General features: G+C 38.3%; 4 protein-coding genes across 7 annotated transcripts in view; 3 read left to right on the forward strand and 1 right to left on the reverse strand.

The window, feature by feature from the left end:
- The window catches only part of LOC109845642, a 14,218-nt gene extending 2,874 nt beyond the window's left edge, over positions 1-11,344 (forward strand). The window contains exon 2 of the mRNA XM_020414912.1: positions 10,344-11,344. Within this exon, the coding sequence (XP_020270501.1) occupies positions 10,344-11,344 (1,001 nt within the window). The remainder of the gene's footprint in view (positions 1-10,343) is intronic.
- On the forward strand, positions 15,402-25,961 carry LOC109844540 (cycloeucalenol cycloisomerase). Its single transcript, XM_020413613.1, has 8 exons — positions 15,402-15,560; positions 15,694-15,875; positions 16,886-16,969; positions 19,418-19,459; positions 20,599-20,709; positions 21,885-22,076; positions 24,552-24,649; positions 25,319-25,961. Exons 1-8 carry the CDS (start codon positions 15,554-15,556, stop codon positions 25,524-25,526), a joined length of 924 nt encoding a protein of 307 aa, XP_020269202.1. The 5' UTR covers positions 15,402-15,553; the 3' UTR covers positions 25,527-25,961.
- On the forward strand, positions 27,450-35,301 carry LOC109844517 (argininosuccinate synthase, chloroplastic-like). Of its 2 annotated transcripts, XM_020413578.1 has the most exons (11): positions 27,451-27,686; positions 28,452-28,479; positions 28,687-28,745; positions 28,833-28,914; positions 30,968-31,118; positions 31,605-31,653; positions 32,073-32,255; positions 32,896-32,970; positions 33,061-33,246; positions 34,087-34,175; positions 34,541-35,301. In XM_020413578.1, the coding sequence occupies exons 1-11, from the start codon at positions 27,645-27,647 to the stop codon at positions 35,085-35,087; spliced, it is 1,491 nt and encodes a 496-aa protein (XP_020269167.1). In that variant the 5' UTR covers positions 27,451-27,644; the 3' UTR covers positions 35,088-35,301. The 2 variants fall into 2 exon arrangements, with proteins under 2 accessions (XP_020269168.1, XP_020269167.1); XM_020413579.1 differs by lacking the exons at positions 28,452-28,479; positions 28,687-28,745; positions 28,833-28,914 and adding exons at positions 27,922-27,980; positions 28,068-28,149 and having other exon boundaries at positions 27,450-27,714.
- LOC109844516 lies at positions 35,410-42,633 on the reverse strand. 3 transcript variants are annotated; one of them, XM_020413575.1, is made up of 9 exons: positions 42,611-42,633; positions 41,253-42,436; positions 39,710-40,863; positions 38,811-39,102; positions 38,252-38,473; positions 37,459-37,632; positions 37,050-37,244; positions 36,830-36,943; positions 35,410-35,974 (listed from the first exon to the last, which is right to left on the reverse strand). In XM_020413575.1, the coding sequence occupies exons 2-9, from the start codon at positions 41,994-41,996 to the stop codon at positions 35,657-35,659; spliced, it is 3,213 nt and encodes a 1,070-aa protein (XP_020269164.1). In that variant the 5' UTR covers positions 41,997-42,436; positions 42,611-42,633; the 3' UTR covers positions 35,410-35,656. The 3 variants fall into 3 exon arrangements, with proteins under 3 accessions (XP_020269164.1, XP_020269165.1, XP_020269163.1); XM_020413576.1 differs by lacking the exon at positions 42,611-42,633 and having other exon boundaries at positions 41,253-42,098; positions 42,277-42,593; XM_020413574.1 differs by lacking the exon at positions 42,611-42,633 and having other exon boundaries at positions 41,253-42,593.

Raw genomic sequence — 72,089 nt, forward strand, 5'->3', positions numbered from 1 at the left:
AAAAATTGCCTATAGTTCTCCACAACCAGTTCAGTGTTAACGAGCGACGATGAACGTCACCATCCAATCCACATGAGCCTAATCGACGTCGACGAACGACCGAAGTGAATCGACGAGTTACGTGAGCGGATAGGACTTCGGAATCACGAAGACCCGGACCAATCGGGAAGCCCGGCACTGTTCACAAAAAGGACAACGCCCTTCATGCCTCGACCACTCTACAGATAATCCAATCACCAGAGGGGATCAAACTCTTCGTCATGCATCCAACGCACCCGGAATCACTCGAATCCGAATCCGGACGAAGAATATACAGGGGAACCAACAAAACACCTAAACGGAGTCTCGGCAAGCTCGAAACACCCCAGGGGTGTCTTGGCAAAACCAAGACACCCAAGGGGTGTCTCGGCCTGGCCGAGACACCTAGGGTGTCTCGGCCTGGCCGAGACACCCCAAGGGTGTCTCGGCCATGGCCGAGACACCAGGGGGTGTCCACGCCCCCTAGTGGTCCCTAGACCCCCCTACACACCTCCATATGCCTATAAATAGCCCCCTAAGGGCCTTTGATTTGGGGAGGATTTTTGGAGAGCTTGGCGAAGCCCTGCTGCAGTGGAGAGTGCCCGTGTGCTTCAACAAGAGGAGGAGAGGTCTTGATCAGAGCCTTCATCACCCGTCAGATCCTTAGTATCGGCCTTAGCGTTGATACTAAGAAGAGCTATTACCTCGCTTTAGCCGAGGTATACGCTTATAGCTTCTAGATCTCACGCGGATCGACGAAGCTCTGCTTCTATATCCCCCCGCGGATAGACGAAGCTCTGTCCGATTTATCCGGATCAGAAAGTTTCTAGATCTCACGCGGATCAACGAAACTCTGTCCGATTTATCCGGACCAGATCTGAGTGCCCCGGTGGTCCACGGATATCAACATCCCCGTCACAGGCAAAAGACCCACGCAAGCAAGAGATGACAAACAGATCTTGCGTTTGTTTGAAAAGAGTTGTATTTATTTTGTTTTCATTGTGTACCGGTCTTATAAAAAGGCTATCTTTTTATTTCATTGTAACGATTGAAGTTGTAATGAATGCAGCAATGAATACAGCAACTTTTTCCGCAAACAGACTGGCGACCACAGTGGGAGCCAACGGCATCGCAACCGACGCCGTCGTGACGCAACCAGCACTCAAGATCGGGGTGAATGAAGAACACGAGCTCGATCAACAACGGTTCAAAGAAGGCCTCTCTTCCTCCTCCTCCAGATCCGCCTCTCCAAACGGGTACAGAAAGGTAACCTCTTTCATAAATGATTGCAGGTCCTTCGGTTCAAAAATCCAAGACCCCGTTGCCGCCTCTGCACTTGCACCACGCGACGTCCCCACGTCGTCCAACCTGGTCGAGATCGCAGATCCGGATTCCTCTTCCGCCGAGGAGATGACTTCTGAAGACGCTCCGGCATTATCAAAGAGAGCACGACAAAGACAGCGTCAACGTCTTGCTCGACAGCTGGCCGAAGCTTTGGAGCCGATGGATGGGATCCGCTATAACGTAGATCTAAAATCCAGGCAACGCCAGGAGCAACCACGGCAAACAACCAGCCCCTCCTCCGAAGAAGAAACGAACAAATGGGTTCAAGTCAAAAGAACCCGTTCTACTCTCGAGGAGCGAATCCAGAAGCGTCGCGCCTTGCGTGCGCATGCCCGAGCCCTAGTCCAAAAAGCACGAGAAATGCTAAAGGGAGAGGCAGTTAAGAGATCGCCGAAATCCGAACGAGTTTGGATGCCGAAGGCCAAATCGACGCCTAAGGTAAAAGCAGGTAATATTGCTCTCCAACCTTCGTCCATTTCAGGTCCCGAACCTTCGGTAAAGCCCCACCGCAGCGTGGATTTCCCCAAGTTCAAGAATCCTCTGAACAACCGTATCGACGCTCTACCCGAGAATCGAGGAAAAGCGCTTGTCAAGGAAAGCTGGAGATCGCTGAAGGAGCTTCAAGCCAACATCCAGACTGGGGGTCGTGCGCAATCTCCTAACAAATCGATCTTTGCAACAACCAGCTCGGCGGTGCGTGCAAAGGACCAAGAGCCCGTTAAGGTTTCACCCTCACAAAGGAGTGATTCCAAACGTGCGACTCTTGCGGAGGCCAACAAGGCAATGATTACTCAGAAGAAGACGCGTCCGACAAACGAACGCGTTATACCTGAGAACCCATGTGAGCAGCCGATAGGTTACTCCGACGGCAACGTCGATGAGTTGTACTATCGGGCTGGGGGTGCGGATGAATCTCGAAAGAGAAACACCCGGGAAGCGGATTCTCACTGTCCGTGTACCAAAATTATCAGGGCAGTATTATCAGCCTGTAGCTGCCCCAAGACCGCTCCACAGAGGGTCTCGATATTCGAGGGAATCTCCGATGGAACGACAAAGCCCAAATCAAGGCGTTCCCACCAAAGAGGATCGATTGCTCGAGATGATGAACCCCTAGAAGTGACTATCAACATGGTCAACAAGGGAAAATCCCCAATCATTTCAAGTGATTCCGACCCTAATTCCTCTCCAGGAAGCAGGGTCAATTCGGGAACAGCTCAGCTTCAGCTAGAAGCCGTCAGATATGACAATTACTGTGGGATCCATGAGGGAGTACATTCCGATGATGAACTCTCGGATTCCTATTCCGCTCTCGCTTCTGACGAGACAACGTCTAGCATAGGACAAGCTCGAGAGGTGCTCATGGTCAATACAGATCAGATAGCCAAAATCATTGAAGAGGCCCTGACTAAGCAGAAGGAAATCTTCAAGTTTGAAATGGAAGTGGCTATGCAAGAGATGAAGCAAATGCACGATCAACTAAGGATAACCCGGTCGGACAACCAAGTCAAACCCAGTTCCAAGAGAGAAACTGGGGGTGGATTATCCAATGCATCGGGAAGTTCCCGAAAGAATACCACATGGGTATTCTTAGGGATAACCCAATCATTGTGGAATTGGTGAATAAGAAATTCACGTTCGAACTCTGAAGGTCAGAATGTCTCTTCTTATTCTCTAACTCTTATGAGTTATTTTTGTGAGAAGAGATCCAATCTTCTGATCGGTTAATCTTTCCTCACCAAACCATCCGCTGATCAAATCAAACGACAGTGGACCCACCAACATTCCCATCTGCCAGTCATTGGCGTTTCTCAGACTCAACGTGCTAGGTCCTAAACGCCTAACATTAAAGTCTCCCTTTGAGTGGTAATATGGGTTGGCACTTTCTTTGCTACCCGTATTCCACTCTCTTTGCGTTCTGGTCAAACCTATAAAAGTTAGGGCCAAAGCCAAAATCCCCTCTCGATTCCTCCAATGAACGAGAGGTCCACCTTCAAATCGAGCGATCAAACCTTCCGACAGTTAGGTCGTCTCAAACTCCTGCTTGGTCAAACATTCATACAGTTAGGGCCACAGCCAAAATCTCCTCTCGATTCCCCCAATGAACGAGAGGTCCACTTCCAAATCGGGTAATCAAACCTTCCGACAGTTAGGGTTATCCGAATTGTTACGATTCTCGGAGTGGAGATCCCACTCTTAGTTTCATCCTTCCGGATTCTGGGGGTGGAGATCCCACCTCGAGTTTCCTTTCCAGCTGTAGATAGAATATAAAATTCTTCCTCTTCAGCACCGGGAGATAGAATATAAAATTCTTCCTCTCCTCGGACCTTTCCGATGCTCGGAGTGGAGAACCCACTCCCAGTTCATCATTCCGGATTCTGGGGGTGGGGGATCCCACCTCAAGTTCCCTTTCCAGCTGTAGATAGAATATAAAATTCTTCCTCTTCAGCACCGGGAGATAGAATATAAAATTCTTCCTCTCCCGTTTCTCAATCTGTCTTTGCTTTTAGAAAAGACACGATTGTCAAATCCGGGCACTCGATGCACGGGGAATTTTATCCCGAAGCCTGAGTAGGGATAAGTCAACGCCTAACACGCGTTGCCGGGTAGTCTATTCCCGTGAGAAAGACGAAGTCTATGTATTCAAAATCATAGCATTAAGTCTAAGAGAAGCAATTCTCTTAGCACAACGTTACATGTGAAACGGGTTTTAATAATTCACATGCTAGCCCGATTCAAACGGTAATCGGTAAAGGCACATCAAACCCGTTGATGGCTGGGGGTTTGCCAAAAATCCCAAAGCCTATGTCTAACACACATGGCCGGTTAGTCTTTGACCGTAAAAAGGACAAAAGACCACATATTCAACATTGTGGCAGGTTGTTATTAATAACACCATAATCCGTGCCTCACACGCGCGGGGAATTTTATCCCGAAGCCTAAGTAGGGATAAGTCAACGTCTAATACACGTTGCCGGGTAGCCTATTCCCGTAACAATGGCGAAGTCTACGTATTCAATATCGTAGCACTAAAGGGGTTCACTCTTTTAGCTTAAACGTTACATGGGAGCGGACTGTTACAATCCACATACTAGCCCGACTCAAACGGTAGTCGGTAAAGGCTAATCAAATCCGTTGAAGGCTGGGGATTAGCCAAAAATCCTAAAGTCAACGCCTAACACGCGTTGCCGGGTAGTCTATTCCCGTGAGAAAGACGAAGTCTACGTATTCAATATCGTAGCACTAAGAGCGTTAACTCTCTTAGCACGACGTCATATGCGGAACGGATTTAGATAATCCGCATGCTAGCCCGACTCAAACGGTAGTCGGTAAAGGCTAATCAAATCCGTTGATGGCTGAGGATTTGCCAAAAATTCTATAACTGCGAGTCATTGACGCATCAAACTCCACTAGTTGGTCTCGTGACTTGAGCATCCAACAAATTCAGGATAAAATCCAAACATGCAGATGAATCAACTTTAACAGTTGGTCCTGCAGCCTCGACACCTGGGACCACCTTGCTCCAATACCTTAAGAGCTTAAACTGTGTATACTCCAGCAAACGTACGAGTATAAACTGTGTTAATGGCGATCCGTAAACCCTAAGGTTCAACGCCTGTCAACGCGTAACCCTAGGTCAACACCAAGCAACGCGTTGCAACCAAAGCCAACGTTCGACGATTCAAACCCTAAGGGTCAACGCCGGTCAACGCGTAACCCCAGGTCAACGCCAAGCAACGCGTTGCGACAAAAGTCAACGTTCGACGATTCAAACCCTAAGGATCAACGCCGGTCAACGCGTAACCCTAGGTCAACACCGGTCAACGCGTTGCGACAAAAAGTCAACGCGCGGTGATCCGAAACCCTAAGCCAGCACAATGTGGCGGAGGTAGTTCAAAGTCAACTCAATGACACGAGCCAAACTCAATTCATCAGCTGCAGACTCGAGACTCCGACGACGGCCAGACGATAAACGCAGCGCCGGAAGAACCTCGGCTATTCGTCAAAGCATCGAATAGATCGAAAATCGAAAGAGTCAAGAGTTGAAGCTAACTACGCCGACTGAAGGCCAGATCAATCACATCCAAAGTATTCCAGCCTCTTCTATAAAAGAAACGAGTCAGGAACACTTTGGAGGGGGTATCTGTAGGCATCAAAAATTGCCTATAGTTCTCCACAACCGGTTCAGTGTTAACGAGCGACGATGAACGTCACCATCCAATCCACATGAGCCTAATCGACATCGACGAACGACTGAAGTGAATCGACGAGTTACATGAGCGGATAGGACTTCGGAATCACGAAGACCCGGACCAATCGGGAAGCCCGGCACTGTTCACAAAAAGGACAACGCCCTTCATGCCTCGACCACTCTACAGATAATCCAATCACCAGAGCGGGTCAAACTCTTCGTCGCGCATCCAACGCACCCGGAATCACTCAAATCCGAATCCGGACGAAGAATATACAGGGGAACCAACAAAACACCTAAACGGAGTCTCGGCAAGCTCGAAACACCCGAGGGGTGTCTTGGCAAAACCAAGACACCCCAGGGGTGTCTCGGCCAAGCCGAGACACCCTCGGTTTTGGAGCCGAGACACCCCCCTAGGGGGTGTCCTCAACCAGCCCCTACCCCCCTTTGTTTTCCTATAAATAGGCCCCTAGGGCCTCATTCTCTTGGCCTTGGTTTTGGGAGAGGAATTTCAGATCTTGAGCTCTAGCCTTTGAGATCTGAAATTCCAGAGAGGAGCGGCGAAGCCCTGCCGGAGGAAGGAGTCGGGGTTTTCTAAGAGAGCGGCGAAGCCCTGCCGGAGCGAGGAGTCAGAGGATCTACATCAGCCCCCTCTTCATTCATCTCTTCCCCTTGGTATTGGCCTTAGCGTTGATACCAAGAAGAGCTAGTGTCTCGTTTTAAGCCGAGACATAAGCTTTACACCTCTGAGATCCCACGCGGATCGACGGGGTTCAGAGTTTCTAAAATTCCCCCCGCGGATAGACGAAACTCTGCCCGATTTTCTCGGACCAGATCTGAGTGCCCCGGTGGTCCACGGATATCAACATCCCCGTCACAGGCAAAAGACCCACGCAAGCAAGAGATAACAAACAGATCTTGCGTTTGTTTGAAGAGAGTTGTATTTATTTTGTTTTCATTGTGTACCGGTCTTATAAAAAGGCTATCTTTTTATTTCATTGTAACGATCAAAGTTGTAATGAATGCAGCAATGAATACAGCAACTTTTTATTTCATTGTGTACCGGTCTTATAAAGAGAGGTATACGCTTATAATCGGCTTGTTTCGCCATTATGACGCCGGAGTCAATTAATGCTTGGATCTTGTTTTTGAGTCCAAAACAAATATTGGTGGGATGAAGAACCCTTCTGTGGTATGCACAGTAGTTTGGATCTGTAATCATTTTAGCTCCCTTCTGATCTTTAATAGGTGGTAGCTCAATTTTGTCATTGGCGAGGAGGTATTCCAATATGGCTGGAGCTTCATCATCTTCAAAAGAATACTCCTTTTGAAACCTCGGATCAAGAGTTGCGTTCCCAGCGACTGGAATTGTGGATGTCGTCGGTTGACCTCTCTCAACTTTCTTTCTTTTAAGAAAGTGTTCAGCTTGTTCACCGCGTATTTTCAAATCTTTCCAAGTTTTGGATGGTACGACCCCCAGGGCTTCCAGGACATCGATAGAGAGATTATTGTGGCATGTTTGCAGGATGAACTCCTCTATAACAAGATCTCTGCAATTCATTACCTTGTTACGGAAGCGCTTGACAAAATTGTTGACTGACTCTCCGTCTTTTTGCTTCTCATCCAGAAGGGTCCCGATTGACACTTCAGTGTCATCATCGAAGAAATAGCTGAGGAACAAACTTTCCATGTCATCCCAGCAATTGATGCTCCCTGGTTTGAGACGTCGGTACCAATCGAAGGCGGGCCCACGAAGGGTGCCAACGAATGACCGAACCATTAAAGCCTCGTTTCCAGAGATCATGCCCAAATGAGACTTGAAATAAATCAAGTGCTGAATCGGCGAACTCTTCCCCTCAAACGGTGTGAAGTTAATCAGATTGAACTTTGCCGGATACGGTATTGAATCCCATTCTCTTGGATAGGGACATAGAATACCCGTCTTTTTCACTTCTTGAGCCGTCATCAAAGCGTTGATTTTGTTTTCAAGCTCTTGCATTTTCTTGTCCTCATCTTCATCTCTCTCTGAGTGATGTCGAGCAGAAATAATTAGGCCATCCCCAGTAAAAGGTGCCATCGAACCACCCCCAATATCGTTATTGGGAGGATGTGCTAAACCACCCCCAGCGTTACTGCTATTGGGAGGTGTATCAGCCATAATGACTTCATCCACTTCTGGATCACTGTCATCTACAACATTCCGAGTGTGGTGGCTGGATTCAAGTCGCTGATTGGACTCAGGAGGTTGAGGCTGTTGAGTTAACAGTTCTCTCATTTGTTGGATAGCCAACTTCATTTCTGTCTTCACTTCAGCTCTAATTTCTTCACGTTGTTTGGCTAGAGCTTCCTGAAGTATTTGAGTGAACTGATCAGCAGTGATTGTGAATACTTCTCTGATTTGTCCTGTGCTAGACATTGTATCATCAGAAGCGATTGCAGAATAAGTGTCCGAGAATTCATCCTCCGAGGACATTCCTTTTTGCATTCTTTTGTAATCTCTGCGTCTGATGGTTCCTAATTGGAGTCGAGACATCCTTTGAGCAATTCTTGGATTGACTTTTCCTCTCGGGGAAAAGTCGGGATTTGAGTCATTTGAATGCCGTTTAGACTTTCTTTTATCAGCCACGTTGATGTTGACTTCAGGGAATTCATCATCTTGGGCAACTGATTTTCTTTTGCGGAAATGTCTCGGTCTCAGCTTAGGTTTCGACAATACAGAGACTCTTCGTGGGATGGCTTCTCGTTTAAAACAGTCACATTCTGATAATGCTGCTTTAACGAGTCGCACACAGGAACAATGAGAGCTTATTTCTCGAATAACTCTCTTTCGAAAATTATTCACAACCCCAACTTGATAATACGATTCATCGATATGATTACCAAAAAATCGTATCGTCTGTTGGCATGACCTCCCAGGTATGACGATATCATTTGGTGAATGCGTCTTCTTCTGGGGGTGTAAAACCTTGTTGACATTCTCAGGACAATTTATTTTTGTCTTTGAGCGATCCAAGGTTATGTCGGGAGTCGCACGTTTAAAACCACCCCTTTGCGGGTTTTGAGTCTTAACGGGCTCCGAATGCTGATTTTTCACAACTCCAGACTTTGGAATCCAAACTTGGCAGAGTTTCGGTGGTTCTTTGGTCACCGTTTCCTTCCTCCTTTCTCGTCTTTCCACCGTTTCCTTCTTCCTTTCTCGTCTTTGTTGTAAGAGAGCACGGGCATGAGCAGCGTTTGCACGACGTTTTTGTATACGTTCTTTGAGGGTCGAACGAATCCTTTTGACAATAGTCAATTCCTCCGTCGTGAGTTTAGCAGAGACATGAGTGATTGGTCGTTGAGACAACTGAACCACTCGATGCCTCCTTGACTCTAAGTCCGCATGATAACGAACTCCGTCGGGTTGTTCCAAGGTCTTAGCCATTTGGCGAGCGTGGCGTTGGCGTTGTCTCTGACGAGCTCTTTTCATCAATGCCGACGGGCTTTGATTTAATGACTCCTTAATTGGAGAGGAGTCATTATGAGCAGAGAGGTTGCGAGTAGAATCCTCAGCAACAATTAAGCGAGAGTCTTCATCTATAGTGTTTGACAACTTCAACAAATATGAAATCTTCCTGCATTTGCGAGGCGAGGAAGACTTTACAGATGAGGATGACAAATACTCCTCAAACTTCGCTTGGTCGAACTCGTACTCGACCGTTGATTCAACCGGGATCTTGATGGTTGGCTGCGACACGACGGTCTCGGCAGCGAGACCGTTGGCTCCCACTGTGGTCGCCAGCTTGTTTACGTCAAAAGTTGACTTTGTTATGGAATTCATTATATCTTCGGTCGATTACAACAAATTCAAAGAAATAGTCTTTTTATAAGACCTCTTTTACACAACAAAATAAAAATTACAACTCTTGAGAAACAAACGCAGGATCGTTGTTTGGATCGCTGCTTGCGTGGGATCTTTGCCTGTGCCGGGAGCGCTTTGACTCGTGGACCACCGATTCACAGATTCTGATTGAATCGTGAAAGTTTTGAAGATTCTTCCTTCGTTTATCGAAGTAGGAATTTGAAGCGAATATCTTATCGATGTAAGATATTCACTCTTCTAAAGATCAAGTCAGAGCTTAGATCTCTAGGAATGGTCAAAAGCTTCTTGAGGATGTTTGTGAAGAAGGAAGACTCTCTCTCTTGCTCTAATTCACCAAAACTCAAGGCTCTCTGCTCTAACCTGCTCTGAAAATGCTCAGCCCCTGTCAATGATGGCCATAGGGGAGTATTTATAGCCTCCTTAGACGATAACTGAAGAAATAGCCGATCAACAACTGCCTCTTTAGGCGCGGCAGTTGATGCTGTCGCGGCTAAAGGGCGCGACAGTCGACACTGTCGCGGCCAAAGAGCGCGGCAGTCGACACTGCCGCGGCTAAAGGGGCAGTTACACCCACGTTCATTCGTGTTTGAAACCGTTCTCCCACGACCTTTAACCACCTTTTTCGTGGTTTAACTGCGCGTCCACGTCAGCACACGTTTTATCTCTGATATGCCGCCACGTGGACTTTAAATAATCATCGAATAACTGCCATATAACTGCCACAACATCTTCTTGTAATAGCCGTGGCACCATAGGTTGCAGCGGCTAAGCCGCGGCACCATAGGCTGGCGCGCCCTAGCTCAGCCGCGGCATCATGGTCTGCCGCGCCTTAGCCGCGGCACCATGTCCTGCCGCGCTGCCATGTAGTTGCTTGATAATGTGTATAATATTCTTCTATGTTATCTTGAGTGGTGTTTGGACGTCTGTAAGCATTTTTTGACGCCTACAGTATGCAGTATGCAATTGGAGAGAATAATGATGACGTAAGTTGGATGGATGAATATTGCGTAAATAACGACTATGTAGAGTTTGAAGAGCCGTTGCCAGAAGAGTTTCAAAATGATGAGTGGATAAATGCCTCACAAGCTGAGTTCGTCAATCCTGGCCCTAATTTCGATCAACCCGAGGACTTTACTTTCAAAAAAGGAGAACTTTTCAAGAACAAGGAAACGTTAATTTTCGCTATACGTGAATGGGCAATTAAAAACCGGGTCAAATTCAAGACGGTGAAAAGCAACACAACTAGCTATCATGTAAAGTGTTACTTTAATGAGAAAGGTCAAGGAGAGAATACAAGTGTTGCAGATGATAGAAATTCAAAGTGTCCATGGAAGCTTAATGCAGCTGTTAGGAAAAAAAAATCTAATGACCAATTTATAATCTCTAGTTATTGCGGACTCCATACATGTTCTAATCCGACTGCAACTTATGATCATAAGACTTTGACTTCCTCTTATATCACAGAGCTAATTATGCCCGAAGTTAGGCAGGAACTTGATCTTACTCCAGGACAGATAATTACAAGGGTATATGATATGAAAAGAATAACAATATCCAAGTTTAAAGCATATGATGCACGGAGGAAGGCGTTAACTAAAATCTTTAAAGATTGGGAGGAATCTTACCAATTACTTCTGCATTACCTTTCAACAATTATGAGGAAAAATCCCGGTACCGAATATGACATAGTGTCTAAGGAGGTCGCGCCAGAAATGGAGAGGTTCATATGGGTTTTTTGGGCATTTGGGCCCGCTATCAGAGGGTTCTCTTTTTGTCGTCCGCTCTTAAGTATCGATGGAACACATTTATATGGTAAGTACAAAGGAGTGCTCTTGGTTACGACCGGTGTAGATGCAAACGGTGGACTATTTCCTATAGCTTTTGCAGTTGTGGAGGTGGAGGACACATCGAGTTGGAAGTGGTTTTTTTAATGTATTTACAAATTTATTCTGACTGTCAAAGTCCACGGGTTATTACCTTTATTTCTGACCGGATGAAAGAAATTCCACGAGCCTTGCACGAGGGGTGGAGTGTACCACATCATCACCGACATTGCTTGCGGCATATAAGAGCTAATTTTAAGAAAAAACATGGAGATGTCAATTTACAAAATCTATTATGGCAATCCAGTTGTGCAACTGACTCACTGGTATATGAGCATTGTAGAGAGAAAATTAAATCCATATCACTTTAAGCCCACAATTGGATTGAACAAAACTTGAAGCCGCAATACGAAGATCGATGTGCATTATGTAAATATGGTGGAGTGCGATATTGTATGATGGCAACTAATTACTCCGAAAGTTTCAACGGCGTACTTAAGGGTGCCTGTGCTATGCCAATTCAAGCCTTAGTTGCAAGGACGTTTTATAGATAGAACGCATACTTTAATAAGAGGCGTAGTAATAGTGCAAATTGGACGAGTAAGTACACTCCAAAAAATAAGATTATTTTGCAGAAAAGGATTGTGGCTGTGAGAACATGTAGAATTGAACAATTCAAAAGCAATGAGTGGGAGGTTAAAGATTATGATGGTACATACACCGTTCATCTCGACGATCAGGAGTACAATTGTACTTGTAGTATACCACAATTACAGAAAATCCTATGTCAACACGTTTTAGCGGCTAGTTCCAATCAAGATGGTGGTGCTAGATTGCCTTATGACCGGTATTGCTCAGCTTGGTATTCAACAAATCATTATCGGAAGGCTTATAAGGAGAGTTTTCATCCTCCCGATGATACTCGTTATTGGCCGAATTTGTATATACCTTATATATTACCACCTAAGCACAAAAGACAAGTGGGACGACCAAAATCCGTACGCATTAGATCTACCATGGATCAAAGTTGTGAAGGAGTAGCGTCACGAATCCGATGTGGACAATGTAATCAATTAGGACATAATAGGTCTCGTTGTCCATCAAGAGCAAGTAGATAGCAATTAATTTGTAAGTAAAATATTTTCTAATGATATGTCATCATTATATGTTATTGATTTAGCAAGTAGATACATTATTCATATGTATTTGATTTGGCAGAAACTCATAAGTTATCGTTATATGTGCAGGTATATACACGATGCTTCCCGGACCGGTTAATGATGAAGTCCTTTATGATCAGTCACGCCACTGTTCGGAGAGCATATCATTTACATCGGTAATGATAACATTTTTACAGTAACATATTGCTTAATCATTTTTATAATCTAATATTTGTTTTCATTTATGTGCAGAGAGGACAAGAGCTGGTTATGATTGATTATAGCCTTGGACATACGCGCTGGACACTTGATGATCCTTGCATCATTGCCCTAGTATCCCAAGCCGGTTTTTCTTACTTGCTCAAAATTGAAATGGATGAAGCTCGATTGGGCACTGCTTAACGCGTTGATGGATAGATGGAGGCCGGAGACTAATACTTTCCATCTACGTGTCGGCGAGACAACTATTACTCTCCAGGATGTAGCAGTGATCCTAGGTCTCCGCATTGATGGCCCTTGTGTCACGGGGACTGATAAGCATGATTGGCGAGACATATGTGATAATTTGTTAGGAATATCTCCGAAGTCCTTGCCTGGAGGGTATATTAGATTGAAGTGGCTTAAGGAGAGTTTTGGAAACCCGTTGCCATAAGATGCACCTAAAGTGATGATCCAACAGCATGCGAGAGCATATATTATGCACATGATCGGGACGTTTCTTTTTCCCGATTCAAGTAAACATAAAGTCCATTTGAGGTAAGTAAACATTAAGTATTGATTTTTGCTCACTATTCTTAGTATGCATGACTAACGTATTTGAACTCGCGCTAGGTGGTTACCACTTATCGAAGACTTCGACGTGTGCAGGACATTATCCTGGGGTAGTGCTATTTTAGCATACCTATATCGAGAAATGTTAAAGGTTGCTTTAATGCAAAATAAGGAGCTCAAAGGTTGTTTAACATTGCTATAAGTTTGGGCATGGGAAAAATTGGTTTTGGAACCACGATTATGCGAGATCCGAGAGTTAGATGGACATATTCCACTAGGCTGCAGGTAAAAATTGTCAAATTGAATCTCATTTGTATTTAATTTTAAATTTAACATTTTGAACAAAAACGTTTCTTGCAGATGGAATGTCACAAAATCCTATGATGAGACGCCGGCTAGGCAATTAGATTTTTACAGAAGGGAGCTCGACCGGATGAAAAATTTTTAGGTATCGAATTTGAATTGAAGTACTCTATGATATCAATATATTTCAAAGAGATATTAACATTTGGATTTTTTTTGCAGTTCGAGTGGCAGTCATACACCCCTCACCTACCTCGTCTACCGTTGATTTGTATGGAGGGACACGGCATATGGAAGGCCAGAGTTCCTCTCGTCTGTTTCGAGATTGTGAAGATGCACGTACCCGATCGCGTGTTTAGACAGTTTGGACTCGTGCAACATGCTCCACAATATGTCAAAAAAATAGAGAGAAAGGCGACTAAAGGTGGACATCAAATTGACTGGCAGCGCACACATCAATCATTCATTGCCAGGTGGAATGATCGACATAAACATATTGCCAATCAGCTTTATCCTCCGATGGAAGAAGTTGATTACATTAAATGGTATTGGGGGATTACCAGACGTTGGATAATCACTCAAACTACGCCTCCAGTCGACGAAATCGAGATTCGCTCCCAACAATCCCGATATGTACCAAGAGGGGTAGATGAGCGACGATGGGTAAGTTAAATTGTCAAAATTATCATAGAATGTCAATCTCTTCTTAGCTTATGGTTTCTAATATCAATATTTTTATGTAATTGTAGATAGATGCTATGGACGAGGTCGAGAGGATTGCAAATGAGGGCATAGCTACCGCCACAGGAGATTCAGTACATGTATCGATATTGCATCGGATAGTGGCGAGAGTTCGTAGAGCTTTTCAACAAACTCATGAGGATCAGCATGAAGCTTGTGAGCAGGTGGATCTTGACGATACTCTTATGCACGCCGACGTAGACGCGGTAGACCTTGCACGCACGACGATGAAGTCGGTCCGTCACAGCAAGCCGGTCCATCACAGCCCCATACACAACCGGAGAGCGAGTATATTCAAGCTCAAGTCGAAGGAGGACGCCTACGATCTCAACAAGTGCGAAGAGAGAGACAACGGGGGAGGGGTGGATTTTTTATTTGTTAGTTTTTCCACTAAGATATATATTGTCGTATGGATTTATTGACCTTGGATTTGTTTATCTTAAACTACATATTATCGTATGGGTCGACTTGAGACATTTGGATTTGTTTAGCTTAGACCGATATAAATTATCGTATGGATTTGTGATGTGTAATTTTGTCGGATTTTGGATGTGATGTGTATTTCGTCGGATTTGTGTTGTGATGTTGTTGATTACGTCGGATTTGTGTGGTGATGTACTCTATGATGAGATTTTGTGTTGTGATGTTGTAATTTTATAACTTTTATCATAGTATACAATGTAAATGATAGCTTTTTGGCGAAAATTTTGGTTGTGATCGATAAATGAGGCTCATGCATGTTTGGTGCATGTTGCCCCTTTGCCCAGCAAATCCACGGGACTAGTAGTCTCGTGGATTTGCTGGGCCGAGGGGAAGTGGCTCTGCAAAACGTACATGACTAGTAGTCCCGTACGTTTTGTTAATGAACAGAAAATATACGGGACTAGTAGTCCCGTATATTTTCTGAGTTCGCTAACCATTAGATTAGTTGGCTCTAAACATACGAGACTAGTAGTCCCGTATGTTTTCTGAAGCCACTTTTTTAAAATCGACTTTTTTTTGACCTATTGGCCAAAAGAGATCTATCTTGCTAATTATTTAGTAAAGTGGTCTATTTTGCTGTATATTTTATAAAAACGGTCTATTTTGCAAAATTTCCCAAAAATAAATAAAATAGGGGCTCGTGCGGCACGTGTGCACACCGCACCTCCATGTATATTTCATTAACAACCGCAAAGCGACGATCTCGTTAGTTATATTTTTATTCAAAAATGAAGTCTCCCTGCTGACTCAGCTACTGATAATGTGCCGGAGTCGCTCTGACGTCAGCGAAACGATCTACCTCCCCTCCTCCGACTCCGGAGCCCTCCCCTCAACGCGGTGAACGGACCCCGAGTACGCTATGGGCGGTAACCTCACCTACCCTCATCCTTCAATCTACTCTCGCTTTTTTTTATTACGCTCCAATGGGGTCATCCTCTTTCATTTTCTCCTCTCTCTGGATCCTAGGGTTTCGATCTCTGATCTCTAACAACGCTGCAGGATTCGAAGAGAAGTGCGGAGAGAAGAGATCGAAGGGATCGAGGGAGTCGAAGGAGGTCAGTAAGAATCTGTGGCTGGCTCCGAATCCGAGCAAGAGATGGGGCGAGATCTTCTTCCTGATGTATACCCCTCTCGTTTTTACGCTGTGCCTCGGGATCATCGTGCCGTATAAGCTCTACGAGGTTCGGTTCCTTTTTCTGTTTCCGGATTGAAATTTTTTTGACTTGAGCTGTTGATTTTCCCGCTATTTTCTTATTTTTAAATGATGGAATTGTACAGTAGACGAGAAAAGTATTGTTTGAGGAGTAAGGGGAGCTTTTTTTTTTTTTAAATAATTGAAGATCATCATAATTTTGCTTCTGATCTGGAAATTTTTTTATGAGAGAAGGGAGTAATTTTGTTGGAGATTTTTTTCCATGTATATTTTTTGAAAATATGGCTGTTTGGTTTAGTTGGGAGGATGTGGTTTATTTTCGATTTTAAAAATTTTAGGTTGGCCTGTAATTCTCACTATTCCCTTTGTTTAAAGTATATAATTGTGTAATAGAGGAAAATAATCATAATGTGAAATGCGTAGGAGCTTTTGCTAAGTTTTGGTTAAAATAATCAATTTTTTTTGCTTTTGATCTGAAAATTGTAGATTGTTTCTCATAGTGTGAAGGATTATGATGTTTTTTGTTGAGAGAAGGGAGTAATTTTTTGTAGATATTTTATATATAATTTTTTTCTTTTTTGCTTTGGATCTGAAGTTATGAGTATTTAGTTGGGAGGAAGGTTTATTTGGATTTAAAAAAAATTATGTTGACCTATGATTTCTTATTATTTCTTTATTTAAAGTATATAATTTTTTAATAGAGGAGAAGGAGCATTATGTGAAGTGCGTATGAGGTGTTGTTAAGCGAAAGGAGTAATTTTTAGTCCTAAGCATCGATTTTTTGCTTTTTGATATGAAAATTGTAGATTGGGCTTTGATTTCATAATTTTTCTTGATTTTAAAGTACATAATTTTACGAAGAGAAGAAAAGTGCCAGATTTTTTGTTGCATTGTTGTAGGAGGTGAAATTCTAATGTTTTGTGCCTTCAATTTATTGCTGAAATTAGTTTAACTCGGATTTTAGTACTTATTAATTCGTGGATGCATGATAGTGCCGAGGTATGAGCTAAAATTTACTGAAATTAATTCTGATTACAGACTTTCACGGAGCTAGAGTATTTAATATTGGGATTGGTTTCAGCGGTACCATGTTTCTTGGTACCCCTTGTACTTGTTGGAAAGGTATGCGGTAGATGTTTTGTTGTGCCATTATCACTGCAATTGTCTTCTGTGTTTTTATTAATTATTACTATTATTTAATATAAGTTGTTCTTAAGTAGAATAACAATGAATTAAAGCTATGTTTCGTTGCTACAAAATCCATGAAAGACAAAATGTCGAAGATAAGAAAAGAAACATGTGATAGTCTCCTTTCATTTTCCGCAAGTTTGGAAACATTGTTAAAAAACGGGTTATGTAACGCGTTATAACGCGTTTTATAACATAACGTGAGGTCCATGTTACATAATTCAGGGATATAACTCATACACAATATAACACATCGTTACTTAAAAAAAACGCAAAAAAGGTCAAAACACATTACTTTCATAACCTAAAATAACCTAAGTTAGATGCACTTGATTTTTGGAAACGTGGATTTAATATTTGAATAATTGGTAAACAATTAAAGTTTTTATGAATTGTTAGTATTTATAAAATATCTGAATAATTGGTAAACAATATAACCTACGTTGCGCGTTACGTTTTTTTTTGCGTTTTTTTTCTTGACCCTTAACAGGAGGTAAGCGTTACATAACCCATATTCGTTATTTTCAACATTGTTTGGAAATGTAACAATTTCAACTCCATGGAAAAGAAAAATACTGTTTCAGTTCCTTTCAATTTCACGTTCTTTCAGCTTGTTTAATTGCCTTGAAATTGGTTGGGAAAAAAAAACAGAAAAGAGGCAGCAAGACAAAGAAAATTATTGCGTCCACTTTCTCTAAAGTTGATCGAAGTATCTACAGCTCAAGTTCTGTCATCCTTTTTGTCAGTATTTGACTTTATTTCCTTAATTAACTCTGAGAAAATAATCTAAAGATCTATTTACCTTTTCTCACTTGCATGGGACCAAAGGCTGTATTAGTATTCAAAGCTTAGATGTTAGAAATCAAGGTCATTACTCCCATCTCATATCTCTCAAATGTCATTAAGTTTGTAAACACTTAGAAAAAGAAAAAAACACATTCTTCAATCGGCTAAGCCTCACATCCTGTTCCTGTTGCCTAAGACCAGGGAAGATTAGTTTCTTAATGAGAAAGAGGAATTAGGTGGAAAACAAAGCTATTGATCTAAGTTGGGTCATATATCGTATCGTACTTAACAACTCATATGAATGCTGCTCATATTCGAGCAGCTCATATTGCTAATTCTAGCAACCAATCAATATTCTAATTCTAGCATATTTTCATAGGTTTTGGCTGACTCTCTCCTCTTCCAATCTGATAAAAGATTGGTTGAACCTGACTCAACTATCTTCACCCCATCTGGACCTGGAGCTTTCTAAATTCCTTTCCTACAGCTTTTGAAGAAAAAGCGAATCTGAGCCATGCGAGGGAGGGCAGTGAGCGCTATTTGAGAAATTACATAATATATATGTAAAAGTGTACTTGCAATAAATACAAAGTAGTTATTTGTTCCAAGCTCCTCTTTTAATTTCAGAACCCCTGGTTTTATGTACTTGTTGACCTATTATGGAGGAGCACGCAAACATATGTCATCCTTGTTTCCTTAATGTATTGTTGTCTCCTCAAAATGAGTATGGTTTAGTATTTATCATCTGGCTTCAGTTTTCATGCAGTTGTAAGAGTGGTGGTGGGTAACCATGTCTGGAACGACTTCCTCAATTTTTATGTAATAGCAAGCATGTAACTAACTGTTAGTGAACAAAACTAGATGCACACAACAAACAGGCAAAAAACACATAATAATTGATGAATTTAGAAATAGAGGAAAACATAGTATTTTGCTGTTCGCTCAGTTTTTATGAAGGCAAATAATTGACATTTTCAAAAAAACTAACAAAACACAATCTTACTTCTTTGCTCCATTCTGAAGTAGAGAACAAATGTTCACAGCTCAAATAGATCTAAAATCCTAATCTAAATCTGAGATCTTCATCTTGGACCCTTTGCAGTCATTTGTAATCTTGGAATTTAAGCGTATTATGGAATTTTTCCTTTTTTCCCCTTTAAAGACCTAGTTTCTTATTATGAGCTAGAAGCTAATTTATATTTCACTTTTGAATCTTTTGATCCTTTCTTGCCCTTGTTTCCCAACTTACTTTATTATTAAGCACTATATGTTTTATTGTTTGGGATTTTTAATGACCATAGCTAGCAGACCATGTGGATGCAGCTATCTACATGAATAAAAATAAAAATAAAAATGGATGCAGTTTGTTAGAAGAGAGTGATAAAGAGTTTGAAGCAGAGCTGCTAATGTTCTTTGTAACTGAAGCGGGTGCTTTTGTCAATTGGTTTGTTTGATGTATTCATCTATGGAACTTCTTAACTTTCTCCCTTTTGTATTTAGTAGAGTGTCCTTAATAATTGACATGCTTATATAAATGGAAGAGTTCCAATATTCTTTCATTGTATGAAGGTTTTAACTGTTTGGCCTTCCTTGCAGGCAGATAGTGGGAAATGTTTGAAGGATCGTTACTGGGTGAAGGTAATCACTAGACTGAAATTTATTATAAGCTGGAAATATGTCTAGCAGAGTACAGGGTTTTAATTAAACATGCACCAGCAATGACCTATACTGTATATGGCCATTTCAGCTCGTTCTCCCCTATTCCGATGGACCAAATAGGCTTGAAGTTTTTGTTCATTATGTGGTGTTCAGAAAACAAGTGAGAGTATTGAAAATGTCTTGTTGTTATCCGGTCTGATGATTATTAAATAACTTGCAGTGACATTCTCTTTTCATTTTGTGGATATGGTGTATTAGGTTAGTTTTAATCAATTTTGGAACTGTTGTTAACCAATCTCCAGTTTCGTTAGAGTTTGATTTTTCATGAAGTTATAGTTGCTCATGCTTTACGTTTTCTTTTTCCCTTTTCTTCTCGCTCTTTGACATAATTCCCATCCCGGGTCGGGTGTGGAATTCAAATTCTTACCCAGATGAGATTGGTCACACTTATTCAGCTGTCAAGTGCTGTATTCAATCACGGGTTTTGTCTCTGTATATTCAGGGTTAAGTGACGATAGAGCTTTTATAAACCATAAACCACAGATAGTAGTGCAGTCCTATTGAAAGGTGTCACAAGTTCTTCTATTCTTAATACCTATGCATTAGTATATTGAAATGCTTAATGTCATTTAAAGCATCGAAGGATCACACAGCTTAAGAACCTTTGAACCTTTCAGATATCTTGATAGGTTTGAATCCTATTGTCAAATGAATCTTTCTGAAAGCCAGCATTCAGTTTTTCCCCATCTTTTTCTAAAGAAAAAAAAGTGAGAAATCCTTTTTACTCTAAGGAGAATATATTTACATATGAGAAATACGAGCTCGAAGATTGGTAGATGGGATAGGTTTAGCTGCATGTTCATAGATACACTTTTAGCATGTGAAACTGCCAAATTCCTTGTCCATTTCCTTTTACTATGAAATAGTTTATTCTCTGGAAGATGTTTTAACCTTCACCTCACCCTGATACTTTTGTCTTTTTTGTTTCTCTCTCTCTATATATAATGTTGTTGATGTAGCTGCTTATTTAGAATGTTGGTTTCTTGATTGTATGTTTTGAACTTATTTCTTTTTGTTCCTATACATTACATGGATATCTGACTCAACTATTTTTGCAGGCCAACCTTTGGATAGTAATTTTCAGTTATGTTGGGAACTACTTTTGGACTCATTATTTCTTCACCGTTCTTGGAGCTTCATATACTTTTCCATCTTGGAGGATGAACAATGTAAGACGCATGAATCAATCATTTCAAGAAAGGGCATCTTCCTTCTGATGTTGTTCCACTATAAATAATTCTTGTTTCATTGTTGAGTTGCATAGAGTTGGAGGATCCTTTAACTGGTAAATGATACTATTTAATAAATTTAATGCAATCTATTATATGACCAGTTTTGATCACAATTATTGGCAAACCTACAAGGAAACAGGGCGTAGTCTTAGTCATCAGAATTGCTCATTTCTCCTTTCAATTTCTAGGTCTGCTGAGGATTATCTCTCTTTGTCCCATTTTAATGTATCTTTTTCGTATTATTATCAACATAATTTCACGTTGTTAAATGTAGCATCTCTTCTGAACTACATCTGGTATCATCATATATTCCCTGAAACATTGTGGCGTCAGTGTGGTTTTAGGTAAGATCAAGGATAACAAGGTTCACGCACCTTCTGAAATGTACAAAACAACAAAGTATATACCGATTGATCTTTTTGACTCTTTGTAGCAAAACCACCTTGTACCTATTTACTATGAATTGAATAATTTTCTTTCTCTACAGCTTAAATTTTCTGTCATATGCACTTTTAGACTCAAATTTTACCGTGGATACACTAGGGATAAAAATCCCAAAAGTAGTGCATGCTCAATTAAGAATATTCCCTTTACTCTGCTTGATATATGAAATTCTTGTTGCACAATGGACCTTTTTGTATCTCATTTAGAAAGCAACTTCAGGTTAGAATATATAGTTTTGCAACATTGGTAGTATTATTTCAGCACGACTTCAAATATCCATTTCTGGTACCAATTAAGCTGAAGGAAGAGAAGCAAATCGTAAAATCTGTATAAATCACTATTTTAATTATTTAAACTAAGATACCATATGGGTAAGTGAAGTGACTCATTACATATATAAGCAATCTCTTTTTAGTCTCTATCCATGTGATCCATATGGAATGCCTGGCTTCTAGTTCCAGTAGATGGTGGAATGGATAACTTATTATAGCTTACTCTTCACTTCGTTATTGCATCACAAGCCTTTGAATATAGATACTGTTTCACACACTACCAAAGATTTCATAATACTGGTGGTTAACGAAGTGTTCATTTATCTTTGTTACAAATCGTGATATCTTTCATACTTAATTAAATGACTAAACATGTATCATTGATTTATATTGCAGGTGCCACATACTACATTCCTTCTTACTCATGTTTGTTTCCTATTTTACCACATGGTATCAAACATGACACTTCGTGGACTGCGCCACTCCGTTTCTGGCTTGCCAAAGTCAGTTCAGCTCATTTTTGAGGCTGCATGGATCCTGGCCTTAAGTTATTTCATCGCATTTTTGGAGACTTTGGCGATAGCAAATGTATGTGGTAACATATTCATCTACCATTTGAGTAGTTTGCTTATGGACCAATATTTTGTGATCTGTAGTTTGCTTATGGACCACTGTTTTGTGATCTGTAGTTTGCTTATGGACCACTGTTTTGCAATTTGGATGTTAAAATTAACTGTTGTTTGTCTTAAGCATATGTGAAATTGGACTTACTTTCTAAATGTGTGCTGGACTTATCTACATGTAGTACTCTGACCTTTTGATACCTTGCATTATATTTAATTCTTATTAATAGATGAGATTCTAGTCCCACTTTTAGAACTTGTTATACTTTTATATCATCGATCAGGGCTGCGTGTAAATAAGTATGAGTGTTAGAACATGGTAGGACTGAAGTTCAAAGTTTTCATTGGCCGCACTAGGTGCAGTGTCAAGGGTTAGAAAATAGCCTTAGCTTTTGCATAATTGGTTTTCAGCCTACACTAATGTCAGTGTTGATTGTTCTTGTGATCTAGAATGGATGGTCTCACTGTCTTTGTGAGAGAGACCAATCTAACATTTTGTTGTCTAAGTTCTAATTTTACTTCTCATCCTTCCTCTGACCATGAAGCTCTCAATCTTGATAAATCTGGTACGTAATTCCGTATTACTTAAGGATTTCCTTCAGACACTCTTCTGAAATCATATTCTGGGAATTTTGATCACTTGGGAATATCAATTTTGTTGTTTCAGGAGATATCAGTTAGTCATTTAATTGAGATCCTACTTTTTAGAGCTTATAGTTACCCACTGAAAATGGATGAGCTAGCGTGCCTGCAGTGCTTGATGTTTTCTCAGGAAATGAACAAATTAATTGATTTAAATTGCAAAACTAATGTCTTTGGCTCAAGAAAAATTGAAACGAAGGTTGAAGAATGTGGAAAATAGCTCTATGATAATCAACTTGTTCTTCTTAAAATGGTAAGGTATATACTCAAATTAGGAAAGGAATTTCCAGATAATTGATCTTTTAGGTGCAGGGTGCAGGCATTTAGTTATCTTAATCTTATGAGATCTTTTCCCAACAAAACTTAGATACTAATTATGGAATCATGCAACTCATATCTGGTAGTAGGACACTTCAATCTTTGACATGGTTCACTGCCATCAAATGAGCGTCTTTTTCTTTTCTGCATGTTCTGCATGAATTATTTAGCTGTTTGTTCTTCTTTGGCATGATTAGAAGTGACGGCATGATTAGAATAGATTCCTGTTTGAAAATACTTTTCTATTAACTGTATGCTTGTTGTCGTCAGTACCAACCGTATTCAAATAGATTGCATTTTATTTATCTGGGAGGTGCCAGGTCTAAATGGGTGATGAGAATTTCAAATGTTTTGGGCTAACGTAGGACTTTAAATTCCATTGTCAATCCCTTCATTCGAAAATGCTTAGAAAACTCCAGAAACCAGTGTGAGGAATGGGTTTTTTTTTTATAAAATTTCTTAACCCAAGCTGCATAGCAGCGCTCATAGACCTAGCCTCTTCTTGATCAGAGATCTTGATCATTGCAGGGTACCAATTACCAAATACAACTTAAATTCTATCTCCAGAGTGAACTTGTTCTTTTCACTATTCAGAAATATATTGTGGTAGGGTGCAAATGAGGCAAAGGGGCATGATATCGAGCAGTTGTTCCCTATTTTCATGTTTTGCAGTCTCATTCCTGACTCCCAGTTGCTGTGTGCGTGTGAAATGCTTGTTTCATGTTTTGCAGTCTCATTCCTGACTCCCAGTTGCTGTGTGCGTGTGAAATGCTTGTTCCATCTTTGCAAGAAGGATGAGCTTTGATAAACCGTAGTTAAGTAAGATTTCTAAAGTAGTGAAGGAATCCACTAAAAGAGGCCAGGTTTTCATCTGTTTGCATATGGCTGGCAATAGTTTTGCACATCTATCGTTTAAAACAAAATGAGTTGTTTAAGGAGAGATAAAACCTGTAAGAATTGCACGCTACATATGTTTGTTAGCAAGCGGTGGTTTCTACTAGTGTCTTTCCTCCACATTGGTCAGGATTTGACATTGTAAAGAGCAGATTCTTTTGGATAGCTTTCACAAGGACCCCTGACCCAGATGATTTTGCTTTTAACACAGTAGTAGCTATTAGAATGTGCTCTATGTCGTGCATATATGACTTCAATCTGTAGCATAACATTGGAACAAACCTTTTTTACAAAGAAAATAATAATAATAATAATAATAATAATAATAATAATAATAATAAATAGTAAAAAAATAAAAATACTGAATATTTTTCATTTTCTTTTTTAAAGGTTATCCAGTTGACTATTGATTGTATGAAACGAGTTTGCTGGGTATTGATAATTTGATATATTCCAGGGATTAACAGACACTGCATTACAATAGGAAAAGAATGTTATAATACGTGGATCAGGCCGTATCATAGGTTCCTGTACGTCATCTGTGCAATTATTGATATTAACATTTGTTTTTTTTTCCTCCTTGCAGTTTCCCTACTATGACTTTGTTGATCGGGACCTTATGTACAAAGTAGGATCCCTGTTTTATGCTATTTACTTTCTAGTGAGCTTCCCTATGTTTGCAAGGTAAGAAACAAGTCATTCAGCATATTACTTATCTTAGTTTATAAATTGAAATTTATGCATCATGAACTATAACCATGTCTTGTTTTATATGCGCATTTATCAAAATCACCCTATGCCATCATTTATTTTGACAGTATCTGGTAACTGCATCTAATTGAGATTCAGATTCATTATAACTTTCGCATAGTTAGTTTCTAGATTCTTTGAGAAATTTAGTGTGTAAATTTGGAGCTTACACATCCTGTACTTGGAACCATCTTTTATATGATACAGCAGGTTTTCATATTCACCATGTTTGTATTTCCTTACAACATCTGTTGACTGCATATCGTCGAGATTTAAGTCCAGATGATTTGCTGTTTTTCTTGCACATTTATTTGTGATGATATTACACACTGCATTCACGATATAATTATGTACAGTTTTTAGTGACCATTTTGACAATTCTTGTCTTGTCCAACATTTTGTTTGGTTGAACTCTTTTTTTCCCGGTTACTATATTGGGTTGAACTTAAAATGCAATAGATCTCATTTATAGTTGTAAAATCTTTCACTTCCAGAACTAAGAGGATGCAACATATCACATTAATTTTAGCGTAACTTAGACTATATCAGTTACTTGCATTTACATAGTTCAATTATTCCTTTCATCTTCTCCAATGAATGCAGGATTGATGAGAAAGACAGTAATTCATGGGATCTCCCTAGAATAACAGTCGATGCATTGGGTGCTGCTATGCTTGTCACAATAATACTTGATTTATGGCGTATATTTTTGGGCCCGATTATCCCAATGTCAGAATCAAGACAATGCACGGCGCCAGGCCTTGCTTGGTTCCACAACCCTGAGAGCTCTATGCCAAACCGCAGTGCATGATCCTTCATATGTTTGTAGAAAATATTGTATGAACGTTCTAAAGATGCGCGCTTTAGATTTTTAGGTCTCGCTTAAAGCCTGTATTGTTATTGTCATGGATTAGCTCCTTGTTTTTATGCTGACCAAACCCTGATGAGAACCAGAGGAAAAGCTTCGTATGCTGTGTTCATGGAACTTTGGTTGAAGCCATATCCAGCCGAACTTGTTCGAGTTATTGAAGAAGAGCTGCATTGAAGCTACGTGGAAAATTTTGCTGCCTAAAATCTCTGTCATGGCTTTGTATTCATTCAATATGTTTTGTTCCGATGATCGAAATTGTTGGTATTTTGTCCAGGGTCCTTTTCTTCTTGGTAAGATTATGAGAATTTTATTTTTGTTCCTGGGATCAGTTCATGATGAAGGAATGCAGATGGGAATTGAAGTTGCCTAGCTTTACCTGCTCTACTTTAAGCGTTGGTTACTGTTGCTGAATCTATTCTATCTTATGGTCGGGCACTTGAGATGCAAGAATGGATATGAGACATTTGAGGAAGTTTGATGTTATTTCTAAACGTGGATGTAGATGGAAAATGAGTTGTCAGTCATTATGCTAACCCAATTTCTTCCCTCAGACCCTCGTGTGGTTTTCTCAACACAAAATGTAGCTTTAAGATATCAAGAAAAGCTCAAATAAATCATTTCTTACATAAAAAAAAAAAAAATCTTAAGGCTTGAAGAGTCTTGCATGTAGATTATGTTTCATTTATAGGGGTAAAAGGTAAGATTCATTACTCTAGCGTGGCAACCTTGAACCCATGTGAGTTTGAATTTCTCTTGTCTGAGTGGCAATAGTGCAATTTTATTGTATAGTTGTTTACGATTTTATGATATATGGAATCTATCATGAGATGCTACATTACAAGTTTATACATCATCTACTTATATTTTATGGTATGAAGTCTATTAAGAGCACAACCAACACCACCCCCAACAAGAGCAATAATTATCTCAAAAATTTGAGGTTCATTTTATAATGAATTAGCTCCTCCGTTCGTTATTCGATTATCATATTCTTCTTAATTGCTTTCAACCAAACTCCTTTTGCTCTGTTGATCATAATCTTACTTTTTGATCTACCTGTCCCGCGCGTTAATAATTATCTCTTAATTGTATGTCCCGAGCTAGAATAAAGAAAGAGGGTTGTGTTAGGTAGCCACTAATGTACAATTTAATCATATAAGCATAATCTGAATCCTAAAGAATACCATGAGAAGTAAATATAATCCAATTACAAGAAGCTAAAGGTTCTTTTTTTAATTTTAGGTTTTCTTTTGATGGAATTTATTTTAGGTTTTTATTCTTAGAAGACAGATGCAATCACAATTTTCATACGGATATAGGTAAACTGGTAAATATCTTATTATATGAGGGTTATTTTCCAAACCATTGAAATATCTGAGGGGCATACACAAAGAATCTTGTTTTTCATCGTACTAACCCTTGTGTTCGTTAGTTCAATATTGGATCTTCAAATCTTCATACTTCTGAATTGGATCACAAATTTCATATTTGTTCAAAATCGAAGGTCCTATAGGTCATTTAAAAGAAAACTTAAATGAATTTGAGGGCTTAATTTGGAAATATGAAGAAGGGGGTCCAATATAGAATTAACAAATATGGTCTAGCATGGCGGAAACCTCGCTTTCAAAGGGTTATCCAGTATTAGTCCCTAAACATTTCCACAATTTCATATCAGCCCTCAATCGTAAAATTGCTCACAAGTACCTCAAATCTTAAGGAGTCTTGCAACTTGGTCCCTCAATGACGAAAGCACTCGTCAATTTATATCCCCCCCAAATAAAAAAGAAAAATCTCTCTCATTCAAAATAACGTTAGCCAATTGTATTCTGGTCACTTAGGGGCCAAATTGCAAGACCCCTTAGGATTTCAGAGACTTATGAGCAATTTCTAAGATTGCAGGAGCAATTTCTAAATAAAATAGCCCTGTTTATAAAATCCTAGCAGCCGTCATCATCTACCGAAAAACCTCTGACAAAAGCCCTAAAAAAGCTCAAGCTTTCTCAAGCTTTCTCCACCTTTTTCGTTGTTTTTGATTTCTGATTCTTAATTTGATAGCGAATGGCTCAGCTGCTAGCCGCTCCATCGGCTTCTTCACCGAAAATCTCCTCCCATTTCCACAAACGATTCGGTAGAATCCAACTTCAAAAGCCCAATTTTTGAACTAACTAATTTTCTATTTTTTTAATCAATTTATTTAAAAAAAATTTATGGTGAACTGTAGTAAAGTTTGAATCTTTTTGGGTTTAGGGGATGGGAAGTTGTTGTCATTTGTTTATTTATTTATTTATATGTAAATTGTTGAGTAACGTTATTGAAAAGTCCTTTTTTTTGGTAGGTGCTCCAGTTTTTCGTGATAGCGTATGCTTTCTGAATAATCCCATCTCACGTTTAGAGGTATTGGAGCCAGCGAGGCTTTGTTTTCTCTCTTTCTTGATTTTATTTAAATTTTTTTTTTAACACTAGCGTGGGTAGTATTTTTAGGTTGGAGCAATTTCTAGCTCGACCAATGGTGCTCCAGTCATTCATCACACCCCACGCAATCGACATTTCGCTCAGAATCCCGGTATCTGAACTGAAACATTGTTGAAGTTTTCTCATTTGCTCATTGTTCAATTTTTACTGATGGTGGTCATACTTTATGAATTTGCCTTATTGTAAATTTTACACGGGTTATTGATTTTGGCCCAGCACTTGATTTCTAGTGTAATATAAGATCATGGGTATTATCTAAGCTTTTCATCCACACAAAATTGGTCTATTGTTGGGCGTAAGATCAAATTGGGAAAGCCCCGGAAAAGAACTGTTGACATTATTACTCAGCGAATGGCTCAGCTGCTAGCCGCTCCATCGGCTTCTTCACCGAAAATCTCCTCCCATTTCCACAAACGATTCGGTAGAATCCAACTTCAAAAGCCCAATTTTTGAACTAACTAATTTTCTATTTTTTTAATCAATTTATTTAAAAAAAATTTATGGTGAACTGTAGTAAAGTTTGAATCTTTTTGGGTTTAGGGGATGGGAAGTTGTTGTCATTTGTTTATTTATTTATTTATATGTAAATTGTTGAGTAACGTTATTGAAAAGTCCTTTTTTTTGGTAGGTGCTCCAGTTTTTCGTGATAGCGTATGCTTTCTGAATAATCCCATCTCACGTTTAGAGGTATTGGAGCCAGCGAGGCTTTGTTTTCTCTCTTTCTTGATTTTATTTAAATTTTTTTTTTAACACTAGCGTGGGTAGTATTTTTAGGTTGGAGCAATTTCTAGCTCGACCAATGGTGCTCCAGTCATTCATCACACCCCACGCAATCGACATTTCGCTCAGAATCCCGGTATCTGAACTGAAACATTGTTGAAGTTTTCTCATTTGCTCATTGTTCAATTTTTACTGATGGTGGTCATACTTTATGAATTTGCCTTATTGTAAATTTTACACGGGTTATTGATTTTGGCCCAGCACTTGATTTCTAGTGTAATATAAGATCATGGGTATTATCTAAGCTTTTCATCCACACAAAATTGGTCTATTGTTGGGCGTAAGATCAAATTGGGAAAGCCCCGGAAAAGAACTGTTGACATTATTACTCTGGTAATGTACCTGTGTCAACTGTATGAGGTTTGTTGTTACATCATGAGGAAGTGATATTAAAGATGTTGTTATACAGTTGGCGGGTTGGAGAAGTGAGAAAATTCAGTATATTCTCCATGCTGAGAGAAGGTATTGAGATTTATCACTACACAATGACTTCCTTTAAACTTTCAGATGTCTGTAGAGTTCCCATTATTTGCGATCTGATTATTGTTCCTCATATGTGCATGGATCTGTCATCCTCGTGGGGGCTTCATATTTTTTAAAAAGTTTCCTTTTTGTTTTTCTCTCATGCACGTTGTTGACTGAGTTAGGATTGCTGATATTACATGCCATTTTTTTATCTAGATATCAGTACTCCTCGCCTCATGAGTTGCTTAAACTTGGTGTGTTTTATTCTTGATGACTTAGCGATTTGATGCAATATTGAGTCAGAGATGAATCTTTGAGCATGATTTAGGAAATATATGAATGGCTGAGTATGAAGTTATAATAATACCTAATATTTGGTGGAGTAGGAACACTCTCTCTTTTTTGAAATAGCCATATGAATAGGTGTAGGGGTGGAAATGAACCAAATAATTAATAATCTGTTCGGTTATTATTCGTCCAGATATTTGGTCATATTCGACTCAATAGTTCATTTAATTATAAATGAATATTTTTTAATATTCGGCTCATAAACAAATAGCATTTAACCAAAGGTATATTTGATTCGATTGATTATTAAATATTCATTTATGTTTTACATTTTATTCCTCTTAAGTTTAATTTAGCATAGAATATTTATCTTTTAAAGTTGCACTTCAGGTATTTACCATGTCGACATATATCATAACAAAATATCTATTAGAAATAAATTCTTATGCTAATTTTATTCTTAAGTTGATAAACAGTTCGATAGAAAATGATTTCATGTTGATCTAAATTCTATAAGGAGATGTTTTCCTTCTTCTACATTATTACATTATACTAATTTTTATGTTAATATTGTTATTAATAAATATTTTAAATTAATGATTTATAAATATATGAATTTAATAATTTTAGTAGTAAGATATCATAATAATCATTAAGTGATGATGCAACATGTAAAAAGAAAACAAAATAAATAATATACCAACATAGGATTTGAACACCTGACTTCAATCAAATTCAAGAATCAAGTGCCTTAACCAAGTGTGCTAACAAATATTCGTGAATATTTACCGAATATATCGTTAATTGACTGAATCAAATTTGAAAACCTTCTACCCATTCGATACAAATTTGAATGAGTTTGCTAGAGTGAACTGAATCTGAATTTGAATTTAAAGGTATTTGATCAAATTCGATTCGTTTCAACCACTATATAGGGGTTGAGGATGATAGCATTCGTAAGACTGCTGTTTGGGTTTAATTTGCTCTGACCTTTGCCTTAAATATTCTAACTTAGGTTAAGTTCTGACACTACCAAGTGTTGATATGTACGAAGAACACAGTATGCTGGAGTTTGTACACAGAGAGCAGATGGCTGTATGACTAAATTCTAAAACACCACCTCTCCTTTTTTTAATTGATGAAATAAGAAGGTTATATCATGTTGTGGAAAGCTAGGGAGTAGAACCGACCGAGTAACGCAGAGGAAGAACAAAGATCATTTTTTTCTGTATGCCTTATCTATTAATTCTATTTTAATCTTAGTTAAGTGATAGGTAAATCAAAACTAAATGCTTTATGTAACAAATTAATTTTTATATCCAGACTGGTGGCCCTGTATCTTTTTTTCTAATTTCTAATGCATTTTGATTTTGCAGCCATTCAAAGCATACTCTCCGGAAAAGATGTTTCTGGCTTAAGTGATGCTCGTGGAAGTCAAAATGGAAGTGGACTACGGGGGAAATTAAATAAAGTTGTCCTAGCTTATAGTGGTGGCCTTGACACATCTGTCATTGTCCCATGGTTAAGGTATCTATTTAGTCTTCTTTCATTGATTTGGATCTGATTTTGAAATTGAAATGCGATCTTAAATTCTCTTTAAAAAAAATTCAGTGGTAAATCGTTCATATAGCTTCTGCGTAATCATATTTGCATGTCCTACAAAATCATTACAGAAGGAACTGTCTCAATGTTAAGTTTCTTTAAATAAGCAAATTGCTAATGGAATCCACTCATTTATATATTCTCATTATTTTATGTTCAACAAGTGGAACCTCTTACTTGATCTTTAGTAGCTTAGAAAATTTTTTGTGTGTAAATTTCACTGTGTTTTATCATGTGTGTGTAGTTGTAAATCATGAACAATCAAACAAATGAAATCACTATAAATCCATGTGTATTTTCTTGGTCATGCATGACTATGTTCTTTATCATCTGAATTTTGTGAACTTCAGCACACTGTTGTTACCATTGCTTCTGGTTCCCTCCTCATCCACTTCCACTTACTTGTTGCAGGGAAAACTATGGATGTGATGTTGTTTGCTTCACTGCAGATGTTGGTCAAGTATGCCACTGATTGCTAGAATTTATTCTGGTTTAATATAATCTCCTTTGAATTCTACTATTAATGTATATATGATATCTCTTTATATTCTATCTGCTTGATGTAAACTTCTTGTCTGGCTGATAGAATTTCCCCCCCATTGTAGCATGCACACTATATGTTCCTTTGCATTCATGAGGACAGGATGGATTAAATGAAATATAGTGATATAAACATGCATTTTAAGATTCTATAACCGTTTTTCTTTGTGTCATATAGATGCATTGCTCTTATGCTTGAATTGGTTTTTTGCTTAATTTGCTTGACATATTACGTTCGTGGAGCAATTCAGAACTTCATTCCTGTGTTCTCTTCAGATTTAATGACGCCTTCTGTTTCTTTATGTTGACAATTTTCTGCATTACTTCTGATCTTTGAAGGGTGTCATGGAGATGGAGGGACTTGAAAAGAAAGCGAAAGCTAGTGGTGCTTGTCAGCTTGTTGTAAAGGATTTAAAAGAGGAATTTGTTAAGGATTACATATTCCCTTGTTTGCGGGCTGGTGCTATATATGAGAGGAAGTACTTGCTTGGAACATCAATGGCTCGTCCTGTTATTGCCAAGGTGATTTTATATGCATCTGTTATGTGATTCAGTGTTTATTAGAGCCTTCTAGATATGGATTTCACTGGCTATCTGTTTATGAAATTTGTTAACTTTGAAGGACTACAAGGGTTAAATATTATAGTTTTATCTCGTATCTAGATTTTACTAAACTCAAAACTAAATACTATTTCTAAATTCATGTTAGACATCGCTGATATGTATTACGGTATTTTCTTCACATGGTAATATCTGATTTCTCTATCTTATGATCTGACTCTGGTGGGGACAGAAGATTAAGCAAATACTTATATTTTGCTCATTATCTATCTACATTTTTATCTCCTGTCATTGAAACTTTAAGGAAAATATCCCCCTTAGTTGTCTCCATGGAGCTCATTTTTATATTATAGAAATTTGATGTTTCCATAGCAGAAAGAAACTTATTATAGTGGGATACATACCTCTTTAGCTGCTCATATAGAATATCTTCATACCTTTTTATAGTGATCTTTTTGTTTTGATTTCTAAGGACTAATCATTTCTTGGATTCTGACCTAGTTCTTAACTTTAATTTTAGTTTGTTCTTCTTAACTTGTTTCACTCATCACCCTGAAAGTAAGAACTTAAAAAGTCTGAACATGTTTTACCTGGAAAAAAGGCAATGGTTGATGTTGCTAAAGAAGTAGGTGCAGATGCCGTTGCTCATGGATGCACAGGAAAGGGAAATGATCAGGTATGCTCAACTTCCATGATTTGTGTTGTTTACAACTTCAGTTGTTTTATCTTTTTAACCTTATATTTTTGCATTCAATGTGGCTTGCAGGTTCGATTCGAATTAACATTCTTTGCCTTAAATCCGAATCTCAAAGTTGTTGCTCCATGGAGGGAGTGGGAGATCACAGGACGAGAAGATGCTATCGAGTATGCTAAGAAACATAATGTTCCTGTTCCTGTTTCGAAGAAATCAATATACAGTAGAGACCGGAATCTATGGCACCTTAGTCATGAGGTAACTCTCTCTACTGTTTTTTCTCCTTCCTTGTTTGGCTACTAAAGCATCACGTATGCACATGCGCAAGAAATTCTCATGATTTGTAATAATGTCTTTGTGAATTGTCTGGTGTGGCATTTTGACGTTTGAGTTCATTTATTTCCAACTTGTGCATTTATAACCATCTTGGTTGATCTTGTCAATGTTCTTTGATAAAAAAGGTTTCAAGTTGTTTGTCTATAAATAATGTGCTGAAGGAAAACAATAAATGGCCCTTCAAAGTTATAATGAAATTTCTCATTATCAATGAGAATCAGCGCACAAAATTCTTATGGTTACTTCAACTAGCATTTTTGGGTCTTCTACTTTCTCTTTTCTCTTTCATTAGCATTTCCAGAACTTTAATAACTTTGAAGGTAAATATCAATCTTTGGTTAAGCCAATTATACCAGTGCCCCTAGATACATTTTTGTCCTGGTAATTGTATAAAAACATGTGCATCTCTGTAGAATCCTAAATGTTAACATTCCAGATGTCATCAGTCATCTATACGATAGAAGCCTGAGTCTCTTTCACATGATTATCTCGCTGATTGGCATAGCTAATGTAGATCATTCTGCCTGTAAAAATTGGAAGACAACAAAAAATCGAGCAGTTTACATTCTCTTTCCTATCAAACTGCTATGAGCAGATCATTTTATAGAATTGACGGAGGCATGGGAATTATTTTCATTTCCGTATTGCTTACTGCTTGTTGGTAGTGCATCTTTTCGCTCTTCCATGGAGATAGTTAACTATGATAAGTATAACTATCTCCATATATCTGCAAGTTATAATGGGTTGCTTTGACTTTTGAAGGGAGATATTCTAGAGGATCCTGCAAATGAACCAAAGAAAGACATGTACATGATGTCTGTTGATCCTGAAGATGCCCCAGACCGACCCGAGTAAGTATCTTGTAATATATCATCAGACATTATTGACCATGGAGATCATTTCTTGATCTTACATCAAATTTCCAGTATCCTGTTTTGAACTCGCTACCTCTGTAGTTTCATGGTTGCAGATAAACCCTGGGTTAAATTTTTTTTGACTCTTTTACTCTCAGGGAGACTCACTTATTTCACCCAGGAGCAACAATATCTGTCAAAATTTCATCACATGTAGAAAAGTCAAAAGAATTTAACCCAGGTGGTATGTCTGCAACAATGAAAATCTAGGGTTAGTAAGTGCAAAACAACAATACTATAGGGGGTTGAAGTGCAATTAACCCTTTTTTGATCTTACATCAAACTTCTATTGAGATCCACAGATACCTAGACATCGGAATCGTCTCTGGCATCCCCGTTTCCCTTAATGGGAAGGAACTTTCACCTGCAACCCTCCTCACCAAACTCAACCAAATCGGTGGCGAAAATGGAATCGGCCGAATCGACATGGTAGAAAACAGGCTCGTTGGCATGAAGAGTCGAGGAGTCTACGAAACTCCTGGCGGTACTATTCTCTTTGCTGCAGTTCGAGAGCTTGAATCTCTAACCCTAGACCGAGAGTCAATTCAGGAGAAAGACCGCATCGCTCTCAAATACGCTGAGCTTGTTTATGCTGGCCGGTGGTTTGATCCCCTTCGTAGGGCGATGGACGCGTTTATGAAGGAAATAACGGAGACCACAACGGGGACCGTTAGGTTGAAGCTTTATAAAGGATCGGTGACTGTTGTGTCGAGAGCGAGTCCTTATAGTTTGTATAGGGAGGATATTTCGTCTTTTGAGAATGGAGAGATCTATAATCAGGCTGATGCTGCTGGGTTCATTAGGCTTTATGGGCTTCCGACTAGGGTTCGGGCAATGCTTGAGAAGTAATCTGAGGAGGATTGTTGTTGTGGCTGAGATTGGAAAACGTTGAATGGTGTCTTTGTTTTTGACATTTTTATGAACAGATTTGAGTAAAAATTGTGCTTCAGGGTTTAGCAGCTCTTTTTACTGTTGCACAGTAATGAGGAATAATGCTGTGGCAGGAGATATAAAACAGTATAACGTGGGTGATTTATGCTGCAATGGAATTTGTTGAGTAATATTTTAGTTTCTTCTTATTAGCTTGTACATGATCAGAGAGAATAATGGGCTTCATATGACATGTGAGGGGTTTCTCTCGTATACATTCATATAATTGAATACACTGATAGAATTGAATTCATATGACTGAATACATTGATAGAATTGAATCTCAAATGAAGTGCATGAAGAGGTTCTTTCTTGTTACACTTTAAACAATAGAACTACAAAATTCCACACAAAACTTCACAAAATGCCCATTTCTCTGCAACTCAAAATGTACCAAAAATACAGACTATACAATGATACATGGTACGTATACACATCAAAAGAAATACAGGGCAAATTAACCAAAAAACCCTCCAGTCATAGAAAATTTAATCATCAATCCTCCAAACATCACGGAGTAGCTGATATCTAACGACATTCGCCGTGCATTTTCCCTCAGATTGAGCAGTTGAGTTCGATGAGTTCTTTAGCATGATTGAGTCTAGAGGAGATTCTAACTCATCAAGCTCGTCATCACTTGTGTGGCACTTTCGAACTACTGATGATCCGCTCCTCTTTAGGATTGTTGTGCTTCGAAGATCGCCAATTATGTTTTCAACTGAAGCAACTGAAGGTGGAGAATATGATATCGGAGATGCATTACAGGGGTGATATCTTATTTCTTCATTGCTGCTTTCAAAATGGTGCTGAGAAATGCAATACCAATATGTTACTGATTATGTTCTCAAAGATGACTATGGAAATTTTAGGAGTTATCTACAGAACTGATAACAAGAGGGATTTGTTTTCTTGATACTTCACAAAGCTATCACATGAGAATAATCGAAACTTGAAGATCCACAAGCGCCGCCACGCTCAACTACCTCATGTACACAGAAAAAGAAAATGGTGCATTTATAATTTTCTAATTGCTCGATGAAAGTGATTACTTGGTGCTATGGAGAGGCTTTTGTTTCATCATTCATTCTACTTATTCTTCTCAGTCCAAAATTTATCTTTTTTTTTTCAAAGTCGAAATCCTATTTCTGATATAGTTAAGATATGGCATTACCCGGAAATAAATAGGGGTTAATTGTACATAGACCCCTTATAATATCACATTGTGAGACTTATTACCCCTTAGTTTTGATATATTCAGATAGAACCCCATAATATCCATGTTTATTTATTAATTTTGCAAACAGACGTTACAGACGCCTGGTTTTTGAATTCAGATGCAAAGGGCATTCAGTTACCAGGGGGTCTTTATCTGCCCATATAAACTTAAGGGTAATAAGTGGGACAAATGTGATACTACAGGAGTTTATGTGCCATTAACCCAATAAACAATCCCCTGCTGCAACTCTCTGAGAATTTTTAGGCTTATAAGGACTAAATGTAAATGTCAAAATAGGCAGTAGAATTAGTTAGGGTTGAAAATTTCATGTCACCTCTGATTGATGATGCTATTGGAATTTGAATCTAGACCAACTTATCAAGCGAACAAGAAATCAAACAGTGAAAAGACTTGAAAGCTGAAAACGTGTTCGAATGAATCTAACCTCAGAATCCAATGCTTCTAGCAGCTCATCAGGTATTGAATCTGGACAAAATTCATCTGGTAAAAAGCTGCCAAGAATCTGCCTGATGATTGATGCACTGAATGTCGGACAAACCTTTCCAAAGCAAAAGTCATAAGAAAACGATCCATCAACCATACGGGAAAAAATAGATAAACAAAATTTTGACGTTTACCAAAAAAAAGGCATCTCTATAAATTACCTCTTTCCTGATAGTCTTCTCCAATAGCATGTCCTTTGGCAACATCAAAAGATCACTCAATGCATTCAGAAGGTGGAAAGATTTAAAAGTTTCTACAACATCAATCCTGTCATCATCTTGTTCATTCTCGGCTTTAGAGGACTCCTCCGTGCCGATACCAAATAAGTCAGTTAGCCATCTAGACCAGTTGCCAATCTAGCACCCAAAAATTTATCTTAGAACCTATACTATTGATTCTTTCACAGAATGAAGATAAGAAATAAGCAAAATTATTCCCCAAAACTTTAAGCTTTAAAAGGAAGTTGTATTCTACCAAATTTAGTTTCCAGTTCCTTCAGTTGACTAGTAGTTATTAGGTTCAACATACTGATGAAAGAAATATGAGCTAAGAGATACTTCCATTACTTACAGCATTTTTTAGCTGAGCTCCAGCTCCAAAAGTTGATTTTCCCAGTGGAATAGGTAGAACCTTGGGATCACTTATTGGGTCAGAAACGGGATCTGTGGGAATTTCATCATCCGATCTACGTAAAATAGCATTAAACATGGCAACATCAAGTCTTGCAACACATTGTTCCATGGCCTACAAGGGAGAAACAATGCAATGAATTACATGATAAATTTTAAGATTATGGACTCTATGCTCATATGTGCTTCTTTTTTTTTATTGATCATTGCAATTAGATATAGTTAACAATCATTTTAACTTTTCACAGCATGAAGGATTCACCAGTAATTTTTAGGCAGTTCAACCAAATTAATATCTGTTACCAAGAACATGTCTACGCTATATCAAATTATAAAGTAAAGCTTACAAAACCCAAGCATGTTCTTTTGGGTAAAGGCACAAGGCTCTCCAAGCAAAACAGGATTTTAGTGACTTTATTCTAGGTATAAGAAATGGTTATAAGGCAATAACAAGTGAAAGATGGACACTTTTAATAGTGGCAGGACTAGATGGTCATTTTTGCCTTACCAAATAGTACCTTATAAACTTTATGATAGCAATTAGCATGGATTTATAATTAGTTATACTAGTCTTCATATGTAGACTTTGCGGAGACTAAAAACTGTAAAATCAAGGTATAACTCCAAACATATTCCACATTCACAAGGCTGTAGGCCACTTCAATATTTATATTAGTTCATATCTCTGTATAATCCTTTCGGACAAGTAAAAATGAATAAGTAGTCAAATTTACCATTCTAGCCAACACTGGCAAGCACCCACACTCATGTCCTTCAGCTCTAACAGGACAAAGCCTTTCGCAAGCATCACTAAAAGCTTTCTTCCAAATTTCAGTCGAGAAGTTCTCATGTTTTATATCACCCAGGCTCGGTTTTCTTCTATATTTTTCCTTCATACAAGAACCTTTCTTAGGTTCATCACCTTCAACAGTGGACTGCATGTGTGGAGTCAAAGTCTGAAAAGTACCAAGAATTATTGGATTTCATTATTAAGAAATAGAGTTTTTTCAATGTTAATTCCTTAAACTTTTCATATTTTGAAGTTAGTTCATCAAATCATTGAAATTTCTATTAGGTCCCCCAACTCTCATAAGTAGTTTCATATAATACCTTCAATCAAGAGTAGAATTAGCAATTGGGAGAATTAATCTAAAACAACTTATTAGAGTTGGGGGATCTAATAGCAAGTTCAATGATTTGGACTATTTCAAAATATGAAAGATTTAAGGGACTCATATGAAAAAAAAACTAAGAAAGATAGGCAGAAAAATCAAAAGAAAACAGTGCCTTTACCTGCCACCATATGGACTCTATTATTCGAGAGAATATCCACGATTCAATCCTTTCTAGTGAAGCTGTGAGCGCGGAGAAATGTTCCCAATCATCAAACTTTTTCATGGAAGGAAATGTTTCCTTCTTATGATAAAGAGACTCCCATTTTAATGGTGAAAAATTCCCATTGGAATTCAATCTCGAGCCATTTGGTGAAGAGTGCATGCCAACTATATTGGAAGCACATGAATGCTCAACCGCTCGAGTAACAGTTGCTCTCAATACAATGGAATTTGATAACCAGAACGTCAATCTGATTTAGAAAAAAAAAGCCACATGTCAAATGAATAGGATTGTAGCGTATATACCATTAGCATTAGTTTATGAATAACATATTTCATGTTAGATTATTGCCTGATTCAGCACAATTTTATCCAAAAGTTAAAACTGCTTGGGTCGTGGGATTACAATGTGTATAAAGCTAATATAATTCTTACCCTTCCCACTCACATGGACCTATGGAGAAATTAGTAGGACCTCATTGTATGAACTTGGTAAGCAACATGGGGGTAAATTAATGCATTTTAATGATGAGGTTTGAACTTCTTTATCAAAAATCTTACAATATTTTGTTGTTGCCGAACAGTGTATATCAAACTAATATAATTATTAACAAGCAGCACATGAAAATCAGACTAATAAGTAAAGTACTTATAATTTAAATTTTGTTTTTTGGGGGACAATTGACAAAGCACTTAGGCACATTTGATTACTTAAAATTTCCATTAACAAAGGAAAAATGCAAAAAAAAATAAGGAATTTAACTATAAAAATCATATATCATTGTCATGGGAGGTCATCCATCATATTAACTATTTAGGTGCTTACGGATATTCATCATAAATAAGCAAGTTACGTGCCTTGGGACATCATTTCCACAAGCTTTCGCTACCAAAACTAATCCAGATACAATACTTCTAGAGGCATTTGCCTTCCTCTCTCGTGAACTTTGCTTTGAAGCATGAAAATATAACCTCGAAAGGCGTCGAGCTGGAGTATGGACCTTGTGCACAGAGCTCCCATGCTCCGCAACAATTGAATAGAGACTCATCTCAATGGCAGCAGCCTCTCTTAGCTCCCCTTCAAGCTTCTCAACTCTAGACTCCAATTCTTGAAGTTTATTATTAGGGAAGTTATTCATGTTACCTCCAGAAGACTGCTTGAGCTTACCTGAATTTGATGTTATATTATGTGCAAAAGACTTTGCACGGCCAGTATGTACAATATCCGAAATGTCAATTTCTTTAACATCTTCCTCATACTGATTACTTGTTGAATGCCTGAGGCTTGACCTCATAGATAACCGCATATTCTTTAGTCTCTTGCTTGTTAAGGTTCTACTGTCCTTTTCGCCAAGAAGACTCTGTGTAGATGTACTCATTTCAGATTGCACTGGCCTTCTCAGAGCATTTTCAAGATATTTATGACGAACAACTGGCGTGTGATCCAAGCTCTCATGTGATGCAATAGAGCCATTACTGGGAGAACTATGGGTTGAGGATTCAAATTTAATTGAGGGATCTTCAACTACTTCCATCTTTTCTTCCAAACCATTCTCTCTGTACTTGTGTGTATCATCAACGCTTGTGCCCATGTAAGAATCATCTCTATTATTTGCTTCCCTCTTATCATCATTGCTCTGATCAGGTTTAGCTATATTTACAGGTTTCAGCACCTCATTTTGATTATCAACTTCTCCAACAACATTTTCTTCATCCCCCAAATCATGTCTCTGGATATCTTCAGAATCTGTAGTTGATGGTGAAGAATTAACGGTGGGTGTAACTTCTGATTTCCCCAAAGGAGAGGTAGGCGAAGAATTGTCAGTGATATCTACACTCTCGATATCATTAGATACTTCTGCTGGCAATGATTGTGGAAAACTCTTATTTTGATGGATGCAATTGCCATTAATAACAGGTGGAAGTGCCATGTTATCTGATTCTGACTTCACGGGTACAGGTTCCAGAGGAAAATTAGTTGCCCGGTTGTTCTCATTTTCTACATCTGCACTCTATAAACCAAGTGAAAATTATCAGTCACTGCTGATAGTAACATGATTAATTTTATTACTACTAATATTGGAAATTTTTGTATCCATTAATTGGATGCCTTGTTCATCCATTTCCAAGTCTTCCCTTAAAGCTTTGACATATCATAAATTATAGCATAATGGAATAACGATCCTAAAAGCAGGCAACGGAATTGTATTCATTATGATGAGTTAAGTGCACATAGAGTGCAAGGAAATATCTGTTCCAAAGCATAAAATGCACACATTACCAAGAACTTGGACTCAAATGTAAGATTGCAGGTATAATAATCCCAAATAAAGCAAGAATGCATCAAAAACTTCTATAATAGCATATGATGATTATAAGAAATGTGAACTAGGTGCATTACCCCATTATCTACTGATTTTTCTTGAATACTTTGAGCTTCCAACTTTGCATTAGCCTCAGAACCAGAAACCAAGTTACCAAGAGAAGATTGAGACGATATATCATCATCAGTAAAAGATGCAATCTCAGCCTCCTCCTCCGCTGCATATTCTTCACTCATCAAAGCCGAAACAGACTCTCTACCATCTCTATCCAAAGCAACCTCCTTGGACAAACTCTCTCTAAACGAAGAGCTCACGCTCTGTCTAAACGAAGAGCTCGTGCTTGAGCTCTCCTTATCAAAAGCCTGAATCTTAATATACACCACAGGCAGAGCTGTGTTCCTATAACTCCTCTTACAGTTAAATGGAACCCCAAAACTTACAACATCTTTAATAATCCCGTACTCAGCCAAATCCACCATTGCATTACCCAAGAGCTGCCCTCTTACACTCCTATCTCGCCTAGGTTCATATAAACTCAATTCAAGAACATTCTTTTGGTACCCATTTCCTTTCCCTGAGTACTCCTTGATCAATGTGGTATGGAGATTGAAGCTCTCATTGAATTCGACCTTTGACTGAGATGGGGCGACTGGGCTAGTTGATCCGGAGCTCCGGTCGCCGTTCTGCCACTGAAGAATCACTGATTTGAGGGATTTTAGAGATTGAGAAGGGGGCCATGGCTTGATTTCTTGAATGTGGATGGTGTAGTCCACTTGGGTTGAAGATGGCCTTCGATTTTTGGACTTCAGGCCTAGAACCATCGTATCAAGGATTGATCTTTGATGCTGATTTTGACAAAGTTTTGAACTTTTCAGCAACAGGAGGAATGGGTTGAGATCAAAATCTCAGCTTGGCTTCGAGGACTGAAGAAATAGGCACAATGCGCCATTAGTTATTTCAGTTTTTTTTTAAAAAGTTTAAAGAAAGATCGAGTTCTTGGTGAGAAATTGAGTAGAAAACAAGATTGGATTTTGATGTTGATTTTGGTAAAGGTTTCAACTTTTTGGCAATAAGAGAAATGGGTTGAGATCAAAATATCACCTTGGCTTCAAGGACCAAAGAAACAGATACAAGGCACCATTATGTCAGCAAAAACAAACTTTAAAGAAACATTGAGGTCTTGGTGAGAGATTGAGGAAGAAAACAGGAGAGCAGGTGAAACATTAGCATCAGAGATGCGGCAACCTCAGCCTGATGATCACTGCAAAGGGACGAAATCAAAATATTTTATTTGGTTGTTTAATACAATAAAAGCAACTAACACTGAACAATTGAGCTTGAATGCTTCAACTACGTCTTAAGCCAAAGACATAATATTCCAAGAAAAAAACAAAGAAATACTGCAAAAAGGACAAGAATGTGAACAGTTTCTTACTGAGATTTTACTCTTTACTACCTCATAAACTAAGAAATAAGATGAGAATTGATATCTTATTAATAGGGTAGAAGTTAGCTAAAGCCATTATTACTCATCATTAGACTTAAATTTTTAAATTAAAGCTTTGGGTGAAAAGGAGAATTTTAGTCAGAGAAAGTGTACTTCAAAATAAAGTAACACCAAATAAAGGTTCTGACAGGTGGGGTCCACATTTTGTTGGGTTTGCATAATTGCATGCGGGTGGAGTTGATTTTTTTCAGAACCAGGTTTTTTTCTTGGGGCATATACAGTTACTTAAATGTTTGATGATCTTAATTAGCCCCTCAAGTTATTGAAATTGCTACAAATCTCTCAACTTTTAATTGGGAGCTAATATTTTTGCCGTGAATTTCTAGTTAAACCCCTCTGTGTACATTACTCCAGATTCAAACATGTTTTCTTCAAAATCCATTTTAAAATTTAAAATACATTAAATTCTCTTTATCCCGATAGTAATTATTTCTTCGTTTAACATACCCTGCGAAGAATTGATTTGGGGTTTGTTGGGGGGTGAACGCGTAATAGATAGTAGAAATGTGATTCCTTGTGCAGGGTTAACAACTAATCTAACCTAAAAGTTTTAGGACATTAGACACGTTTACTAATGGAGGGATTCTTTAAATTTTAAATAAAAAAAATCCAATAGAGGGTTCAACTTTGAACCGTTTGGAGGACTTATTTGAAATATTAAATATGTAAGGGCTAATATGAAAGAAGAAACGTTTACATAAAATGGCGGGTGCAGTTATTGAAGGAATGTGCCACGTTGTCGGGTTACGTCAGATTCTTTTTTTGTCAGTGGCTGTCGTTCGATCTGAAGGAGGAATGGAATGCAATTCCCACTTCCCATTCCCTCATACCAAACACACCTATATTTTAGATGTTGGAATGACCATTCCCTAGGAATGATCATTCCCACTATTTGTGGGAATGAGCATTCCAAGTGAGAAGATAAGGAATGGTCATTCCCATTCAAGTGAGAATCAAAAACTAGTTAGGTATTTTTTAATTATATCCATATTAATAATAAAGAATGTTTGGGTGAGGCGCTATGCAAGTGGGCAATTTTAGATTGACAATTTAGGCTAGTATATCATTTTGCTATTTCGAAACTTATTATTTTAGTTGGTATTGTTTTATGGATTTTTGCTATTATGAATTGAGTGATTTTGATACTTTATCAAATAAGTTAATTTATATATCTAGAACTGTGGATTGTGGATATCATTCTTTTTTTTTTTGGACCTATGAAAGATACGATAATCTTTTTTTTATTTTTCTTTAATTTTTAAGACTAAGAAATAGCGAGTATTGTTTAAAAAATATAAACGAAACATACACCTGATGGATAACACGAGCATTAGTATAACACATACCTAGATTAATATAACATATGCGTATATAAAATTATTTAGTTATTATCATTAATGTTTATTTTTTATCTTATTAAAAATCTATGTTGTTGTAAGGGCATTATTAGAAAATGAGATTTCATTCTCACTTGTGTACTAGTGATACCAAACATGGGAATGGGAATGAGATTTCCATTCTAGCTTCATTCTACGAACTCACCCAAACAAGAGAATGAGAATGACCATTCCATTCCCACATGCAATCCATTCCATTCATTCTTCCATTCCATTCCCAAGTCTGTCCATTCCCGCGTACCAAACGAGGCGTAAAATCACACCCTTAAACTACACTACCAACCACATCTCTCTCTCAGCTACAGTGTTTTTAGGTTTTTAAAATAAAGCATGTGGACCCCAAAAATACTGTAGCTGGAAGAGGGAAGTGATTGGGAGTGTGGTTTAAGGGTGTGCCTCTAGTGTTTCCCTTTTTGACCGAAGATATGACAGGTGTGAATTTGGACCTCGAGCTACAATAGCATCTTAGAGCATATTCAAGAGCCTCCCATTCCGAAGGGTGATGTAATAAGGAAAAAACTATTAATATGCTCTAAAATAAACTTTCAAACACACTCTTAAGTCTTAGTTGACGGTGGGGCCCATTATGGAGCTTCTAAGAGCTCCACAAATTTGTGAAGCACTTGTCAGCTCCTAAAGGGTGGGAACCCATTAAAAATTATTTTTTATTAGATTTATTGTTTTAAAAATATTTATAAAATGTTTTTTTTGGGAGGATGAGTTTTTTAAATAATATTTGAGCTCCTAGTTAGGAGTTTGTTGGAATATTTCTCCTAATAGGAAACTCCTAAGTGGGTCCCATGCTTGAAAGCACTCCAACAAGAGATCCCTATTAGGAGATTGTTGGAGATGCTCTTATAGACGAGAAGTATTAGATGCGAGGTCCTAGAGTTCTTAGGAAGGAGTGTCAATTACACTAATAAAAGATATGATAGGTGACATGATTTGGAATGTAGCTCCACGTAGACAAGAGCCTTCAAATAAGGGCTCCGATGTAGTTGTGTCAATTATGCACGTTGACACAAAAAAATTACGAGTGATCTGATTTGGACAATAGTACCATGTAAGTATGAGATCTTGGTTCTGATGCAAGAGTTTCAATCAAATTGATGCAAAGGATATGACAGGTGATCTGATTTGAACCATAGCGTCATGTAGACGAGAAGCATCATATATGTAGTCTGATGTAGCATATATTTGTGTCGATCATCCTAACATGAAGATATGTCAGGTGATTTGATTTGGACTCTAGCGTTTCATGGACAACAAGCATCTGATTTGGAATCTTGGATCTATTAGGTGACCAGGCGGATTGTTAGATCACGTCCTAACAAATTAAAGACCACTTATAAAATTAATCTACTCATGAGATTAAGTTTGATTACGAGTGTACTTTTTTTCTTAGAGATGTCCTAAGGAGAACTTGTTTTTAATATTGATATGTTTTGAGAATTTATGAGCTCGCATAGACATCATTTGTGTGAGACGTCATTTGGGCGTCGAATAATTCAAACACCTAACCATGTACCATTTCAAGTAGTAATCCAACTACCTGTTGATATAAATGAATAATAAAGGATTTATATAGAATGATACTGTTTATATGGTTGGATTCCGTAAATAAAAATTAAAAGATGTTTATTTAGTAGTATGTTAGTTTTAGTACCACAATGACTAATTGAATGCATTTTAAATAGTTCAAAATAACATACATGTAAAAATTATATAATAAAGGTATTAGAAACCTACATTTGTGAATGTGTTGGTATGCTAGCAAGCGTGTCGGCTCGTGCGAGCGGTTCGTGCATGCAGTCCGACGCGTGCCCTTTTTGCATGTGCTGTGTTTAACTAGCCTAAATGTTTTGTATGTCACGAATGTTACAATGTTTGAATGATTGTTATAGCAAACGTTACAAACATTACAATAACTGGTATTCAAAGCCTTGTCTAGCCTCTCAGCTCACTTGAACCATATATAAAGGGCCTCCTCTATTCATTTGTCAGACACAAAATAGAAACATGATTCTTCTCTTGTCTTCCTTTTACAGTTCTGTAAGCTGCCGGTATTGAAGATTCAGGCAAAGTGAAGTTACTGTTGGAGTTGTAACTTAAAACTTGGGTTTGTAGAGGAAAAGAGGAAAACTTTAGTCCCACATTGGAAAAGATATGGGAAGATAGGCTCTTTATAAGCCTTCCCTTTCTCTCCTATGCCTAGAAGAAAACAAAGGTTATGCTCCACACAACACACGCGCGCGCCGGCCGGGCCGGGCTCGGGTTCGGGTCGGGTGGCGCGCGCACACGACCTGCGGACACGAATGCCGCTCCGGATTAATGGGCCTTTAATCTGATACATTTTTATTTTTGAATAATTAAAATGTAATATTTATTAATAATTAAAATGTAATATTTATTTTTGAACAATTAACATGTGATAAACGTTTTGTAACGGTTAAGAGAATTAAATTTTGAAACGGTAATATTCATGAGATTTAAATCAGAATCAAAACGGAAAATAGTTTTTATGAAGAATTAAATCGGTAATTAAAATGAAAACGGATTTTTATTAAATCGGTAATTAAAACCGAATCGAGTTTTTATGAGAATTAAATCCGCGGGATTTGTAACGGCTGTTTTTTCCCCTATAAAAACCAACACCTGCCGAAGGCTAAAGACACAGATTTACAAACGAATTTCTCCTCTTCTTCTCTTTCAAAATATTTGCTATTATATTCTGTTGGTTCCCTGAAAGTCTAGAAGAGTTCGCAAAGCCTTCTTGAAGCTCGTGCCGACGAGAAGGAGGTCGCCTGACCGAGGGTCGTTGTATCTCCGGGAACTTTTGCCGCGTAGCCCAGTACGAGAGGGGGCAATTAGTTTCTTGGGACAGTGCTTGCACGCCTCGACCATCAGGCTATATTCTAAACTCAGTTTAATTTTATATCTATTTTCAATCATTATCTAATTCTGTTAAAACTGCATTTTGTGCTAATTACACTCTAAACAGATTATATTTACTAGGCAATCTTCCTCATCTTCCTCCACAGATTCCATTCCTATCCCAAGAACACCTCAAGAAATAGAGTATCATTGTCTACACAGAATCTTAGGAGCTTTATCTGATAGGTTATATGATATATATTATACTATCACTAATGCTAAAGTTCTGTGGGAAACCCTAGAGAAAAAGTATGGTTTAGATGATATGGGAATTAAAAGATTTAAAGCTTCTGATTTTAACAAATTTAAAATGGTAGATTCTAAACCAATGAATGAGCAAATTCATGAATTCGAACATATAGTTCACCAATTAAAAGTGAATGGATCTATCCTAGATGAAACATTTCAGATAGCCTGTCTTATAGACAAACTTCCCGAGTCCTGGTCAGATTTTGCCAAAAACCTTAACCATACCCAAGGAGATCTTACACTAGAACAAGTGTTGAATTCCATTAGAATTGAAGAGCAACATAGACTCAGGGAGAAAAATGTGACAAAATCTGAACCCAAATAACCCAAAGTAAACAATGTTGAATCCAAACCCTTTCCCCAACACAAGAAACGTCCCTTTCACCAAAATCAAAATAAAACATTTAAGAAGAAATCCTTTCATCAAAATAAGAGCCATGTCCACTTTCAAAAGAAGGAAGGAGCTGAACGTCGAGCATGCTTCGTTTGTGGAAGAACCAACCATCTTGCTAAGGACTGCTTTTTCAAGAAAACTGAACCACCCAAGCCTAGGAAGGGAGGACCTCCACCTAATAAGTCACAAGTAAACATGGTGACTTCCAGTCCAGCTGAGGCTGCTTTCAGGTCTGTTCTCTTCACTCCTGAAGTAAACATGACCTTTCAAGCAAATGATTGGTGGATTGACACTGGAGCTAATATTCACGTTTGCTCTAATCAATCTTTGTTTTCCACCTATCAGGTCTCAAGTAGAGGAACTGTGACAATGGGAAATAATAATGTGGCTCCTGTATCTGGAATAGGTCGGATCAACCTAAAGCTGACTTCTGATAAGACTTTGATCCTGCAGGATGTCCATCATGTACCAGACATTAGGAGAAACTTAATTAGTGGATCTTTGTTAGTGCAACAAGGCTATAAGCTTGTTTTTGAATCAAATAAAGTTGTAATAACTAAGGGTTTGAACTTCATTGGAAAAGGTTTCTTATGTGATGGTCTTTTTAAATTGAATGTTAAGAATTCTACTCTTGCATCTCCAATAGCTTTGAATATTGAACCTTCCATCACTTGGCATCAAAGATTAGGACATGTGAATTATAATTCAATTAAAAGATTGATGCATCTCAATATAATTCCAAAGCTTAATATAAAAGATGATGAAAAATGTGAAATATGTGTAGAAGCCAAACTTCCTAAGAAACCATTTAAAACTATTGATAGAGATTCTGAGATATTAGAACTCATCCATAGTGATGTTTGTGATTCAGGAAGAACAACTAGAGGGGGTAACAAATATTTTGTAACTTTTATAGACGATTGCTCTAAATATTGTTACCTCTACTTAATTAAGACTAAAGATGAAGTCATAAACAAATTCAAAATATACAAAGCAGAAGTTGAGAATCAGTTGGATAGGAAAATTAAAATACTAAGATCAGATAGAGGTGGTGAGTACACTTCTAATGAATTAAAACAATTCTGTGAAGAGAATGGAATTATTCATGAAATAACAGCTCCATATACACCTCAATCTAATGGAGTAGCTGAGAGAAAGAATAGAACACTAATGGACATGGTAAACTCAATGTTAATTAATTCTGGTGTGCCAGAAAATTTATGGGGAGAAGCTCTCATGACTGCATGTCATATACTAAATAGAATTCCATTCAAGAAATCTGATAAAACCCCTTACACAATTTGGAAGAATAGAAACCCTAATTTAGATCACCTAAAAGTGTGGGGGTGCTTAGCAAAAGTCAAAATACCTGAGAATAAAAGAAAGAAGATTGGCCCTAAAACTGTAGATGGAATTTTTATTGGCTATGCTTCTGATAGTAATGCAAATAGATTTTTAATAATCAACTCTGACATTAATGAGATAGCCAACAACACCATAATTGAAGCTAGGGATGCACATTACTTTGAAAATATTTTTCCTTACAAGACCAGAATAAACAACACAGGCCCTAGCTCTAATAATTCAGATCCTAGTTCTAATCAAGGTGAAACTAGTTCTAAACAAATTAGACCACTAGAAAGTCCAGAGGAGCCTAGGAGAAGTAAAAGAACTAGAATAGAAAAGGTCCATGAAGATTTCTATGCATTACTTGTAGAAGATTCTCCAGTTACATTTGAAGATGCAATGAAATCAGTAGATGCTCCATTTTGGAAGGAAGCTATAAATAATGAGATACAATCTATAGTTCAAAATCATACTTGGGAACTAACTGATCTTCCTTCAGGATGTAAAACCATAGGATGTAAATGGGTGTTTAAGAAGAAACTTAGACCTGATGGAACAATAGATAAATATAAAGCCAGATTAGTAGCTAAAGGATATACCCAAAAGTCTGGTATTGATTATTTTGATGTCTATTCTCCAGTAGCTAGGATTACTACCATTAGAGTCCTCATAGCTCTAGCATCCATTCACAAATTAATAATACATCAAATGGATGTTAAAACTGCATTTTTAAATGGAGACTTAGATGAAGAAATTTATATGGATCAACCTGAGGGATTTATAGCTTCTGGACAAGAAAAGAAAGTATGCAAGCTTATTAGATCACTATATGGTCTCAAACAAGCCCCAAAACAATGGCATATGAAATTTGATGAAATTATACTATCTTATGGATTTGTAATTAATCAAACAGATGAGTGTGTATATCATAAAATAGATAAAAACAACAAAATTGTGATATTATGCCTATATGTTGATGACATTCTTATTTTTGGTTCTGACATACAAATCATAAATGATATCAAACACTTTTTATCACAAAATTTTGACATGAAAGATTTAGGTCAAGCTGACCTAATTCTTAATACTAAAATCATGAAAAATGAGAATGGATATGTGCTATCACAATCACACTACATAGAGAAAATCCTTAAGAATTTTTATGATCCAAACTGTCAACCTGTTTCCACTCCATATGATCCTAATGTACATCTAAAGAAAAATACAGGTCATCCTCAATTACAAAGAGAATATGCACAAATAATTGGATCACTAGGATTCCTAACAAACTACACCAGACCTGACATTGCTTATGCAGTAAATAGACTTAGTAGATATACATCAAATCCTGATAAGAGTCACTGGGATGCTCTAGAAAGAGTTTTGAGATACCTAAAAGGAACTATGAATTATGGTTTACACTATAAAGGTTATCCATCTGTACTAGAAGGTTATTCAGATGCAAATTGGATTAGTGACTCAGTAGATGTAAAATCCACCACAGGATTTGTGTTCCTTTTAGGAGGAGGAGCTGTGTCCTGGAAATCTACTAAACAAACTGTAATGGCTAGAAGTACAATGGAATCAGAAATGATAGCTCTTGATACTACTAGTATAGAAGCTGAATGGTTGAAAGATTTACTAACTGAAATTCCACTAATGCAAAAACCATTACCAGCCATTTCTATTCATTGTGATTGCAGGTCAGCGATTGACAAATGCCATCAAGAGAATGCAAATGTGAAGATGAATCGACACTTGAAAGTGCGACATAAATCCTTGAGATATAAGATGAAAAACCATATAATAGCCTTAGATTTTGTAAGATCAGAGAAAAATCTTGCAGATCACTTAACTAAAGGCTTATCTAGGGCAGTGGTCCTAGAATCATCGAGGGGGATGGGGTTAAGCCCATAAGAAAAATCACTGCAGTGGCAACCCAACCTCGCAGAGGTTCAATGGGTAGAAACAAACTGAATGAGTGATTAATTGTGAGGAGCACTGAATTTATTTGCTCCCATCCCTAGGATGATCAGTGCTCATAAAAAGCAAGTGAAAGGTTGAGTCTAACTCTTAATGAATCCAAGACCCATGAGGCAGGATGCTTACTTGCTCGCATCCTTATTAGGATTCACCTATATGTGTGTAGTTGTGAGGCCGCGACTATGGGATCAGGGCTGCTCCCTAGTAACACACATGAAAGATACCTGCGCAAGGCCGATAATAGCGCAACCCGTTTAGAATTCTTCAAAACTGTACTATGTGTGCTTTCTGTAGAAATCCGATAAATGAGACTGGTTCAAGGCGAAGTCCACCAAGCTCTCACGGATCTATACAACTGTCACTAAGTGAAGGTTCAAACCGAAAGGTACCTCCACCTATTACATAGTATAAGGGAACCAGCAATCGTATTTATTTCTTTTATTGTTATTTCTGAACTATTTTAAGTTTTAAGTTATGTGGGGGATTGTTGGAATTATATAATAAAAGATAACTTAAAACTTGACTTTGTAGAGGAAAAGAGGGAAAGTTTAGTCCCACATAGGAAATGGGATAGAAAAAAGGGGTCCTTATAAGCCTTCCCTTTCTCTCCTATGCCTAGAAGAAAACAAAGGTTATGCTCCACACCACACACGCGCGCGCCGGCCGGGCCGGGCTCGGGCTCGGGTTCGGGTCGGGTCGGGTGGCGCGCGCACACGACCTGCGGACACGAATGCAGCTCCGGATTAATGGGCCCTTAATCTGCTACATTTTTATTTTTAAATAATTAAAATATAATTTTTATTTTTGAACAATTAACATGTGATAAATATTTTGTAACCGAAATATTTTGTAACGGAAAATATTTATTAGTGTGATTAAAAACGTGATAAACATTTTGCGAATTAATTATGTAACGGAAATGTTTTGATAACGGCTAAGTTTTATTAACGTGATTAAAACCGTGTTAATTACGGGGTTTATAAGTAACGGCTGTTTTTCCCTATAAAAGGATCTAAAATCCGCAGAGTTTAACACAGCGAAAAGCAACAACCTCTTCTTCACCTTCTCTGTTCTTCTCTTTCAAAATACTTACTGTTACAATTTGCTGGTTCCCTGAAAGTTTACGAAGAATTCGCAAAGCCTTCTTGAAGCTCGTGCCGACGAGAAGGAGGTCGCCTGACCGAGGGTCGTTGTATCTCCGGGAGCTTTTGCCGCGTAGCCCTGTACGAGAGGGGGCAATTAGTTTCTTGGGACAGTGCTTGCACGCCTCGACCATCAGGCCGTATTTCTAACCTCTATTTACTTTTCATTTGATATATTTCTTATATCTGCGTTATAATAGTAATTATCTGTTAATTATCAAATTGTTTAAACTGATTTTCGTTATTGTCTAAACAGCTAATATTCCCAACAATCCAAGAAACTAATTGTGTGCTGTTTAGAATAGTAACATGATTAACATTCTGGTTTTTATGTTAATGTTGTCTGCAATTCTTAAAAACGAAATGTTACAATGCATGATTATTCTGTTGAATGAATGCTTTATATATTTCTGCTGCATTATAATAACAAAAATATTCATTCATCATCAGATTATGGCTACAAGTGAAGTTATGTCTGCTAAACCAGAGAAGTTTGATGGGAATAATTTTCGTCGTTGGCAAAACCAAATGAGATTTTGGTTAACAACCCTACATCTAATAACAGCCATAGAACCAGATAACCCATCTTCATCTAGACCAGTTACTAGGCAATCTTCCTCATCTTCCTCCACAGATTCCATTCCTATCCCAAGAACACCTCAAGAAATAGAGTATCATTGTCTACATAGAATCTTAGGAGCTTTATCTGATAGATTATATGATATATACTATACTATCACTAATGCTAAAGTTCTGTGGGAAACCCTAGAGAAAAAGTATGGTTTAGATGATATGGGAATTAAAAGATTTAAAGCTTCTGATTTTAACAAATTTAAAATGGTAGATTCTAAACCAATGAATGAGCAAATTCATGAATTTGAACATATAGTTCACCAATTAAAAGTGAATGGATCCATCTTAGATGAAACGTTTCAGATAGCCTGTCTTATAGACAAACTTCCCGAGTCCTGGTCAGATTTTGCCAAAAACCTTAACCATACCCAAGGAGATCTTACCCTAGAGCAAGTATTGAATTCTATTAGAATTGAAGAGCAACATAGACTCAGGGAGAAAAATGTGACAAAATCTGAACCCAAAGAACCCAAAGTAAACAATGTTGAATCCAAACCCTTTCCTCAACACAAGAAACGTCCCTTCCACCAAAATCAAAATAAAACATTTAAGAAGAAACCCTATCATCAAAATAAGAACCATGTTCACTTTCAAAAGAAGGAAGGAGCTGAACGTCGAGCCTGCTTTGTTTGTGGAAGAACCAACCATCTTGCTAAGGACTGCTTTTTCAAGAAAACTGAACCACCCAAGCCTAGGAAGGGAGGACCTCCACCTAATAAGTCACAAGTAAACATGGTGACTTCAAGTCCAGCTGAAGGTTTGTAGAGGAAAAGAGAAAAACTTTAGTCCCACATTGGAAAAGAGATGGGAAGATAGGCTCTTTATAAGCCTTCCCTTTCTCTCCTATGCCTAGAAGAAAACAAAGGTTATGCTCCACACCACACACGCGCGCGCCGGCCGGGCCGGGCTCGGGCTCGGGGTCGGGTCGGGTGGCGCGCGCCCACGACCTGCGGACACGAATGCAGCTCCGGATTAATGGGCCCTTAATCTGCTACATTTTTATTTTTGAATAATTAAAATGTAATATTTATTAATAATTAAAATGTAATATTTATTTTTGAACAATTAACATGTGATAAACGTTTTGTAACGGTTAAGAGAATTAAATTTTGAAACGGTAATATTCATGAGATTTAAATCAGAATCAAAACGGAAAATAGTTTTTATGAGAATTAAAATCTGTAATTAAAATAAATTAATTGCAGATTTATGAGTAACGGATGTTTTAAGCCTATAAAAGGACATAAATTTGAAGAGTTTGAGACAGTGTGAAAAACACAACGTATTCTCTCTTCTTCTCTGTCATTCCTCTTTATATTTGAAGAGTTTGAGACAGTGTGAAAAACACAACGTATTCTCTCTTCTTCTCTGTCATTCCTCTTTATATTACTGTTGTTATATTTTTGTTGGTTCCCTGAAAGTCACGAAGAATTCACAAAGCCTTCTTGAAGCTCGTGCCGACGAGAAGGAGGTCGCCTGACCGAGGGTCGTTGTATCTCCGGGGACTTTTACCGCGTAGCCCTGTACGAGAGGGGGCAATTAGTTTCTTGGGACAGTGCTTGCACGCCTCGACCATCAGGCTATATTCTAAACTCAGTTTAATTTTATATCTATTTTCAATCATTATCTATTTCTGTTAAAACATTTTCCCAACAATCCAAGAAACTAATTGTGCTGTTTAGAATAGTATCATGATTAGCATTCTGCTTTTTATGTTAATGATGTCTGCAATACTTAAAAACAAAATGTTACACTACATGATAATTCTGTTGAATGAATGCTTTATATATTTCTGTCGCATTATAATAACAAAACTATTCATTCATCATCAGATTATGGCTACAAGTGAAATTATGTCTGCTAAACCAGAGAAGTTTGATGGGAACAATTTCCGTCGTTGGCAAATCCAAATGAGATTTTGGTTAACAACTCTACATCTAATAATAGCCATAGAACCAGATAATCCATCCTCATCTAGACCAGTTACTAGGCAATCTTCCTCATCTTCCTCCACATATTCCATTCCTATCCCAAGAACACCTCAAGAAATAGAGTATCATTGTCTACACAGAATCTTAGGAGCTTTATCTGATAGGTTATATGATATATATTATACTATCACTAATGCTAAAGTTCTGTGGGAAACCCTAGAGAAAAAGTATGGTTTAGATGATATGGGAATTAAAAGATTTAAAGCTTCTGATTTTAACAAATTTAAAATGGTAGATTCTAAACCAATGAATGAGCAAATTCATGAATTTGAACATATAGTTCACCAACTAAAAGTGAATGGATCTATCCTAGATGAAACGTTTCAAATAGCTTGTCTTATAGACAAACTTCCCGAGTCATGGTCAGATTTTGCCCAAAACCTTAACCATACTCAAGGAGATCTTACCCTAGAACAAGTGTTGAATTCCATTAGAATTGAAGAGCAACATAGACTCAGGGAGAAAAATGTGACAAAATCTGAACCCAAAGAACCCAAAGTAAACAATGTTGAATCCAAACCCTTTCTCCAACACAAGAAACGTCCCTTTCACCAAAATCAAAATAAAACATTTAAGAAGAAATCCTTTCATCAAAATAAGAGCCATGTCCACTTTCAAAAGAAGGAAGGAGCTGAACGTCGAGCCTGCTTCGTTTGTGGAAGAACCAACCATCTTGCTAAGGACTGCTTTTTCAAGAAAACTGAACCACCCAAGCCTAGGAAGGGAGGACCTCCACCTAATAAGTCACAAGTAAACATGGTGACTTCCAGTCCAGCTGAGGCTGCTTTCAGGTCTGTTCTCTTCACTCCTGAAGTAAACATGACCTTTCAAGCAAATGATTGGTGGATTGACACTGGAGCTAATATTCACGTTTGCTCTAATCAATCTTTGTTTTCCACCTATCAGGTCTCAAGTAGAGGAACTGTGACAATGGGAAATAATAATGTGGCTCCTGTATCCGGAATAGGTCGGATCAACCTAAAGCTGACTTCTGATAAGACTTTGATCCTGCAGGATGTCCATCATGTACCAGACATTAGGAGAAACTTAATTAGTGGATCTTTGTTAGTGCAACAAGGCTATAAGCTTGTTTTTGAATCAAATAAAGTTGTAATAACTAAGGGTTTGAACTTCATTGGAAAAGGTTTCTTATGTGATGGTCTTTTTAAATTGAATGTTAAGAATTCTACTCTTGCATCTCCAATAGCTTTGAATATTGAACCTTCCATCACTTGGCATCAAAGATTAGGACATGTGAATTATAATTCAATTAAAAGATTGATGCATCTCAATATAATTCCAAAGCTTAATATAAAAGATGATGAAAAATGTGAAATATGTGTAGAAGCCAAACTTCCTAAGAAACCATTTAAAACTATTGATAGAGATTCTGAGATATTAGAACTCATCCATAGTGATGTTTGTGATTCAGGAAGAACAACTAGAGGGGGTAACAAATATTTTGTAACTTTTATAGACGATTGCTCTAAATATTGTTACCTCTACTTAATTAAGACTAAAGATGAAGTCATAAACAAATTCAAAATATACAAAGCAGAAGTTGAGAATCAGTTGGATAGGAAAATTAAAATACTAAGATCAGATAGAGGTGGTGAGTACACTTCTAATGAATTAAAACAATTCTGTGAAGAGAATGGAATTATTCATGAAATAACAGCTCCATATACACCTCAATCTAATGGAGTAGCTGAGAGAAAGAATAGAACACTAATGGACATGGTAAACTCAATGTTAATTAATTCTGGTGTGCCAGAAAATTTATGGGGAGAAGCTCTCATGACTGCATGTCATATACTAAATAGAATTCCATTCAAGAAATCTGATAAAACCCCTTACACAATTTGGAAGAATAGAAACCCTAATTTAGATCACCTAAAAGTGTGGGGGTGCTTAGCAAAAGTCAAAATACCTGAGAATAAAAGAAAGAAGATTGGCCCTAAAACTGTAGATGGAATTTTTATTGGCTATGCTTCTGATAGTAATGCAAATAGATTTTTAATAATCAACTCTGACATTAATGAGATAGCCAACAACACCATAATTGAAGCTAGGGATGCACATTACTTTGAAAATATTTTTCCTTACAAGACCAGAATAAACAACACAGGCCCTAGCTCTAATAATTCAGATCCTAGTTCTAATCAAGGTGAAACTAGTTCTAAACAAATTAGACCACTAGAAAGTCCAGAGGAGCCTAGGAGAAGTAAAAGAACTAGAATAGAAAAGGTCCATGAAGATTTCTATGCATTACTTGTAGAAGATTCTCCAGTTACATTTGAAGATGCAATGAAATCAGTAGATGCTCCATTTTGGAAGGAAGCTATAAATAATGAGATACAATCTATAGTTCAAAATCATACTTGGGAACTAACTGATCTTCCTTCAGGATGTAAAACCATAGGATGTAAATGGGTGTTTAAGAAGAAACTTAGACCTGATGGAACAATAGATAAATATAAAGCCAGATTAGTAGCTAAAGGATATACCCAAAAGTCTGGTATTGATTATTTTGATGTCTATTCTCCAGTAGCTAGGATTACTACCATTAGAGTCCTCATAGCTCTAGCATCCATTCACAAATTAATAATACATCAAATGGATGTTAAAACTGCATTTTTAAATGGAGACTTAGATGAAGAAATTTATATGGATCAACCTGAGGGATTTATAGCTTCTGGACAAGAAAAGAAAGTATGCAAGCTTATTAGATCACTATATGGTCTCAAACAAGCCCCAAAACAATGGCATATGAAATTTGATGAAATTATACTATCTTATGGATTTGTAATTAATCAAACAGATGAGTGTGTATATCATAAAATAGATAAAAACAACAAAATTGTGATATTATGCCTATATGTTGATGACATTCTTATTTTTGGTTCTGACATACAAATCATAAATGATATCAAACACTTTTTATCACAAAATTTTGACATGAAAGATTTAGGTCAAGCTGACCTAATTCTTAATACTAAACGGATTAATGGGCCTTTAATCTGATACATTTTTATTTTTGAATAATTAAAATATAATATTTATTAATAATTAAAATGTAATATTTATTTTTGAACAATTAACATGTGATAAACGTTTTGTAACGGTTAAGAGAATTAAATTTTGAAACGGTAATATTCATGAGATTTAAATCAGAATCAAAACGGAAAATAGTTTTTATGAGAATTAAAATCTGTAATTAAAATAAATTAATTGCGGATTTATGAGTAACAGATGTTTTAAGCCTATAAAAGGACCTAAATCTGAAGAGTTTGAGACAGTGTGAAAAACACAACGTATTCTCTCTTCTTCTCTGTCATTCCTCTTTATATTACTGTTGTTATATTTTTGTTGGTTCCCTGAAAGTCACGAAGAATTCACAAAGCCTTCTTGAAGCTCGTGCCGACGAGAAGGAGGTCGCCTGACCGAGGATCGTTGTATCTCCGGGGACTTTTGCCGCGTAGCCCTGTACAAGAGGGGACAATTAGTTTCTTGGGACAGTGCTTGCACGCCTCGACCATCAGGCTATATTCTAAACTCAGTTTAATTTTATATCTATTTTGAATCATTATCTAATTCTGTTAAAACTGCATTTTGTGCTAATTATACTCTAAACAGCTTATTTTCCCAACAGTTACAGTCAAGGTATTCAACAAAAATGAGCGCTTCTTTGGACTAATATCGTCTCATCCTCAGAAGTATTGCGCAGAACCAAAGCTACTATAGGTGGAGCATAATTTCTTTAAGGCTAGTCCTCATTTAGTTGGCTATTCAGCATTTTTGTAAAGTATCTCAACTTTAAGTTTATCAGTTATAGTGTTTTTAACTCTATGTGCTATTTCTTTAGTCATGTGTGGTTTGTTCAGCTTGTGTATGGATCTGTTTTTTCATCTAGTTTTTTTCCCAGCACTACTAGTCTATGGATTCATGCAATAGACTTTTCTCTAGATTCAGGGGAGGAGAAAACAAAAGAATTAAATATCGCTCTACACTTCAATATTAATTTGGAAAATTCTGTTCTAATTCCTCTCCCTCTATCTTTTGTTTCCCCCTTTTTTTCTCTATATTTCTTTTCTCTCTTCCTGCAAGCCGTCGTGTTCATTTTGTTAGATCCATACTAGAGAACGATACAAATTTCATACTTCAATCTATGTGTTTAGGGTTGAACATGTGCAAAAAAAAAAAAATATCTCGTAATCCTGAATCATTACATTAATAGTGCACCAAATGTAACTTCTATAGCATTTGCTTACTTTCTCTAGAAGAGCTTTGTTACAGTGACCCAAAATATGGGACCAACAATAGGGACAGTTGAGGTGTCCCCCTCCTATTAATTGCATAATGAGCTGGTCATCATTAATGATACCAGCTCATTATATTATATAATAAAAAGAAGACATCTCACATGTTTCCCCTGTTGATCATATATTTTAAGTCATTGGGGAGTTTCTCTCTCTAGAAATACTCCAATACAGTATATGCAACCGTGGACTGCAAGGGTGCATTATTGCAACTCATGGAGGGTGAGATGTCCCGTTACATGATGCCCACCATTCTTCTTTCTTTTTGTTTACTCAAAAATGATTACACCTTAACCTCAACAACCCCTATGCATTCCTATGTGCTCACTAGCTATGAAAAGAAAGCTAAAGTGAAATTAATAAATAAAGCGCACTTGATGAATAATAATTTATGTAAGCGAGGTGAAGAATTAAGAAGTGAGGGTCGTTGGAATGTTAAGGTCACAACAGCCCAAGTGTCACATCATGCTAGTTTTAATATTATATTTTATACGGTAATCATATACAATTTTGCTCAATCATTTGGTCACTTTCAGTGCAAACATAAAAATGAAAAGTTGCCACAGAACTTCAGCTGGTCCCAAATGAGATGCAGGATGTGTGCAGTCGCTTAGTAAATAGTATGATTTATTCATATTTTTTTATGTATGTACTTCTGCAGAAAAGGGTCAAATTTTCCAGAAATATTCGTGGGATTTTCATAAAATTATCATGAAATATACTTATTACACCGAAGTTAAATTTTGGCAAATAATTTCCCATCAACATTAAATGACAGACTAATTTGTTTGTTTTATATATAATATATTATATATATATATATATATAGTATAGTATATATTATTGAAAAACTTATTCAACTTAAGTGGAATAGGAATAGTATGTCCAACAAAAGTTTTAACTACACATCATTGGCCTAAGGGATCCTTGTTTATATAAAAAAGCGAATATAAGATGTTTTATATTAATAAATGTGTGGCTACAACTTTGTGTGGATATCAACTTAAGTTGATAGGAAGTCTTTTAGAGCTCTCTCTCCTCTCTCTCCTCACTCTATATATAATATATAATCATATATAATATATATATATATATATTATATATATATATATGGGTATGCTTTACACAAAGCACAAAAAGGTGTGCTTGGTAGTGAGGTGTCACATCCCCCTCCACTCATTTAAATGTGGGACCACATTCACATGGGTAATGAGTGAATTGGGATGTGACATATCACTACCAAGCATAAAATTTATGCTTGGTACCAAGCATACTCATATTTCTCATATATATATATATATATGAGAAAACTGTAGAAGCACTGCCCAGCTCTCGTAACCGTGCGCTGCTTGGGCTTTTTTGAAAAAATTCCAACGCGATATCTTCTCGTGACCCAGAGACGGAAATTACCGTCTAGGATATTAGGTTCAGTTTATATAACTTAAAACCAACATCGAGAGCCCTAAATCCCCAAAATTGGCCATCTTCCCCCATTTCTCAGCCTACTCCTCCTCCAATCGTCGATCTCGATCAAAGCCTTGACCACGAGCACGAGATCGCTCGAGCACGAGATCGCCGCCCCTCTATCAGATCCCCGACCACGAAGCCTCGCTCGAGCACGAGATCGCTGCCCCCTCTCAGATCCCCGACCGAGCAGCTCACAGCACCGACGGCGAGACCTTCTCCGGCGTTCGTGACCCCAGACCGAGCAGCTCATAGCACCGACGGCGAGACCCCCTCTCAGATCCCCGACCGAGCAGCTCACAGCACCGACGGCGAAGGTCTTCTCCGGCGCTCGTGACCCCCTCTCTCACTCCGACGCTCGTGAAACACCGCCTCCTCCATTTCCCTCTCAGAGGTATTATCCCGCCTCCCCCATTTCCCTCTTCAACTTGATTTTAGGTGAAATTGATTTTAGGGCTGCTGTTCGTTTGATGCTATAGCTTCAGTTTGGAAGTTGGGTGAAATCAGATTACTGGTTGTTGCTTGCTTGATTACTTCTAGGGGATTGTTGGTTGCTTGCTACTTTAGTATTTGAGCTTGGTGGTTGCTTGTTGTTGCTTGTTGTTTGTCGATTTCAGCTTCTTACTTGCTGGTATACATTTTCTGTTGTGAGTCTTGATGTGAGTCTTTACATTTTCTGTTGTGCACTAAATCCTGATGTGAGCCTTTACAATTTCATAAGCCTTGTCGATGATTGCTTTGACTGACTCATCAATACATCACTGCTTTGTACTGCTGGATCCATCATTGCCCACTCGCGCAAACAAGAGTTGAAGAATTTGCTTGATGTTAATATACACCACTGATCGATTTCAGTTTGAGAATTTGCTTGATGTTAATATACTACAAGAGGTGAAGAATGTTTGGGTCTAGCCCTGATTGTGTAGTATGTTATTGTAGGTGTAAATTTTGATCTCCCGAAAACAGGGAATTTCGTTTGTATTGATAAGAAGGCTTATTACAAACTAATAAATCAAATGTTTACAACAGAAGCGGAGGGAAGGCCCTCCTTGTTTAACGTGGGTTCCTCGGTGGCGATAGGACGCCTCGCTCGGTGCTCGTGCCGAGTCTGCTTCCCTTGGAAGATCCGATCGAAGTTGCTGCCGGAGCTTCAGTTCTCAAATGAGGAAGCCTTTGGCAAAGGTCCAGGTTCAACCTTTGGGAGATTAGCCAGCAGAATATGCAACAGCCAATCCCCTTTTCATGCTGGCTGAAGATGGGTTTTAGTAGGCAAGGGATGACATGGGCCATCCCTTGATTCATGGGATTTGACCATGTGAGGGAGACAGCTTGACTGCTCCTTGAATTATGGGATGTGACCACACGTCGTTCAGAGATATCCTGCTGTTCACCTGCAACAGGAACAGTCATTCGAGGAGCCATGTTTTACATCACGTCACTTAGGAATGGGAAAGCCCCTCCTCGTATGCGTGACAGCGGCTGTCAGATACTCGAGTGGATATGGCCAACTCACTGAGCGCCGGCGGCCCTCCCTTCTGCTTGGACAAGTGAGGTAAGCTGCATTTATGAACGCGCAGGTTGATCTGGCATCTGTCTGATCACTCGTACCGTGAGCAGTCATTCGACGGGCCTGGAGTACCGTGTCTTCTCTCTTCAGGCCGAGAGAGGTGGGAAAGCGGGTTCCTGGTACTCGAGTAGGCTTGGACAGCTCGCCGGGTGCTGGCGGATCCGGCTCTTGACTCAGAGAGCCGAGGTGAGCTGCATTTATGAATGTTCAAGTCGACTTGACACCCGCCCAATCATTCGTACTGTGAGCGGCCGCTTGACGGTCTTGGGATACTGTGCCCTCTCCCTTGATTTGTGGGATTTGACCACTGATGTAACCGTTCCCATACTCCAAGTGGGCAGTTGACAGTGAGCTGGCGAGTCTGCAGCTTGGGTCTGCAGGCGAGCTTAGGACTGCAGGCAGACTTGGGTCTACAGGCGAGCTTGCAGGCGAACTGGGTCTGCAGGCGAGCTCAGGTGCGCAGGCAGACTTGGGGTCTGCAGGCGGATTTGAGACTGCAGGCGAATTTCGAGCTGCAGGCGAGCAGGCAGACTTGGGTCTGCAGGCGGATTTGCAACTGCAGGCGAACTGGGTCTGCAGGCGAGCTCAGGTGCGCAGGCAGACTTGGGGTCTGCAGGCAGATTTGGGACTGCAGGCAGGCAGACTTGGGTCTGCAGGCGGATTTGTAACTGCAGGTGAAGCTGGGGAAGCTGCAGGCGAGCTCCTGAGCATGGATCGAAGAATAGGCCGTAACTTTCAAACCGTAAGTCGGAATTGGACGAATTATATATGAAAATCGCCTATCTCGACGAGATGGAGCCATCCGAACCCAGCCGAAGGCTTCGGTTCGCTTCCTCCGTTTCGCCAAATTCCTTACGGTTTGGGAGATATCTGCATTTCCCCTTTTTTTTTTGCTATTTCGGGCGAGGTTTTAGCAATTTTGTTCTGAACTTCTCTGATAAGGATTTAAAGGCAATTTTTATTGCCTACAAAACCCCCTCCAAAGTTTTCAGACCTGAATCGGGCCGCATGGGGTCTGGAACACTTTGGATATGAAGACCCGTAAAGTGATCCCCGCTCAGATGGAGTGAGGAGCCCTCCAACAAGCTCGGTGAGCTGACCTCTTCGCTCGCAGCTGATGATCGCCTTCTAGGATTTTGAGCAAACCCTCTGAGGACGATCCTAAATAAATAAACAAAATAGTAAATATAATGCATATTTATATCAAATATACAACTTACTTAAAACAAAAATTGAATATGCATACCGGATGATGGACCTTCTCGATCCCGAGGAAAAGATAGCCCCTAACTCTTTGGCTCATTTGCAACTTAAATTGTTAATCTAACATAATTGAAATATTTAATAAATGCATACAAGATATCAAGTCGAATTTGCATAAGGATCTTTGTATTCAATCTCCTACATTACAGATATCAAGTTGAATTTGCATAAGGATCTTTGTATTCAATCTCCTACATTACAGATATCAAGTCGAATTTGTGAAGGATACATATTAAAATTGACATTCTGAGGGTATGAGTAATTATGAAAAATTTCTCCTTCGGCCTCATTTGGGTCATCAGTATCATCCGAGTTTTCATCAAGAGCAAGCTGAACAATCCGTCTGGAATTACCTTGCGTAGTAAATTAAGAAGCATTTGAAAATATTTATCTGCCATTCCGCTCAGGGTCTTAATACGCATCAGTTCAAGAATAAATGACAACCTACTATACTCAGTGCAACCATCGTACAAATCCTGCTCGTTGTCTTCCAATATCTTCACTAAATTTCTGTAGGCCCCGCTATCACGCACGTCCTTGGTATTTTGGACATCATCTGCATCTCCAGGAACTTCAACAACATCTGGTACTTCTGGAACTTCATCAACTTTTGCAACTGTCGTAACATCGTTGAACATTGCATGCGTATCGTCTATATTTCTATCATCTAATTCAATATCTTCACCTTCTCCGTGAAAACTCTAATATTTATAATTTTCATCAAATCCCCATCTTTCTAGGTGTCTTCGTATAGCAACTCTATCCACCAGACCTCTATTCCTACACTTACTGCATGGACAACACAACAAATCGTTTTCTATCTTCCTCGGATTAGCATATGCATATTCAAGGAATGCTTCCCATCCGTCTCGAAATCGAGTATCACCTTTTGCTCTTCTTTTCAATATAGGAATATCAATCCATGACTTATCAGGAACTTCTCTCATCTGTATAATAGGAAAACTTATTAATTAATTCAGTTTAAACTCATGCACCAGTTGGAGTATAAGAGAACCATCAGAGGTGATTGTTAACGTGATAGCTTTATGGGCCCGCCGTCCTATTGAAGAGGATCGACGAGAAATTATTAGAGGTGATTGTTAACGTGATAGGGATTGTCGCGATTGGAGTGACTTTGTGGGCCCGCCGTCCTATTGAAGAGGATCAACGGGGGAAATCGCAGGATATGAGGAAACGGTCTCCACTACCAAGGCATCTTGGTCATCATCTCCTCGAAATTCATGCGGGTCTTCGCTCGGCTGTCATAGGAAGGCTTCTATCCCATTAAGAATATAGTAGTGCTTACATCTAACTTTGAATACTGTATTTTCATTTCTAGAAAATTTCGGCAGCACCTACTCGTTGTTCTCCAAGTACACTGTGCGGATGTTATTATGTGTATCGGTAATGGACCGAAATCGGTAAGTAATAGTCTGATACACATAACAACATACGCTTATTGTACCCAGAGAACAACAAGTACGTGTGACCGAAATTTTCTAGAAACGAAAATACACATAGTATTCAAAGTTATATGTAAGCACTACTATATTCCTATCTTGGTCATCATCTCCTCGAAATTCATGCGGGTCTTCGTCACCCATATGCTTGAGCATGCTCTCGACTCGTTCTCCTTGGCGAAGTAAGTTTTTCCATGAGCGAGCTTCAACAGCGCCCATATTGGACAGAACGCTGATGGAGAGATTGTTCCGGCACATCTCGATGAGTGTGGCCTCGGAAACTCGATCGCGGGAATGCAGCGATCGGTTTCTGAATCTCTTGACAAAGTTGCTTACGGACTCTGTCCTCCTCTGCTTCACAGTTAGCAGGGTGGCCATAGATACTTCTGTGTCATCGTCGAAGAATCTGGCCACGAAGAGCCTTTCCATGTCCTTCCAGCAGGTGATGGACCCAGGCTCCAATCTGCGAAACCATTCAAAAGCGACCCCCTTGAGGGTACCAATGAACAGTCGAGTTATAATGGGATCGTTTCCCACTATGTGTCCAGTTTGCGCCTGGAAGTAGTAGATGTGCTGGGTAGGAGAACCCTTGCCATTGAACTGCAGGAGGTCCAGCGGCTCGAACTTTGCCGGGTAGGAGACCGCATCCCATTCAATTGGATACGGTCTGACGATCCCCAGCTTGCTCACATGCTTCTGGAGCTTCAAGGCGTCGAGTTGACTTTGGAGATCATCAAACATCTTGTCTCTTGGGTTATGGCCCGAAGATGACGCTCCTCTAGATGACTCGGATGAGGAGTGAGAAGGAGTAGGCACCCGCTCTTTGATTCTGTTACCCAAAATAAATTCTTTAATTATTATATTAGTTCTAAAAATACTATTTATCACATAATTAATATTCAGTCAATATTATTTATCAAATCCACGCAGATAAATATTAACAGATCTAAAATTGCATATAATTCATAATAAATAGAAAAATAGTTCTGAGCAAGCGGGATCTTACCTCGGAATATTATCGAACGAAACGACGAGACTACGACGAATCTGAACAAGGACAGTGGGCTGGGGTTTGGGCGTTTTCGTCGAAGCTCGGCGGCTCAAGACAGCGACGACTCAGGTGGACTCGACGGCGGAGTGCGGCTGCTGGCGGAGGTTCTAGCATTATCGAACGAAACGACGAGACTACGACGAATCTGAACAAGGACAGTGGGCTGGGGTTTGGGCGTTTTCGTCGAAGCTCGGCGGCTCAAGACAGCGACGACTCAGGTGGACTCGACGGCGGAGTGCGGCTGCTGGCGGAGGTTCTAGCGGCGACGGGATGTTGGGGAGGACAGCGTGGTGCTTGGGGAGGAGGTCGACAAGGATGCGAACGGTGTCTCGACGTCGGGCAGCAGAGGAGGGACGACGGGCTGCTGGAGGCGGAGCTCGGGGAGTCGAGGGTTTCTTCGGGCTGCAGGAGCGCGGCGGGACGTCTCAGGCGGCGGCCGCGGGGCTGACGGCGGCGAGGTTGGCGGCCTCAAATCATCACAATATTTACTATTAGGTCCCCTGGTTAACACCGGTTATATTTAAAGAAATATTCTTTTAAATCTAACTATTATTACTAGTTTTCCTTGACTTTTAATTATAAAAAGTTAACCCGTTTGGACCTAGTTGATAAGTTCTGGTATGATAAGTTAACCCGTTTCAAAATTAGTCCGATTGGCTATCTTCAATATTTCAAAATTACTCACTCAAATCATGGAAATTTCTATTACATCCCTCAAATCATCACAATATTTACTATTAGGTCCCCTGGTTAACACCGGTTATATTTAAAGAAATATTCTTTTAAATCTAACTATTATTACTAGTTTTCCTTGACTTTTAATTATAAAAAGTTAACCCGTTTGGACCTAGTTGATAAGTTCTGGTATGATAAGTTAACCCGTTTCAAAATTAGTCCGATTGGCTATCTTCAATATTTTAAAATTACTCATTCAAATCATGGAAATTTCTATTACATCCCTCAAATCATCACAATATTTACTATTAGGTCCCCTGGTTAACACCGGTTATATTTAAAGAAATATTCTTTTAAATCTAACTATTATTACTAGTTTTCCTTGACTTTTAATTATAAAAAGTTAACCCGTTTGGACCTAGTTGATAAGTTCTGGTATGATAAGTTAACCCGTTTCAAAATTAGTCCGATTGGCTATCTTTAATATTTCAAAATTACTCACTCAAATCATGGAAATTTCTATTACATCCCTCAAATCATCACAATATTTACTATTAGGTCCCCTGGTTAACACCGGTTATATTTAAAGAAATATTCTTTTAAATCTAACTATTATTACTAGTTTCCCTTGACTTTTAATTTATGTATAACAAACCATATTGTTAATTATTACAGTATTAGTATCGGGGTAGAATACCTAGGAATAACTTTTCTCAGACAATAGCAATATATGTGTCTTAAACAATAATAGTAGATGTGTTTCATGAGCCTAGAGGTAGGGGTGGAAGTGAACCAAATAATCAATAAACTGTTTAGTTATTATTCATCTAGCTATTCGATCAAATTTGATTCGCTATCTCATTTAACAATAAATGAATAGCTATTAGTTATTAAACTCATAAACAAATAGAAATTAACCAAATATGTATTCGATTTTCTTGGTCATTAAATCTTCGTTCAATTTGAGACATTAGCTTAAATGGCAAAGACAATTTAGAGGGGGGGATTAGTAAAATGATTCTTTGGGGGGTATTTACAAATATATACAACGCTTGGGTATATATGTAAAAATTTCACAAAAAAAAAGAAAGTAGTGGCGATCCAAGAGTTCGAACACAGGACCTGTTATATCATATTCGCTCGAACTCAATTTTGACGGCTCTTTCTCCTCTTAACCTTATAAAAAACTCCAAGAGAACTCTATCCAAACTATTTTCATCCGGTTGTTAGTGATTAAATCTAATTTATCTCCTCTCAGATTCATTAATGATGTTTACAGGCTCAAGTCCATCCGTAGATGAAGCCCAGAGTAGTGGAGTTCATCGAATCTACTAGCATAAAGAATAAAAATAAATAAATTTTAAAACTAACATAGAATTCCTAATTAATAGTTAATATTTTAACATAAGAATCTGATAACATATGTATCTTTCCATCACAAATGTTTGTATTGGCGATGTATTTCAAATTCAAATTCAAGAAGCATATATCACTTCTCCCTAAAAGAAGGGACATGCCTCTAGCGACAAAGTTGCGGCTACAGCCTCCTTCCTCGACGACGACGTTAGAGGGGAGCAGGGGGGCCTTGAGAAGGCCACCAAACAACTGTCCTGGATCATAATAGACTTCCACGTCATCAGCTCTCAAGCTATCATCTACCTGTGTGGAACAAAATAGTATTGGACTACATTTAAAATATTATAGATTTGAGGGACTAATATTAAAATAATTCTTAATTTTTTGTGGGACCACTTATTAACAATGGGATAATCAATCACTAGTGTTAATTTTTTACGATGACGACGGACATTGGCGACAGATTCGTCGCTAATAAGTATTGACAACGTATTCAAATCCGTCGCCAATAAGTATTGGCGACGAAACATTGGCGACGACTCGAATCCGTCGCCAATACTTATTGGTGACGGATCGAATTCGTCGCCAATGTGTATTGGCGACGAATCGAATCTGTCGCCAATAAGTATTGGCGACGGATCTGATCCGTCACCAATGTTTCGTCGCCAATACTTATTGGCGACAGATTCGATCCGTCGCCAATACACATTGGCGACGAATTCGATCCGTCACCAATAAGTATTGGCGACGGATTCGAGTCGTCGCCAATGTTTCGTCGCCAATACTTATTGGCGACGGATTTGAATACGTTGCCAATACTTATTGGCGACGAATCTGTCGCCAATGTCCGTCGCCATCGTAAAAAATTAACACTAGTGATTGATTATCCCATTGTTAATAAGTGGCCCCACAAAAAATTAAGAATTATTTTAATATTAGTCCCTCAAATCTATAATATTTTAAATGTAGTCCAATACTATTTTGTTCCACACAGGTAGATGATAGCTTGAGAGCTGATGACGTGGAAGTCTATTATGATCCAGGACAGTTGTTTGGTGGCCTTCTCAAGGGCCCCCTGCTCCCCTCTAACGTCGTCGTCGAGGAGGCTATAGCCGCGACTTTTAATGGGGGAAATTAAAAAATTGATACTTTAGGTAACAACTTAATATATAGTTCACTAATACTTTAAGAAGGAAATGATCATTTTGTCCCAAAGAAAATTGCATAGCAATCATATGTTGTTCTAACATAAAGAAAATCTTTGTGAAATTCCAAACATAAAGAAAGAGATACAGTAGTATTTGACATGCAGTGCAAGGGTATTCATTTGTTTGGGCATGTATATATTTGTTTCGTGGTTTGATACTGCAGGGTGAAACGCTCTGGAGTTAAAAGACGTACTTTTCAAGAATCTGTCATATTAATAAATAGACATGGTTGGTCCTTTAGATATTCGATGGCTATACCTCAAGATTTATACCATGCTTGAAATTGAGAATGGAATAAACTTTTCAATTGCAGAAGTGGTATAACTTCCCAAAGCAAGACTGTAAGATGTGGCCTTGTCCACTACATACGTGAGAATCTACTTAATTACCAGAAAAAAGAAATAAATATGGCCCACACGACGCCATCTCACTTAATTACAGGGTGTTTCCGAGTCTTACACGACTCAGGATGAAAATTACATGGGTTAAAGTACAATTCTTCCTTTCTAAGTTTTTGGACAAAAGTCACGGCCTCAAACAAAGGGGGTGACGCTACAAGCACACCATCGGGCACACTTCTGACCACACCTCTGGCCACACATTCCTCTAGTTTCAGTGCAGGGGGCCCCACTTGGGATTTTTAAAAAATCTCAAGTGGGGCCCACTGCACTGTAGCTAGGGGGGGTGGTCAGAGGTGTGCCTGAGGGCATACCTGTATCATTTTTCCAAACAAAATATAATTGTCAAAGCCTGCTCTTACTGCATCAAATATCCGGAGTTTATAGCGAGATCTACGGGTCATAGTTTTATATTTTAATATGCACCCCACAAGTTAATTGAATGTTAGTTCTCATGAATCGGAACTTGCACCTAGCGGTGCCTTCTTTTGAATCTACTCTTAATCTGTAAGACTTGAACTTCGATTGCTCTGATACCATGCTAAAGAATCCTTCCGTTGATGCCATATCCTATACCTCTTTTTGAGCTTCCAAGATAGCCGCTGCCGGAAACTTGAATTTAGTTGCACGCCATGGCAGTTACCATACGCCAAATAGTTAACGGAAAAGGCTTAAAATCCTTAGTTAGGGATGGAAATACCACCCATTTCCAAAATACTCCCAGATTCTTTTCACCAGTTATCGGTAGGTATTCAAACTTCCATTTTACTACATGTCAACTATGATCTTTAAGGAATGAATCAAACACTAGAAAATGCGCCAATGACCTCGCCATAGCCACGCGCTGTGGGACGTTGATGGATTACATAGCCCATAAGATTGAAGATATTCTATGAACAAAAGTAGTGATATACGTAAATGTTTTTTCCTTTAGAAATTAACCACCTTAAAAATAGGGTAATTATACTTTTATTTTTAATTTACATATAAACCACTTTTAAAATTGATTTTTGTTGTGATCAAACACCTCCCGGTCAAATGTTTCACTTAAAATCTAACATTACTCTTAAAAACTTGCAATCTCGTGACTCGCTTTTTTAGTATGTAGGTCCTGTTAGGGTACAACACGCGTATCTCTAACTTGAATGTTTAAGCTTAATTTTTATTTTCTAGTGAAAAGTTGACTGGGAGGTGATTGATGTTGGGGAATTTCAGTCTCCCTGCCTACTGCGATCTGCACAACTCGAAAGCTAACACACAATCAATAAGATAGAAAATAACCGTAATCAAGAATAAAGAACACCAAGATTTACGTGGTTCGGTCGACCAACTTCGACCTACGTCCACGGGCAACAATACGAGAAATCCACTATGTATCAGGGAAAACTATAAGAGGAACCACTCAACTATCGTCTCTCAATCTCTCAACCTCATATACATAATCAACTCTTATATTATCTTCAAATCTCTCTCCCTACAATCTTTTGAACGAACAAAGACTGTGAAACCCTCTCTTAATGATGTAGTTTTTGCATGGATAAAAACTACGAAGCTCCCATCTCTCGCACAATATTCTTGAATCACGCTACGCTCTCTGCTAATCCTATATTACAAGAATATAGGCTCTCTCTCATTTGCTTAGTTTTCCCTCCAATAATAGAAGAATATATATAGGGAAACCAAAACCATTTCTCTAGCCTAACTTCATAATTAGAATAGCATTCAAACTCCTAATTATGATGAAACTCAGTCTCCTAATCATGATAAATCTCTAACCCTACTTAATTCTCATGAAGTTATACAAAGAATCAAAAATATAATCCTAATAATCTCCATCTTGGATTTGATTCTTAAACTCCCTTGAAGATATAACATCACTGTCTTGAAACTTTATCTCTCCTACTAGAGTTTTCTATTTCTTTAGCACTTCAAATTGAAGCACTTGCACTCCAATTGGATGACCCTATGACCCTCACTTTTATTAGTCTCGCTGTGGCGCCTCCACCTCTCTTGTGCGCACCAAGATATCTTTGTCACCTCTGACATTAGAAGTAAATCAACCATGCTTCTCCTCTAAATCTGAACTTGACAGTAGCCTTCCCCCACTTGTTGTCCTCGTACTCCACTTGCATTGCTCATCTGGAATCATATCGGTGCACCTCTCCTACTCCATACTACGAGCCGGATGTCTCTATCTCCTCCATCATTTGGCTTGGACCGAATATGAGCACTCATCGTCTTAAGTCCAATGTCACCATCGACATCTCCCTGTGTGTCACTCGATCGTGCACGCTTGCAAGCTCCACCTAATCTGACATTGTCATCCTCAAGTCTACACACCAACCAACTTCTGCTCCCGCGATGATTTTGAATAATTATATACTAACAACTCTACTCCTATAATCACGTCTAATTCTCTACGCCAGTCTCATTTGTCATATATTCGTTTGTCCTATCTACCATTAGATCTGTCTTATTACCACCATCAGAACTTTTCAGTACTTTCTGACCAATCTGAACAAAATCTAAAAAATCAGACACTCCCACCGCGTTCGGAGTACTCCAAAACTTAGGAT

This window comes from Asparagus officinalis, chromosome 6 (genome assembly GCF_001876935.1).
Source record: "Asparagus officinalis chromosome 6, Aspof.V1, whole genome shotgun sequence".
NCBI classification, from domain to species: domain Eukaryota; kingdom Viridiplantae; phylum Streptophyta; class Magnoliopsida; order Asparagales; family Asparagaceae; genus Asparagus; species Asparagus officinalis.

Bases quoted from the DNA above. Each gene is read 5' to 3' on its own strand.
- LOC109844540 (XM_020413613.1), top strand. The intron at 22,077-24,551 runs GTATGTGGTAAC...TCCTCCTTGCAG, and splicing joins AGACTTTGGCGATAGCAAAT to TTTCCCTACTATGACTTTGT. The intron at 24,650-25,318 runs GTAAGAAACAAG...CAATGAATGCAG, and splicing joins AGCTTCCCTATGTTTGCAAG to GATTGATGAGAAAGACAGTA.
- LOC109844516 (XM_020413575.1), bottom strand. From the start codon at position 41,996: ATGGTTCTAGGCCTGAAGTCCAAAAATCGAAGGCCATCTTCAACCCAA. The intron at 38,474-38,810 runs GTAAAGGCACTG...GGTACTTTTCAG, and splicing joins TAGAGTCCATATGGTGGCAG to ACTTTGACTCCACACATGCA. The intron at 35,975-36,829 runs GTTAGATTCATT...TGCATTTCTCAG, and splicing joins TAGAAGCATTGGATTCTGAG to CACCATTTTGAAAGCAGCAA.
- LOC109844517 (XM_020413579.1), top strand. From the start codon at position 27,645: ATGGCTCAGCTGCTAGCCGCTCCATCGGCTTCTTCACCGAAAATCTCC. The intron at 27,715-27,921 runs GTAGAATCCAAC...TTTTTTTGGTAG, and splicing joins CCATTTCCACAAACGATTCG to GTGCTCCAGTTTTTCGTGAT. The intron at 32,971-33,060 runs GTATGCTCAACT...TGTGGCTTGCAG, and splicing joins CAGGAAAGGGAAATGATCAG to GTTCGATTCGAATTAACATT.